General features: G+C 41.1%; 1 protein-coding gene and 1 long non-coding RNA gene across 3 annotated transcripts; one reads left to right on the forward strand and one right to left on the reverse strand.

Moving 5' to 3' along the window:
* Positions 1–14,736: 14,736 nt before the first annotated feature.
* Positions 14,737–42,460, reverse strand: tafa5l (TAFA chemokine like family member 5, like). 2 transcript variants are annotated; one of them, XM_049754071.2, is made up of 6 exons: positions 42,325–42,459; positions 41,975–42,189; positions 31,325–31,474; positions 26,126–26,253; positions 18,400–18,458; positions 14,737–16,635 (listed from the first exon to the last, which is right to left on the reverse strand). In XM_049754071.2, the coding sequence occupies exons 2-5, from the start codon at positions 42,069–42,071 to the stop codon at positions 18,435–18,437; spliced, it is 399 nt and encodes a 132-aa protein (XP_049610028.1). In that variant the 5' UTR covers positions 42,072–42,189; positions 42,325–42,459; the 3' UTR covers positions 14,737–16,635; positions 18,400–18,434. The 2 variants fall into 2 exon arrangements, with proteins under 2 accessions (XP_049610028.1, XP_049610027.1); XM_049754070.2 differs by having other exon boundaries at positions 41,975–42,460.
* On the forward strand, positions 18,726–20,634 carry LOC125988637 (uncharacterized). The gene is made up of 2 exons (XR_007488422.1): positions 18,726–19,219; positions 20,259–20,634. It is a non-coding gene; the product is annotated as an uncharacterized lncRNA (long non-coding RNA).
* Positions 42,461–51,887: the final 9,427 nt, after the last annotated feature.

Here is a 51,887-nt window from a genome sequence, read left to right on the forward strand (position 1 = left end):
GGAAAATTATATAAGCCGACAGCATCCTGTCCAAGCTACTCAGGCTCATCCATGCGTTCCATCAGTTGACCAGGACCAGAGTTTGGACATTGAGTGCTAAACTCAGTTACTGCCGTCTGCTCTGGTGTTCGTGAAGGCTGTGCATTGTCACCCTCTACAATGATATCGCAGACAGATAATGCCCCGGGGAACTCCACTGGTGTGAAGATTGGCACTCATCATTATCATTCACCTGGTATGGGGGTCAATTTCGTCATGACATAGGTCATGGCAACCATAGAACCGCCAACTGAATGACTTGCAATCTTACTTAACGACGTGACACTGAAAGACAATGACTCTTTCAAGTACCTTGGCTCCTGTTTCATGGGAACCAAATGGAGCGTAGTAAAGATTGACCATCGGATCAATCTTGCCCAATCGGCCTTCGTTCGATTATAAGCCCACATGTCCCCCTGTGAGATCTCCCAACGGATGAAGGCAAGGATTGCCCAAGCGGTGATCTCCACCATCTTGGCCAGTGAGTAAAGCTGACCTAAGGAAATTAGAAGTCTGTGACCACGACCGCCTCCGGCACATTTCACTGCCACTGCCTTGACTGTATCTTGTCAGCAAGCCTCTACCAGCAAGGTAGACATTGTGCTCGCTTTGCCATTTTCTCCAGTCTAGTAAAAATAAGTTTGCGAATGCCAAATTACGATTTGGATGGGCTTCACTGTATTGTACTAATTACCCACTTCAGAGACCTACCCTCACTTTCGCCACTAACCCTACATCGCTATAAGCCTAAGGTTCTGTATCTGTAACTAACACTTTGTTATCTTTATTTCAATCACACAATTCTATCCGGCAGTTAATTTATAATTTAATATTTTATTTTGATCACAAAAACACATGGATAAAAAGTGTGGGCTTCAATACTATAAGTCTCTACTGTGTGACATGTTGTAAAATACTGTAATTTTCTGTAGCCTACTTTCCACATGCAGCATTTTATTGAGTCGTTTATCATTTTATTGACTTCACCATGAATTTAATTAATTTAATAAAACTGACTGCCTAATCTTTTAATATTGTTCAGGTAGGCAAACACAGGGAAATATCTGGGGCATTAAGGCGGTCCCCACCCACACCACTACCCCCCCCCCCCCCAAAAAAAAAAATATCTCATCAAAGTTGTTTAACAAAGTTTCCATTTTATCAAAACCATCAAACATTTATATAGTAAGAGCCAAGATGCTCTTGCCATTTGTAATCACATAACTCTCAGTGGCAGCTGAGGAGGACGTAGTAGAGATAAAGTATAAAGTGACACAAGTGACGTTTTTCATCTTCAAGATGTGGGTATTAAAGTGGTTGCATTGCTAAATGATATTAAATGTTGTTTCATGTTCTTATCAATTACAGTGAAAGTGGTGAGATGAGCCACTTGTTAGATAATCATTTCATAATTAGTCATTCATTCATTTATCTTTCGTACTGCTTTAATCCTGGTGGGCGTGCTGGAGCCGATCCCAGCAGTCATCAGGCAGTAGGCGGGGGACACCTTGAACCGGTTTCCATCAAATTGCAGGTCACACAGAAATGATTAAGCATCCACACTCACAATCACACCTACGGGCAATTTGGAGTGTTCAATCGGCCGACCACGCATGTCTTTGGAATGTGGGAGGAAACCGGAGTACCCACAGGAAACCCACGCAGGCACGGGAGAACATCCACACAGGAAGACCGAAGCCGGAAACGAACCCACAATCTCTGAGCTGTGAGGTGGCCGTGCTAACCAGAGCTAACCGGTGTTCCACTTTATTTCATAATTAAATCATCATAATTGTCAGGACGCTATATACCACACGGAGTAGAAGAATTCTCTGAAATTCACCATTTTTAAATGATGCTGAACAATAATATTTCAAATTTTTGGAGTAGACTGTGAAGAACCCCATGACTGGATTTGCTTTGGATTTGCTACAGCCCCCATCAGCATTACAGGAAACAGACATTCTATGGCACCTTTCCTCCATCAAACACCCATTTCTTTCTTTTGAGTTTAATAAATAGAAATCTTTGAAAGTCATATTGCAACAAAGATGAAAGGTATATGAGCTGCCTGTGCGAATATGTGCCCATACAATATCTCATCCCAGCTAATTTTATTGTTCATTGTCATGGAAAGGATAAATGAGAAAGTCTTGCAGTGAAAGGTCATTTTTCATATCAGTCTTTGGCCCCCATCTTCTTTTCTTTCACTTTAGCAGAGAGGGACTTTTCACTTCATCTTTTCAATATTGTTTTCCCTCCATCATTTCTCCTCCTCCCCTGCACTCCACTCCACTCTATCTCTGCCATCATCTCATCCCTCCCGCTTCAGCTCCCCTCCCTCCCTGTCGTGCTTCCTCCCTCCTTTTTTGCTCGGCAGAAGCTGTGTTGCTCATTAGTTTGCTCGCCACACTGTCTCACGTCAGTCTGTCCTTCACATCTCGCTGCTCTGCTAAGAAGTCATTTGCAGCCCCTCCTTCCTCATTCCCGCCGCCCTTTCCTGCATTTCAGTCTCCGTATGGTTTCATCACTATTTTGCAAGAGCTCCTTCTTCTCTTATAACCTGTAAAATACAAGTATTTGAAGGGTGAGGCCGAGACGGGGCAAGGAAATCGGGATTATCTCTGGCATAATGATTTGGCACTTTGACAATATCAGAAGCAAGAAGAATAGAAAGATGCAGGAGAGAAGGAAAATAATGGGATTACACCTAAGCAGTTCCTTACAAAATCATATAAAAAAAGAGGGAAGCAATGGAGGGACTGGCTGCTTGGCATTCATGGAACATGTGCGTGGTACATCATTGCTTCGATCTTGACCGATGCAAGTCTCGCATGCTTTAGAAGCAGTGGGACAAATTTAAACTGTCGGTGGGTTGTGATGGTTGATATTACAGCATGCAAATTTCCATCAATGGCAAAGTACCCAAATGTCAAACAAGGCTGCAATTTATGCATTTGCACACACGGCTCCTATACGTTAATATTATTACTAGTGGGCGATGCACTGTGGGATTTTTGGAAAATGTAATACGTTGAAAATAGTAAAATATAATACATGCACACACACTTATATTGAAGATCAGATTTAGTGTGTAAATGTGTCATTTTAAGTCGATACAACTCAAACTATTGAATATTAAATATCCAAAAAGCAAGAATATGTTGATTTCATTTTATTCATATATGCAACTTTTATTGACCTGGTTGGGGCATGTAGTGTCCACTCTTATTTGCTGCATATTTTTTGTTGATATTAATCATCACAATACAAATCGATATTGATTTATCTGAGCCCTAAAATATAGTCATTCTTCAAGATGGTCCAAAGTTGCATTTTTGAAGATGTAGAAGAGAGAAAAATACCTTTTTGGGGTTACTTTCAGATTGTTCGATAATGCCAGAAATGGTAGCATTTTGTATGCCTGCCTTGTTTTTGGGAGTATGCTGAGGGACGCATACAACTTGTAGTTATGAAGGGAGGAGTGTTTAATTCATTGTGTGGTTGACTACTAAATTCTTGCCAGAGCATCATTTCAGGACAAGGGCAACATGGCAGCAAGCTAGAGAGGAAAAGTGTCCATTTTGTATTCATAACCCGTAACCAGACTGCCATCCTCAAGGGACAATATCAAAGTATGCTTGAGCATGCCATTGTACTCTCGGCTGCTCCTATAATGAGCCGCTTGGCACTTTGCACGGAAGCCTCCGCCATTCCTGGATTTATGCGTGCGTGTGAAGGGAAGAGAGTATTGTTAAGTGCTTCGTACAAAGGTGCAGACATGAACTGTAAATACATCACAACTGCCATCGTTCATGCGGACACCAATCATGCACTGTGTCATTATTGAGGAGCCGCCCCGGACCCTCTTTTCTGGTCACGGATGTGGCAATGACTAAAAATTCAACCCTGTCAGCAGACATGTTCATGCATACCCAAATTGAAGTTTAAAGAATCCGAGTGTAAATGGGCAAATTTCCCATTTTCAATTTTGGAGTCGAGCAGTTTTATCTGAAAAGTTGAATGTTTACAAAGCAATCAAAAATGAGCTGGGCCCACAGTATGTGAGTCAAGCTCATTTCAAGCCCAATTTGATTTGGTGACCCACTTTTGAAGTTTCACGATTGTCAAGCATGTCATGTACATGTGAAGTAAGGAAAGATTGGCAGCTCTCAACTGGTCGGTCATGTGAGGACTGACTGGATTTCTGACACGTCAGAAATTTGGTCTCTCAGCTTGCATGACTGACAAGACTACATTTCCCAAACCACAAGTGGCGTAAAAAGCATGAACAGAACATAATGTAGAACATCCATCATGCCTTGCGTAATGCATGATCCAACACTCACTAAATTCTGTTTTGTGGGTATGAATTGTGCGATTTTGACAGTCTGACTGGACAATCTGCAGCAGTTGCCACCCTACTAAGAGAGCAGCAGCATTCCTTAGCAATCAATACGCAATACAAAACACAAACCTTACAGCAATCGTACATATGGGACTGACCCAGCAACAACAACGAAAAAATAGAAACCTATTACTCCTGTCTCCTTCCTCTCTTATCTTTGGGCCAATTAAAAACTCTCAAATGACTGTAGTGTATTATCATTCATACATTCATTCGTACATTAGCTAGTGATATTCATTTTAATGAATAAGTTCCTTTCTATTAAAAAACATTTACTTTTAGGTTGAAATGTTATTAAAAAAAATTATTTTGGGTGATTGCCATCTTTTTCTTGGAAAGATTTATTTCCTGTAAGGGGTTCATGGATGCAAAATGTTTGAGAACCACTGCTGTATATGTGCCACTATGCCAGTGTCATTTTATATTCAATTTCAAAATTTAGTGTGCCATAAATACTGTAAGAAAAGCAAGTTGCATTATTCTTAGCATTGTTATTAGAATTAACATTCAGTCAATGGTCAGCAGAAACATCTTCTCTGTGATTAATTTGATAGTTGGCAACACGCAATTTGAATTATCTACAGGACATACTAAGTGGAACAGCACCCATTCAAATGTACAGTGTAAGCGGTCATAAAGTATCATGGCACTCAGTCTGAGTGTGTACAGTGTGAGCACGTCAATCATTTGTTTTGACAAAGCGTTGTAGATCAAAACAATCCGCGGTATGCTGAGCATTGCCCTCCAAGTACGAAAAGTGAAACATGTGCATGTGATTGTCTCTCAACATTGCAAATCTCTTGACATAAACTAATGTGGACCAAAGTGCAAAGCAGCTTGTTTGAGTGTGGAGCAAGATGAAAATGAAGACCTGTTACGCCTGCAGGGGCGTCATTAAGCGCAATAAGCCAGCACCAGACATTGGATCAGACAGCGATCGTGCACTCGCACAACATGCAATGCTGACCTGATGGGAGAACTTTTGTCCTTCCCTTGCTCAACCTGCTTTCTGGCCTCTGCTCTCATTTTCCTCTCTTTCTTCCTCCTTTCACTCCGCTAATCACCACTCTCCTCTCCCTTGCTGCTCCTCTCTTTCTCTGCTATCAACTTATTATAGTACGCAGGATGCGAGCCAAGCCTCTAAAACAGCTCTTGATGATGAAAGAAGGTCGAGAAACCCAAGTCTCTCGCGATCTCTCTCAGTCCTCTTTTCTTTCACCCCCCCCGAAGCTAATTAGAAAGCCCACTTGGCCCGGGTGAGAGATGACAGCCTAAAAAACTTCCTCGGTTATCAAACAGCAATTGAGTAAAGCTACTTGGACACAGAGTTGGTCAAAAACCAGATTGGGCTCTGCGGGCAACCCAAGAGGAAAATACGGGACTGGAAGAACCTCTACCCCATGGGCCTTCTGTTCTTATATGTTCTAATAATATGAGAATGAGAGCATTTAAGAATCAAGGGTTGCAGAAGATGAAGCTCTGTGAGTGGTGTGATATTTAAGGTGGCCTTTGAAGAAGTACAGATGAGGCCTTTTGGGATAGAGCCCCCAGGACCTTTGATAGAATCCCCTTGGTCTCAATTACACCAGGCCCTGCTGGCTAATACAGCATTTCCTGATCACATATTTCCCAGCCCTGCTCTTCTAGCACCCCAGGAAAGTTCTGTCCTTCCTTTGATCCGGTCCAGATCACTCACCAATTGCATGTGACGATAGCAGCAATGACCTGTGGCTTATGGGTTATCGTCTTGGACCAGAAAACAAAATGTGGCAGTGGAGCTGCACTTATGTTGTGGACATCATGTGTAATACGTGGTCATCTGGTAAAAAAGTCTTCGGTGTATGTTTTGCTAGCTTTAATGCTTCGTGTGTGGATGTGCCAACTACTTATGTGGCATCCTCCTCAATACATCGAATGCAATAATAATCCTAATAATAATAATTATTATTAGATAATAATCCATCCATCCATTTATTATATAATAATATATAATAATAATATTAATTATTAATATTATTATGTTGGTAATATGCATCTACACAAGCTAAACATGCTTTAAGGTGTTTTAAAACAAACACTTGTATATCTGTGCTCACCGAAACCAAAGCTTTCTTACAAAACGTTCTGTTATTTAAGTGTTAAAAACAAAATGATACGTCAACATTCCTGTTTTCGAACATCTCTAGACACAAGTAAGTGGTGTGCATTTTGCTTTGAAAAAAATGGCTGAAATGTCTTCTGTGTCTTTATTTTGTTGACAGCCTGTTATTTTTTACCACTTCAGTCATTTGGCCTTTTTCTTTTCAAATCCAAATTTGAGTGCATTCACAGCTGAAGTAAATCTTTTAAAAAGTTGTGCGTATGACATTGAGGCCTGTCAAAGTTGCTAGATATTCATTTGATTATTCCTTTTGGTGTGTACTGTATCTTATTAGCAAGTTCTGCGCTCTAAGAGGTTTTTCATTTTTTATTCACCAGAAGTTTGCATAAACAATTCAAACCAATTACAACTATGTGGAGAAGTAGCACAGTGGCCAAAGAAGAATCCGTTACATCCAAGATTTTGCTCACAGGATTTTCAACTTCCATTCAAGGATTATTCAGATTTAGCACAAACTCAAACTAAGCCTAAAATTGAGTGAATCACACACACAAAAAAAAGAAAGGTATTAACATGTTTAAAGCCACTTTCATTACTTTTTTAAGCCCAGGTATAATTCAAGTGCTTGAAAGGAATCATCTCATTTCAATTTATCTAACCCACAGCGAAGTCACAGTAGAGATCAGAATGACTTTCTATAACAACAGCTTTTGAGCTATATCTCTATAAACGTCATCTACTCAGGCCTTTACACCGCCTTGGCTGCTTACCTACTCCAGCCCTGACTAATGAAGATCTGGAAGCCAATATAAAAGGATTACGGCTGATGCGCACATTTACGATGCCCACAAACATACACAGACCAGACACAGATACCTGAAGGTCAAGTGGAAGAGGAGGGGAGCGGACATTTTCAAAGGACCTTTTGTTAAGTCCTTATTCAAATTCATCAGTAAAAATAGGCTGGCCTAAGCCTTTTCAGAAATAAAATTGTCATGTTAATTCATTCTGATTGCCACATTGGGCCGACTAAACAAAATGAATGGTGTGAGCCAGGCGGGCTCACTGAAGCGTAACCCTGGATATTTCATAGTGAATTACCTTTGATGGACTCGCCACGTGAATCTCGGTGCAAACTGATCAGACGCCCACATGTGGAATCCCAATTGCCGCGTTGCTAACTAATTGAATTGCATGCCCGAGAAGTACACATTATAAAGCTGAATGCAAAGTAGGGGTGCTATCGCAGAAATCTTTTGCGTCTAAATCTTATCACGTGTCTATCTGTCCACCCGTCCGTCCACCCGTCCATGTGTCCGTCCATGTGTCCGTCCATCCATCCATCCATCCATCCATCCATCCATCCATCCATCCATCCATCCATCCATCCATCCATCCATCCATCCATCCATCCATCCATCCATCCATCCATCCATCCATCCATCCATCCATCCATCCATCCATCCATCCATCCATCCATCCATCCATCCATCCATCCATCCATCCATCCATCCATCCATCCATCCATCCATCCATCCATCCATCCATCAATTCCTCATGATCAAACAGTGTACTATTGCACCTCTTTGGATGCGCAGTGGTGTTTGCCCATAAATACAAAACACTCAATGTGCCGTGGGTCTTCTCTGGGGAGTTCCTCTGACAAAAGTGAGTTTGCCAGTTTGTTTCTGGTTCATGGAATCAATTGGCAGGGGTCTAACATTTGCATTCCGTGGTGGTTTTACTGCAGCTCAAATAGCGGGGAGAAAAGAAGAAAATAGATTGCTTTATCAAAAGTGACCAAAATGGAGAGTGGTGTATTTTGTCTGGCCATTTGTTTGTAAGTAGTCCGCATGGTACTTCCTAATTACTGTGATACATTATGGTTTGAGTCAGGTTGGAATGTCCCACTGGAGAATGCAAGTGGTAGCGTCGCATCTGTCTAATCGCACTGTTTACTTCCTTCTCCATGAGCCACAAAGGTAACACACAAACACAAATATGATGCTCAACACATTTTACACTGAAGATAAAAAATCCCCGGCGACAATCGCTATGTATGCATATCCGCTTCACCTCAAATAATGGGGGCCCCCTGGGGGGCGCGTGTGACCCCAGGGAACATCTGTGATTTTTTTTGTATTCAAATTAAATTAAACGTATAATCGCACATTCTCTACAATAGGTGGCAGTGGCGCACACGGAGCGTAAACAATCTTAATGAAGTTATTCAGCATATTCATAAGTATCGATTTATGTATTTATAAGTAAGTTACGTACCGTGTACTATGGTGCTTTGAACAATTTAGCCATGGTGTTCATATCTTGGGGAACTCCTGAACAGCCCACCAGATGAATTGTTACATTTCAGCAATCCTCCAGGTAAATACAAAGTGGCATGTAACACCAAAAAATCATTCTCCACCTGCTGTAATCTCAAAGAATAAAGAAAGGTTCAATTTGAGCCCATTGATACATGAGAACCTTAAACCACATACATGGATGGAGCTGTGCACTCAATCTTCCATCCATCAGTTTCCAAGTCAAGTCACCATAGCATAGCAATCTCTTGTTGTCACTCTTCCTCACTTATTTTATGTGTCACTGTCATGCAGGGATTGTAGGCCCTCTGGGTATTGATTGGACTCGGCTTAATGCTGTCAGACTGATGGGAGACATGCGATTCACAGACGGTATCTTGACCCTGGTAGGCTCAGCCTCCAACCAAGCTCACAACCGGGCACACAAACACACGGGGCTGACAGCTCGCGCATGCACACGATCCCAGTAGTTTGTGGGTAGTAAGCACGTTCGCACAAATGAACACAGATTCAATCATGCATTGCTGCACAACGACAAATGCTTATGTGCACACACGGTAACCGCACACAAAAAACACGCACGCACACACACCCTTGGGAGTCCCCCCTGACACCCTCAATCTGTCACAACTAAAACTCAGAGGACATCATCTTTGAGTCAGGAGGACCGCGACAGCGCACTGAGCTCAGCAAAGTTTCTGCTAATCAAGACTGGCAATGACAGACTGCCTGCACTGACAGACATTTTTACATATTTCACAGCGGAGGATATCATCTGTCGGGTTGGAGGCATGGAAAAAAAAAAAAACATTTATCCTGGTAGGCATTATGGATCACGCTTAATCGCACATCAAGGGAGCCGACAGCTTGAGGTTATTCAGACATGTTTCGGGTTCTCGTTTTCAAACATATGCTGAATGGTTCAATTACAATATGGGATGATAAGTTTCTACAAAAGAGTATTCAGGCTATAATTGCAGTCCATGTCATTATTTTTCACTCAGGAACAAAACACAAGGGTACCAAAACAATTATTTACCAAACTCATACTAAAATCAAACTTGACAAGACTCTCAACATTCCACAGCTTAACACCACTATACTATACCATGCCAGGTCAAAGTTCAAGTAATTACAGCAGACTTAACATTCACTTGTCACATGGTTAAAAGCACATTACGACAAAGTAAAAATATTCCTTTGTATGTTCACTCAAGGAGGCAGCACTTCACCATCAAACTGTCAAATTACACCATTAGTGTAGCTGCTCTCTGTTGGTCCATATGCAGAAGACACATGACCAAACAAAAAGGCTGTCAACTTTGCAACAACTGTTTCTTTTAAGGATGGAGCAGGTCAGCCCAATGCAAAGCACATCATGTGTCAAACATAGCAGCACTGTGTTTGGTGATTTTGTTCAATAGCACTTCAAGTACTGTTTGGCCTTGGCAGAGGACGTCATTCATGTTAACTTTACAATATAACATGAGCGGTGTCCTGGCAGGGCCACTCATTTTTTACAGTTTACACTCCAGTTTGCTTATGACAAGAATGCTTTCAGAAAAGCCATTCTAGTACTTGCAATATGGTAACAAACTGGTGTTCCTTTCAAGTATTGTATGTCTTTCTCAAGTACCTTTTCATTTATTTCTGTATATCCCTGAAAAAAAAAAAGGGTTTAAGATGAATCCATTTTCCTCCGTAAAGCACTATTCATCATCTGTTACTGTTATCAAGGACACTTCCAAGGGCTTTAAATGCACAAATAAGTCCTAGTGGGTATGTTAATTGTGCACATGCAAAGCTGTGGATCAGTGAGACAGATGTGGCCGGATGCAATCGTGTGATGAATTGACCCTCGTGTTAAATGATGCCAATCAACCTTTAAAAATTCGATAAACAAGCTGCAAAGCCGAGAGGAGAGCCATACCCTCATCATTGTGAATTTCCTGCCACGTGAACGGGTCACTGACAGACTGACACCAGACCTTTTGTCAAGATGATTGGTTGGTGCCCATTTAAAAGGACAGTAAGCCATTCATTAATGCAATCCCTTTCCATCCACCCATTTCATAGAAATTAGAGACACAATTGGAGACCTATGCAAGGACATTGGATTGACATTAAATATTAAATAAATGATTTATAATATCTACTCCAGTCAGAACGTCAGGCAATGCAATGCAAGGCAGCTTTATTATAATATAGCGCAGTTCTTACACAAGGTAGCTGAATGTACTTGACTTATACTTACAAGCACAATATTTAAAATCATTGAAAGACAAGACTGAAACACATTTAAAAGAAAAGTAAAGAAACAAAAATTTGCTTATTAAAATTATGAAAAGAACATCTGGTGCAGATTTAAAAGAAATGCTTTATAAGACCTTCATAGATGTGGGGCTAAAAAAAACGACAACGTATTTTGGGATTTAAAATCATTTGACCTTGGGAATTACTTCGTGTCTTTTACCAGCTTATTGCAGTTGTGTGCAGCATATTCGCTCAAATCTGCTCCAACATGTTTGCTTTAAGGTTTTGGCTCCACTTTCTGACCCAAATCAGCAGATTTCAGAGCCTTACAGTGTTTACATCAATTGGCCTTCCTTTAGTGGATTCAGGACCTAAGCATTTTAGTGATTTAGAGATCAGAACTTTAAAATCTGTTCTACAGCTGACTGGGAGCCAGCGTAAAGCCTTTGGGACTTGAGCAACATGGAATAATCTCTTACTCCTGGTCAGAATCCAAGCTGCAGCGTTCTGAATGAGCTTTTCAAGGAGTCAGGTTAGAAGAACATTAAAATAATCAAATCTACGGGAGATTTAAATAAAAAACAAAACAAAACCCTGATAAGCTTCTCTTGGAGCATGCAACTCTTTACTCTGGATGTTCTTCAGCTGGTAAAATGTTGTTTTAGTGATTGATGTGATGACTGCTGGAAGTCAGATCCAAATGCTTTGATTCTTAAAGGCAGAGACTCCAAAAGTGGTTACTAACAGCAGTCCTCTTTTCTTTAGAGCCAAACGTAACATCTGTAGGTATATCAAAGTGTCATCTGCATAACCATGACAGCCAACATTGGCATTCTGAAGAATTTGACCCAAGGGTAGCATATGTAGGCTGAACTAAAGGAGTCCAAGGAATGACTCTTGGAGGATCCCACATCATTGTCAGGTTCGAAATGTCACTCAACAACCCCTTTCAAAAAGGACTGAAACCATTTCAGGAGCGTTTCGTTTAGTCCTACCTCTGTTTGCAACCTTCAACAGTATGCGGTACTGCAATTTACTGTGTAAAACATTGCGCTGAGATTCAATAGGAGCAGGAGTGACACCTTTCCCCAGTTAATGTTCAATCTCAGATCATTTAGTACTTTAATAAGAGTTGATTATGTACTGTGATGAGGTCGGCAACCTGATTGAAATTCATCAAAAAGTCCATCTGAGTTCAAGAAGTCCATTTGAGTTCAAGAAAAGTATTTTTAAAGGATGGGAAAATTACACATTGGTGCATTGCGTCTAATGCTGGCTTTACATTACATAGTCCAATGAACACACAATTTTACAACCATCTGTCAGCAGCCAAATCTCTGAGTGAGTGTTAACAAAGATCAGTTTCATGCTGCAAAAAGACCTAGCAGGGAAAGTCCATGATGGTTCTGTGATTATGTTTTGGATTAAAAATTAAGGTGATTCAGCAATTTCCTACAAACACAACTTGAAACAGCAAAATTGTGAAGAGCAGTCCCAAACCTACAATTTTAGCTATACCTCTAGCATGAATAATGGTAACTCCTTTTAACAGTTCTCTAGAAAGCAGCTGGGTTTGTTTTAAGGCTATGACAAACACAGATTTGCAAATAGGAATATTAATTTGAAGGAAAACGTATCATTACAACTGGAAATTCATTCTCAGCCTTAGTGCTGTATAAAACAAAATTAGGATTCAACATACGTGTCGGAATGACTTCCGTACTGTGTCTAATGACCTCAATATTTCACCTCACTACATTCCATAATACAGCACAACATAGCTCTGTAGGCTAAATTTGGCTCCCTCTCCTTAAGTGAGCTGAGTGAAGGATGCTGTGCTTCTCTGTGTAAGCGCCCGCAGCAAAATCGAGTTTATTAAGAGCCATAAAAAACAACATTAAAATTCACGACCAAGAGAGCGTCGCCTGACCCCTAGAGAATGATAAATTAGCTTCTGTAGCTCTAGCAAAACGACCATTTTATACCTTCAGCTTCTCTCCGGAGCTTGCTCCACTTTAGTGTGGAAGTGCCGCAAAGGGACTACAGTATATGCTGAAACTACAATATGTAATAAACGGATTTTAAAGTTACTCAGATGCGACGCGCTAATGAGTCTTAACCTTTGATCATATTCTTTAGTTGAATATTAAATTTTTGGACCGTCCAGGTGGACGTGCTAACCAGTGCACCACCATGCTGCCGGTCAGAGATAATATTAATTCAGAAGTTGCTTTTGTAAGATTGTGTTCGATGCTTGTACAGACACAAAATTGTATGAATGGTGATGAGTCAGACATGGATTATTTGAGACAACAGGTCTGATTCACTCAGTAATTGATGCATACCATGCTTAGTTCAAGAGGCCATTTCCACAGCACTATTCTCAAATGAAAACTTGACTAGTTTTAATTCTTTCAGTCACTCATCACATAAGCCGGCGTTGCTCTGCTCTGGTCCAGGCCGTAATTGTTGTTTGCAGCTGTTAGTTTGAGCGATAGCTCAGTTGATTTTATGTGACAACGGTACGTCCATTCTCTGCAAAGTCGCGAGTGTCAGAGCTAGCTCCTGAGAAGTGAACAAAAAACTTGCTCAGAATTGGAATCATGTAAAAACACAGCAATTACTGTGGTTGGGAAAAGGTGCGACTACCGCTACGCAACAGGACTTGACCTGACCTCTTTTAATCCCCTTTCATGCCTTAGGGTTTATGCCTTAGACCATCCTTTCGTAACTTTAGCGACGAATCCCTAACTAACCCAAGTTCCCGGTGAGTCATCACCTGCAAATCATTCGGACTATGCTGAGCTAATGGATCAGTAAATAGATTTTTAGTTCCACATGAATGCTAATTTGCTGGTGGTTGTGGTCGGAGCGCCTCATTAGGCTCAGGCTGAGATCAATTTGGGATTCAGTAGTCTTTGTTCCAAAACTGAGATGCTTGGCTTGTGCCCAAGTTAGGTTGATCTTGATTCCTCAGATTTGGGCTAGAATTCTGCTGAAGGAACACAATGCAATGCTCATGAGATTGAACAGTTTGGAATTTAGCCAAAATGTCTCAAGCCTAAATTTTGCCTTCAGAATAAAACATTTTGTACTTTGCTCCCCCTATTATTTTTTTTCCCTGCAATGCTACAAAACAAAGTACATACTTAAGTACCATTTTCAGCTTTGCAATAGCCTACGTACTTTCACAATTACTTTTGCACTCTCGATTTGTGAGCAGATATCTGCACTTTCTTCATCTTGGTAAAAATACATGATCAAATCCTTTTTTTTAATTCCCTGCAACAGAATGTTAAAGAAAAGAAATAAAAAGCAAGAGGTGAAATCAACGGTGGTACAGATCTGGGTTAAGTGATTGAGATTTTAGGAACAGAGGCGAGAGTGGCATGGAGGAATGTCAACCAGGCTGCATTAATGACAATGATGAAACATACTCGGAGAACAACTCTAAAGCAAGTTATTCCCCATCCATAGTCTAATCTAAGATATATTTTTGAAGTTAGTACTATCATCAAGCTGTTTTAGTGTCACATGCTTCCTTGTTTTGCACTTTCACCATGACTCAAATAGAGTACACCAGAGAGTTTCCATGAAGTCTGAACAGTCAAGAGTAGGCCAAATTAGGGTTTTATTGTTTTCATGTTTTACATCAGTTCTCTTATTTTTACACTTGTGTGATAGTTACATAAAAAACTGCCTGTTGGGATAAAATACATTTTATAAAACAGATTCTTTCCTTTTCAAGTTACCTTTGAAGTTTAGTGATAGTGGCCTTCTTGAGTTGTTTGTCATGTCTTATGTTTCTGTAGGATTCACTGAAGCTTGAAACACAACAAGCTTTCTGCTTCCCCTTTCACAAACATTTTGCTGGAATATTCATGATGCAGTATGTAGGTATGGAAAAAGTCCGCTTGGAGCGGAGCAATAACTGCACCCCATCACTGTGGATTATCCCCTGCACGACGGCTGACGGCAACTGTTGTAATGTAATATGCATTGTCATGAATTATGTAGTAGACTGTATTATCATCTGCTATATTTTGGTGATTTTTGCTCCAGTTCAACTTCATTGGAAATAATAAAAAACAGCCTTTTCTTATACGGTATCATTCCTTTTTTTTTCTCCGATTCAGTTGTTGTTGTTTCAGTCAAACTTTCATAAGAAGAGTGGAGACTTTAAATCATAATGCAGGACCCCAGAATACAAAATTTTCTTTGTGTAAATTAGGACGAAATGAAAAAAGAAAATGGGAAAACACAGTGCATTTTTAACACAATGACACAATTTAGTGTGAGTGTACCATCTACAAAGGAATATTTGGGCCACACTGAAAAGAAAAAAGATAATTATGAGAAGGATTTGTGGAAAAAATAGTTGGGGAACTTTGTGTATGTTTGTGAATTTTTATTTAATCTTTTATTTTGCTCATAATGATGGATCTGTCGTAGAATTTTATTCTGGTAGTAGAGTTTTTTTTCCCCTTTTCTTTACAGTAGGGCCCTAATGCGAGTCGGTGTAGCATTCAAGGCTGGGTGTGGCCAAAAATACACAAGCGTATGAATAATGCAGTTTGATATAATTTATTTTATAGGGTATCCCTGGATGTACACGCACGCACGCACGCACGCACGCACGCACGCACGCACGCACGCACGCACGCACGCACGCACGCACGCACGCACTCACTCACTCACTCACTCACTCACTCACTCACTCACTCACTCACTCACTCACTCACTCACTCACTCACTCACTCACTCACTCACTCACTCACTCACTCACTCACTCACGCACGCACGCACGCACGCACGCACGCACGCACGCACGCACGCACGCACGCACACACGCACACACACACACACACACACACACACTGAGCCATAAATGCTTCTGATGAAGTGAGCTTCATTGACAAAATACTCAACTACTATGTAAAAAATCACAGAAACAAAAAGCACATTGTATGATTAGTCATTAAAAATGGCCTCATGAGACCATGTAGTGACCTTTGTTGACTGGGTAGGTTAGGCATGAGTTCATCATTTTCACATGTGATGTGCCCACCTCAGTAATGCTCAAAATGTGTTTTTCCTTTCACACTGAGAGTCTGCTGGCTACATGCAGGTGAGTCTCGCAGACTCATCAGTGGCCCCGGCTGAAGTCAATAGTGAGTCAGTGTCGTAGGAACGTTTGGAAAATCACCTTGGATGGCCTCACAGTGGCAAAGAAAGATGATGAAGGGATTTTGTAAAGATCTTCTCATGAATTCTCGCTGACAGTGTCCTCATGGTCAATACTGAAGAATGAAGAATACGTCACCGCTCATACAAAGGAGTTGTCTCAATGTTTTGTCCATAAATGTAGTAGCTACTGTCAAGAGCCAAGGTTGATGCTCAAACAATCAGAAAAGAAAAAGACAAAAGGCGAGATGCTCAAGGCCTGGTGACGAGTTGTAATGTTCCGTAGTGATTGGCCACAGCAGCTCGTCTCACAGCATGGATCGGGGAACCTGGTGAAGAACAAAAGAAAAAAAAAAACGGAAACCACAAATGATGAGACACAAAAGCACTTCACAGACTCACAAAGCATATAATTGGTGTCTGATGACACTTTGTCCTCCCACTTCATGATAATTATAAGGGCGCATTTGCAAAACCACATAACCATGATAGGTAATAAGATTTTGCATTGTAATCATATTGTATAAACAAGAAATTGCTTTAGTTTAACAAAGCAAAAGCAAAATTGATTCACAGCATTTGAAAATGGGCAATGGGCGATGGGACCAAAGAACACAGTTCCCTAATTGGCTGTCAATACAGTCACACTGTCACCTTTATTTTGTTTTAAACCCAACTATGACAACTTTGGATATAATAGCTGAAGACTGACAGGAAAAATATATTTCTGCTGAACTTCACCCAAATTGCTTGGCTAAAACAGCAATTAAGCTTGGCATATACTACGAATAACGTTTGACACAGCTTACAAAATGATGGTGTAATGGCGTCGATAGTGGTATCCCCCCATATCCCATTTCCCCCCATGGGTGCATGTGACCTATAAGCTGAACAAGTGAACTGGAAACGCACACTTGTTTTTCTGTGAGTGGCACTTTAATCAGGAAAGTACCATTAAATTGTATATATACTTATGTAGAGCCAGGTATTCCATTCCTTTGAGTTGTATGCCATTTACTAAATTGCATAAATTTTTATAGATTGAGAAAAATGATCGATGAGAGCAAATACTGTAGAAAAGTTTTGCAGTGGAGATCCTCAGAGAAAACATCACATTCTTTATATTTGCGTGTTTTAAGTGTAAAAGCCAATCATCTGATCAAGAAACCATTTGAATGATTAATAGCCTAATATGGATAAAGATGTAAATGCTTATGTATACATGGATGAGACGAATTTGACACCCAGGATCGTATACATAAATCATTCAGACACCTAAATGTGATTTTGCAAATCCATATAGTATCACACAAATTCCCAGTGCTGGCAAATAAATATTTATGGTGCCCCCAATTCGCTTTCTCTCAGTGTCCTTGGTAATTGTGCATGATTCATTTTGTTTTCTCAGCGGAAGAGGGAAAATCAATCTTGGAGTAAAGCTTGCACATTCCAAAAGCCTCTGGCTTTGTCGAAAATAAAAACTTCACAGACACAGCTCTGGGAAAAGAACTAAGCTAAATGTCTGTTATGTTTTCTATTTTTTTTTGAAAAGGGGAAGGGATGTAAACCTCCCAGCAAAGTCAGACAGAGTAAAACTCGTTTAGATATGACTTTCAATTATGTGTTGTATTATATGGGTTGTGCCTTGGAGGATTGTGAGATGGACAATGCAACTGCACATGGGAAAAAAAAACATTTTGTATATTAGCATAAAGTGGCTCAATACAAAGAAAGTGTGAACAGTGGAGTACATTTTGTGTTTTATGATTTATTTTTTTGCAAACTTAATACAAGATCTGCAAATTAGTAGACAAATGCGATCAATTGCTTCTGAGTATGCTTGAGTTACTCGAAAACATGGTTCGACGATATATAGCAAAAAAGAACAAAAAAATCTAGAAATAATTGCCAGTTCCTCATCCCAGAAAATGTGTGCAATTCAAGAAAACTTTACCACTTATTTTCATCCAATAAGTAATTCTAACAGATTAAATCCATAATCATAATGGCATATATTACTTGTACAACAAAGTCAAAGGACAAGAATTCTTATACACTCCCATTTGTCTTCAATGAATAAATGTAATACTCACATAGCCCCAGGTTGTCTTTTTCCCAGCGCTGCATCCTATGATGGCTCTTTGGGCCAGGGCTGCAAAAGAAAGGCAATTGGCATTAAAGGAACATTTTATTGAACCTTCATTCAACATGCTGGCCTTTGGCGCACAACATATGTTCATTTAAAAGCACAGATGGTATGTCCTGCAATTATAGCCAAGGTGAAACAATGGAAGAAGAAGGTTACTAAGTACGCTTTTAATTTCGCTTGACTTTCACGAAGAGGTGCACCGTGAGCAATGGCTTAATTGTCGACAATGTCTTTCCCCTCAAGTGGTGGGGAAAAAAACAGGTTCCTTGTCATCTTAATATTGGTGAATGAGCCACTTTTGTGTAGATAATGACTCGGCTAATCATAATCACAAAGCTAATGATGTGTTTAGCCAATCAGAGGAGCCACGGCGAGGCCAGCATCGGAGAGCCCGCATTGGCATTCCGCTGCTTTCCTCTTGGCCGTGCCAGGCGTTCTGTTTCGCTCGCGCCCGCGGACTTGGTATTCCGCAGCCGACCCGGCTTGCCGTCCTGTGATCTGTCACTCGCTTCGTCCATCTGTAGGATCGACTCGCTGGGCCTGGCCCAGGCTGGTGACGGAATTCATCCCTCTGAAGAGCTGTTGATCCATCACACCTCTCTCCGGCATGTCATCTAAATGCTAAGTACTTCTACTGCATCTTTAAATCAAAACAAGGGAGAAAATGAGCACGCCCAAAGGGATAAAAGCCACGACAGCCGCAATGGAATCTGCAAAGCAAACCTCTGGCTTTCTATTTAATTCAAGGAGCAGCTCCGAAAGGGGTGGGTGGATAAAAGGAACAAACACGATGGATTGCTATATCTTGTTAACCCTTCAGATGGGCAAAGATGAGGACGGGGCACGGTTATAGAGAGGCCCCATGTCAAGATGACTTTGAGAGAAAGAGATTTTGTCAGAGCTTTTTCCAAAGAACCAATGTAGATTTACAGCTGAATCGGAATCTCAATATTCATGTCACAAAAGTCAGCTCAATCAGCATCCAATGGATGAACTCGACAACTGTATTTTATTTTTATTTTTTATCTTTGGCATTGTCTTGATCGGTTATGCCATAAAAAACTATGAGGAATCGAAACTTTTTGTACATACAGAAAATGGAAATATGGCTTTATTATTTAATTCTTTCAGCAGCATTATTTTTAAATCTGGGATTAATTTAGTTAATGATGATTTCAACACTTTAAATCCTAACTACCCTAAACCTATTTCCAGCCCTAGTTTGAAACCCTACTTTGAAAACCTACTACTAGTTTGAAACCCAAAGCGTGGTTTGAAAAGCTGACTTAAGTTTGAAACCGTACTATGACAGTTAACCAATAACCCTAACCCCAACCCTAACACAACTCAACCCTAATCCTACTTTGGAACCCTAATTTTAATTTGAAAACCCTCTTTGAAACCTTAACCCTAAATTGACACCTTAAGGCTAGTTTGGAATCCATCCATCCATCCATTGGAATCCTTTTACGAAACCCAAACCCTAGTTTAAAACCCTACTTTGAAACCCTAACCCTAGGTTGAAAAGGTGACTTTAGTTTGAAACCGTACTACGACACTTAACCAATAACCCTAACCCCAAACCTATTGATGAATATTGATTTATTTCATTTAGGTGGTTTTTACACATGATCACGAAGACTTTCAAGAATGTTACTTATTGTTGACAGTTTCACACTGGAAAAGATAACATTTTCCTGTAGCACAGCAGTAGGTTGAGCATCTTACGGAAGAGTTTGTGTACCTCATTTGAGGTTTCACACTATCTGGGCTCACAATGGAGCACCTTGTTTCTTTCCTCAGGTTTAAGTCATTGATCGGGGACCTTCTTGAAGTTGGAGTGCTGAGGCAGCAGATGAGGGCAGAACGATGAACTGCTACTGCTAATTGAAAGGCTAACAAGGTGAATGTGGTCCCACAGGACGAGAAGAACTGGGCCCATGAAACCAGAGCGCATCATCCATGGCTGCTAACAAGATCGCAACCTGAAAAAGACTGGACGTGGAAAACATAGATTTCCTTCCGGCGCACAAGATGAGGGAGCTTCTCTCACTAGTACTTTGCTGTGTAATGCAATCAACAATTTTGGACCTCCTCTCTGAGCCGGAGGTGCCCCTGTTTTAACATGATTTGTAAACATCCAGTGCTGTAAATAAATGATAAAGTCTCGCAATTCAAATGAGGCGGGCCGTCTGATTTTTTGAGAAGGCGCCAGTGAAGATCAGCGCTGAAATATGAAAAGGGAATGAATTACTTATTTCTTTCATCAACATGGCGTAATTCAAGATCAAAGTACTTTCTTAAAAACCTCATTGTGCTTCACAAACTTAAGCTCATCTGATAAGTAGCTATGCATTTTTAATCTGCGAAGAGAAACCACCAAAGCAGAGTGAAAAAAAATACCATCTCTGTTTCACGCTGCGATCTCAAGTAGTTCTCAACAAACAAAATTTGACAAACAAATATGTGAACAATGCTTTTCTCCTGAATGTGAGACTGTGAATCCAATGCGTCCAGGTGTGCTCATAAAACCAACTAATGCAAAAGAATCGATAATCCTGCTGTTTTTTTGTTTGCTACGTTAAATTATTTTAGCTTTTAGCAAACACTGTAATTTATTTCACAAGTCAATAAAAAAATGGTAACAAATTCCACTAGAGTTGCAGATGAGCTACTTGACTTTTGGGCACACCACCAGCCAGTCACATGACAGATAAAGACAAGCACTTACACTAACAAACAATATTAACTTCAGAAGGACTTTGGGCCAAAGCTGAGATTTAAGCCTCAAAACTCAAAAGTTTTATCAGGATAAAAATAAATAACAATAAAGTATACGGTGTCTCTGAGAGTTTTAGCAAATCTCACCCAGTGAAAGGCTTTTCTTTGCCCCAAGTGTTATAAAGAGCCAGTGTTGAAATGTAGCCTTTGGACATAACTAGACATTTTTGATAGCTCTTACAATTTCACACCAGATGAGGCTCTGGAGACGAGCTAAAACACAAATGGCAGTTCAAAGGCTGCCGATGACAGAACGTCAAAAAGAGCAGAAAAATAAAGTGTGCTTGATGTGACAACACGAGGGGACGCATAAAGCCTCTGACACACTAGAGAAAGAAAAGACCTCCAGACCAGAGCTGACAAAAAGAAACACCACTGCCAAAGAATGCAAACTGTACTTAAACAAACAAACAAACAAACAAACAAACAAACAAACAAACAAACAAACAAACAAACAAACATTAGCTACACTAGAGAAAAGCAAAAAAAAATGTTCGCCAGTCCATAAAATGAATCATGCAAAGATGGGCTTTTGTCACACAGGTTTTCTTCCATACAGCAGGTATCAATCGAGCTTATATGAACATATTTTCTACATCACTCCGCATGCTCTCTCCAAGACGGATGATCAGATCACCGCGTCCCACAGATGAATCTTAAGAAACTCAAGAGTGCATTTTTCCTCACTGCCTGATGTTAACATGAAGAAAAAAAAAAAAAAAAAAAGTTCAACTATCTTCTTGGTACATGCTTGACTTACTTGACTTGTTTGTTCTAAAGGAACATAAAAACATTTATCGCTCGGCATAAAACGATCATACTCGCCTTAAGGATGTGATCATACAGAATAGAGTCATGTTAACTCAAAGTGATGTTTATCTGCCAAACTTGGTTAGAGCTCAAACTTTGCCTCTTGGTGTATATATATTTTTTTCTAGATTTCTCCAATCTTTTGGGCGTTTGAATTTGCAGGTTTCGCTGTATTTTCCATTTTTCTCAGTGTAAAATCCACATAAATGAATGCTGTCACCAGACTACCGATAGCAGCAATCCATGGCCAGCGGCAATTAAGCATCGTTGCCAAGTTGGCTGGCAAAAATAATAGCCCGGTGTTGTCGTCTAGTGTATGACGAAGACTCAACAACAGAATGCGCATGAAAAGCCAAGCCAGCAAACCAAAGTTGAACACACGGTCATTTGGCTAATTTTAAAGTAGAATTACATGGATTCCAAAAAGGGTCGTTATAAAAAGTAAAAGCTTGTACGACCTCATCACATTTGATGTCTATTACGTTGTTTGGATGACTTGCTGTTACAAAAGATCAAATTCATCTACAAATGAGACTGAAAGAGTACAGGGACAGACTGTTGGAGAACACAGCATATGCTGCAAGCCATTCATATTTAATACCAGGAACCCACTAGTTTTTCATTGAATTTTAACGATGTAAATATTGCTCAAATGGCTTTTAGTACTGAAATTACTCAACAACACTTTCTGGCTGAAAGGAATTTAGACCAGTGGTTCCGATTGAACCCTAAGGGTTCGGTGAGTCGGCTTCAGGGGTTCGGCAGAGCTGGTATGTCATTTCCCCCCCCCCCCTGCGGATGGCCGAACACACCTGAATGTCGTGTAAATTCGCGATAACGCATATCTGAACTGGTCTTGCAAAGGCAACAGCAGAAGTCACACTGATTTGCTGGTATGTCATCCCCCCCTCAAATGTACATACCGTATTTGCCGGTGTACAGGTCGACTCGGTGTATAAGTCGACCCCCTAAAATTCGACGGAAATTTACGATTTTATGATATATCCTTTGTATAAGTCGAGCTCAATTGTTGCAAAATTCAATATGCGAAATTTATTGACGAAATGTGTTCAAATTCCGGGAGGCCGTGCGCATGCGGCTGTTTATAAGCACCGCGCAGGAGATCGCGGCCGGCGAGCTTGCGCACTCCGCCCGGCACCAACGGGAGGTCGGAAATAGCTCCAAGCCGAGCGGATCGGCACTTTATAAGCACCGCGCAGGAGATCGCGGCCGGCGGGCTCGCGCACGCCGCCCGGCACCAACGGGAGGTCGGAAATAGCTCCAAGCCGAGCAGATCGGCACTTTATAAGCACCGCGCAGGAGATCGCGGCCGGCGAGCTCGCGCACGCCGCCCGGCACCAACGGGAGGTCGGAAATAGCTCCAAGCCGAGCGGATCGGCACTTTATAAGCACCGCGCAGGAGATCGCGGCCGGCGAGCTCGCGCACGCCGCCCGGCACCAACGGGAGGTCGGAAATAGCTCCAAGCCGAGCGGATCGGCACTTTATAAGCACCGCGCAGGAGATCGCGGCCGGCGAGCTCGCGCACGCCGCCCGGCACCAACGGGAGGTCGGAAATAGCTCCAAGCCGAGCGGATCGGCACTTTATAAGCACCGCGCAGGAGATCGCGGCGCCTCATTGGACTTCCAGCGGGCCGCGCACTCGCGCACGCCGCACGGTTCAAATTTTCTAAGTGCAACGCACAATGAGATGCATGAGAAACGGCCTTGGTTACCATCACATTTGAAGCGATGAATACGAAGTTAAATTTTATGACTCGGTGTATAAGTCGAGGTCGATTTTTTTCGGTCGATTTTGTATCGAAAAAGGTTGACCAATACACCGGCAAATACGGTATATGTATTCCAAATATATACATATTACTTTAGGCATATTTTTAAAGCAAGTACCCATCAGTAAAAGCTGTGGTTCAAGAGACAACCGTTAGTCCTCTCACTGTCACATGTATTCTATTCAATGAACTGTGCTTGTAATGACCTAATCAGAGTATATTTTTTCTACAATGGTGCTCAATCATGTTGAGAGCTCTTTTTTACAAGAGGTGCTCTCTGCACATTGAAGTACAATAAATAATACAGCATCAAGAACTAAAATGCATCACAATAGTGTAGGTGCAAATATACTGAATGAAACCACTAAGATGCTTTGTGGGAGCTAAATTGGACAGTTCAGAAAGTTAATAGAAATTGGTTAAAACGACCCCTGCAATATTATTATCGTTAAATGAAAACTCACAGACTGGTCTCAACATAACACAACGATGACACATATAAATGGCTCACAAAACTTCCAAGGGACGATGTCAGCCTTTTAAAGGCTCGGTCCACGTAGCAGAGCCGCGCATGAATAAGATCGGAGTCATTAGGAGCCCTCACAAATCTACATTGTCCTCCCAAAGTTCATGCGGGGAGACATCTGACATCTATCTGAGGTTGAAGACTCTAGATTTGGTGACAGCACAGGTGCATTTGCACATGAAAACTGCCACATCTTGATTTCCGTGTCAAAACAAGCCTCATTTGGGGAAATTTGGCAATGCTATGCTGAGCCTTTACGCATAACGAGGATGTTTGCATTGACACACCCGCGGTGCACCTGACATTTTGCTGGACGAAAGCAGACGCCTGTTGGGAACTCTTAAACGTTTACGCGATTTTGTTGTAGTATAAAAATAGAAAAAAATAAATAGAAAAATCAAAATATGCAATATGATGTTTCACCTTCATGCGGCGCTGGACTTATAGTGCCCTCAAAGAACACCTATGTTTTGGGGAAAATGTGTGCTCCACCAGACATGACAGGACCTGACCTCATTTTAAGGGTCAAATGCTGTACCTGCGTTCCAATTATGAACTGGCACAGAATATTTGTTTTGGTGTGTGAGTGTTGGGGGGTGGATGAGTGTGTCACTGCTTAAATGAAAAAAAGACGAGACAGTGAAAGAGAGTCGTCTATAAAGTGCCTGGTTCAGTATTAATTAAGCTTCACTATGGATCTTATTTCATACTCAGCGACCAGCTACGTACATGCTTGCTTACATAACCCTACTTTCATGTCTTATAATTCACAACCTTGTAAACCATCACCAGCATCACAATTAACCAACCAAACCTGTCCCAAGCCATGCTAATTGAAAAGATGCAGGGCAGCATTTCATTTGTACTATATGTAGCACATACAGACACACACGTGCATACACATGCTCACACACAAACAGTACACGTACTACACAAACATGAACCTAAGTATGCTGTCAGAATAGATTAGGACACAAGTGCAAAGCATGCATGAAATTTGCCGCAGATGCCCGAGGGGGTCGGACAGAGGAGGCGGATGAGCGAGAGACAAGAAGGGATGGCAAGTGAGAAAGGAAGCGGCAACAAAGACCAACAAAAACCCAGCAGCTGCTTGACTTCCGACGTGTGTGTACCTGACCATAACGGCAGTTTCTATCATGTCAATTTCACGAGGACATGAAACACATTAATTTATCAAAAACTACATCTTTGGTCATAGTCTGTTATTTGTTGATTTGCACCATAAATAATAATCCTTTGTGATATTATGCTGCCCTAGCATTTCTATATTTACATTATAGAGAGAGAGAGAGAGAGACTCAACTTTCCTGAGACGATGACTCGGGAGTCTAGGTTCCTGCGTAATTTTGTGCCAAGTGAAATGTTTTTAAAACTGCTTTTGTTTGGTCGCCACCCAATATTAATCTGAATGCATGCAGATTTTTTTTATAGCAAGGAAAATAAAATTCAAATAAAATCTGTATGAATCAAAACACTAATAAGGTAAGTTACTAAACATTTGGTTCTCTTAAACAAAGCACAAGTGACCAGCTCTTGTCTTGGACGGGTTTGTTTCCCAATGTGTGACGTCACAATGAAATGTCATATGATGCCTTCTAAGTGAAAACAAAGCTTGTTTTGAGGGACTATCATTTTCAAAAGTTTATTGAAAAAAAAGTAAAATCACTCATGCATCAGTTGAACCATCCATTCCCTTGCATCAAAAATAAATACCGCCGTTTATCATGCAGTTTGAAATTACCGTGACGGTCTTGATGCGTCCGCTGCTTCTGGTGCAGGTCCATCCCGAGCGGTTGAAAAGGAGGCTGCAAACTTCGCCCTCTACACAGGGAATCATCTCACACCACTGACGACTCCGCACGATTTTCGCTGGAGAGGAGGGACATGGGTTAATCTGGCAGCATCTTTATGATTGTGCTAAAAAATTGTTGAGAATGGATGGATGGATGGATGGATGGATGGATGGATGGATGGATGGATGGATGGATGGATGGATGGATGGATGGATGGATGGATGGATGGATGGATGGATGGATGGATGGATGGATGGATGGATGGATGGATGGATGGATGGATGAATGGATGGATGGATGGATGGATGGATGGATGGATTTATTCATTCATGTAGTTGCCAGAAACACTGTAAATACAATGTGTTCAAGATAATTGAGGATTCGATTTTATTTTATATTTTCCCCATAGGAAATAATTCAATACAAATATTTTTAATATTCTTGAATTGGAAATTAGTGTAAACATGATTGAATCACACCCAAGTCTAGTATTTGACTTGGCTTTAAAGGTTCCACTCTGATTTACCACACTCAAACTGAACGAATAAATATGGGCTATCTCTTATCAAAATTAACATAAAATTTCTTATTAATATATTCGTCCACTACCTACTAATGACACACAAATTTTCTTCTCTTACATAATTGTCGTTTGCTGTGGGCATTTGTTTCGATTATTATTCTAATTGTTTTTACTTCAATATTTGTGTTAATGTGACAAGTGCTGACCCTGATATTAACTTTCCTAATCATTTCCAGAGCACATCATGGAAAGAGGAGCAGATTAAAAAAGGCAAATAGAAAACCGGCACATTCAAGCTATCAGTCTGCTGCAGACGACGAGGGCGTTGTCATCTTGCGAGCGATGCTCTCGTAGCCCCTCTGAGTTGTGTCTGCGTGACATTGAATTAGCATCCGCCTGTGGTGCACAACGATAAGCGCTGATTGTTCTTTACACAGTGTGCAAAAAAAACCAGGGAAAGGTTATCAGCTCTCAACGGACCTGGCCGGGTCCAACACTCCTACTTCCCTCTTCCCGCCCATGGGCAGCCTTTTGTGGAACAAGGTACCATAGTTGGCAAATTGAAAGAAAGGGATGATGATTGTCGAACGTCGAGAAGAGCGGGTGTTACCATAAGAGCATTTCAAGTTTGCTTCAATGAATATGGTTTATCTCATCAGCAGAGTAATAAAATCACCTGGTGATGGGTTATCTCAACAAGCCCAACAAGGAGTACTATTTACAAGGAGCCTATTTATAAGTCGTACCTGGAATTTCAGAGTTAAGCCCACAGAAATGCTCCAGTGGCCTTTCTCCAGAAAACCCTCTGTGAATTTTCATTCTAACATGCGTCAGTCAGAGTACAAATTTATCAGTCAGTTGCACATGTAGTTCAGAGTACATGACTGGGCCAGCAAAACTCAATTTCCAGAGCTGAGAGAATATAAAAGAGCTGAGTTGGCAAAGCGGCGGGAATGCTGACTAACCAGGGAGCGCGTCCGACTTCATCCCAGAATGGTGGAGGTCAGATTAAAATAAATGCGTCTTCAGGCTGCCGCACTGTGCGGTGACCTTGTTACTTCTTCAATGCGATGCCATGACTTGTTCCAGGCTGTGAAAAGCTGAAGCGCTCCAACTTGTCCAGTTTAGTTTTAGTTGGTAGTTATGTTTTGACATTGAAAATAAAATGTGGATTACCCTCATGTTCATTATTTTGTTCAGTGACAGTATTTTTCCCTTATTTCTTCAGTGTTTTTTAATTCTAGGAGAAAGGAAATACAACACCGATCGACTTGTAATAAGGAATAAAGCCAATGCCATCGCCAGGACTGATAGATAGTACTTCAAAGATCTACAGATATCAGATTTGTCCGCGATCCAGACACAGTCAGCGAAAGAGCCATATCTGGCTCGCGAGCCATAGGTTCCCAACCCCTGCCCTATACAGTCCTCAGGCTCCCCAACAAAAGCATTTAAGGATAAAAACTCAGTCATCTTTGAGTCTCTTTGTAGAATATTCTACGCACAAAGAGCTGTGTACGGGCAAAAACAACAGGAAGCAACATCTGATCATTGGATCTCAGGGCATAAGAGGCCATGTAATCCAGGGCCTTGTCAATAAAAGTATACCAATGACTGCCTCTTCAGTCACGGTGATGCATAATAATAATAACAATAATAATAATAACTTAGCTAAAAAAAATTGTCTTTGTCGAGGAGATGTTAACGTCTGGGAACAGCACAATAATTGAACTTCAAGCACTCATGGAATTAGTACAGTAGAAAACATCTATATATTTATTAAAACAATAGGGAAATGTTGAGGCTGCACTACCGGCAAAATAAAAATGAGTATCTGTAAAATGTCTGACGTCTTTGCAAAACGTACATAAAAGCTTGGAGCCAGAACACAAACAGCCTCACTGCCGACTCTTATCATGACGACTATCAAGCCACATGCGATAATAGTGTGGCAGTGTGGCAACCAGAGTGCCAGCAGAGAAAAGTAGACAGCTTGGGGGAAAGATTAGCGTTAGAGCTTGGAGATGTAGTGTTCAGACATTGTCAGGAAAAGGTCAAAACAGAGGAAAAGAAAGTTGAATGTGCCCCAAGCATGAGATAAAAGACATGGAAATGAGCATGAAATTGTGAAAATGCACAATCAATTAAAAATTTCAAAATTCTACTTGCAAAAGTGTTTTCTATCTATGCAGAAGAACATATGCAATATTTTTTTCTGACAAATTAGCATTAAAATGCCTTGAGAAGACTAAATAGAATAGCAACTACACCTCCAAGCCAGCCTAGCTTGTTAAGTTATTACGAAAGTTTGAGCATGTCAAGTCAAATTTATTTATATAGCCCTAATCACCGAATCGTCTCAAAGGACTTCACATGCCCACGACAATTTAATTATTAAGTAGTCTGCAGCAGTTTGTGGTACAAAACTTGGGGCAGAGTACACGCAACTTATACTAGCCCATGGAACTTCACTCCATTCTTTTCTAAGAGTTGTGCTATACTTATTGCAATGGTCATCACAAACAAAAAATAGCTGTATCTCTCATCAAACAAATCTACCCCTTATTGGACTTGTGCATGAGACAGTAAGTGTGAATTCAAACAGGATGGGGGAGATTCAAAATATTAGCCCAGTTCTCTTTCATTAAGCCACCAGCTGCACGCTGTTGTAAATGTGAAAATGTGCCAAAGGCTACACTTGAGAAAGTAAGCCATGGATTTTACTTTCAGGTCATTACAGCAAAGTTAGAGTTTCAAATCCACGAGGTTTAGCTGCAAAAGAAAGCCTTACTTCTCTCTTGGAAGCAGAGTAATGCTAAAAGTCACCAACAAGCTGTGAGAAAGCATGTAGAGACTTTGATCAGAATTAAAGGAGGCCCAAGCACCAATCTCTTCCAAGACAACGCACAAGAAGACACAAACTCATTCATTACTCATCAAGAGTTGTGAGGATTTCCAGGTGGAATGTCTTAAATGACTTAAAACGGATGTTTGGAACAGGAGCTTAGCAGCGTAAAACCTTCAGGATGGGAGAGAACACTTGCTGAAGTTTAAACTCCATCTTGTAATCCCTAACTTCCTTCAGTCATGAGCAAGCACTAGAAATGCTGGATGACAAAAACCTAATCTGGTCCAATTTGTAATGATTCAAATCACCAACAGTGGAAGATCGAAACGCTTAGTACCCGCTGCTGCCTACAACCAGCGATCAAGCAAAGCATTTTAGACAGTTTTGTGGGACGGTGAGCAGAGGCGGCTGCATGTTTTAATTACGGCCGAACAATTAAAAGAAAATGAATAGAAAGCCTCAATAAAATATTAAATTGACTCGCAAGACAGTAAGACCTTGTTTGTCAACAAAGGTTTCAAAGAATACAAATTCCAAAATACATACTCTGAAGAGTCAGTGAGGGGTATCGATGAATAAACATGATTCAGAAAAGTGGTATGCTTAGAAGGGCAAAAGCCCATCTATGGTAATCCATATTGGAATGCTATACTTGGGGCAAAAAGGTCAGAGAGAATATTGGAAGGAATTCGCCTCATTGCCTTCTCTCGCAACATGAAGAATTCTACTTAAAAGCTTTGCTACGTTGGAGCCCATCAGCTGTCTGCGGGAAGCATTTCAATGAGGCTGTGAGCAACAGATTCAGTCTTTAATGCACTGGCCACTAATGGAGTACAGGGTGCAGTGCAGCGGGAAACCAGTGAAAATCAATTTCCGCCTGCTTTAATCATAGTTCTGTTGAGTGTTTAGAGGGAGGCAAGGAGGGTGCGTCTGTTGAGCGTCGGAGGCAGTTAAAAACCACGAAGGTGACGCCAGGCATGCGGTGTGGAGGCTATTAGATGCTATGAGTCATTGGAACTAATGGGGCTCGTGGTGCATGTCATTGTGATATTGGGAGATCCAATCAGCTCGACTGTGTCAACCTCCGTTAAAGCCCGTCTGTCACGTTCCACCAGATATGGTCTGATAACCCAGACAGGCCATCGTGCATTAAAGCTTATCTAACTCACCCTCGGCGCCGTGAGTGATCCTTATTTAGCTGGCGTTAATAAACAGCTGAGGAGAAGGCTGATTTAACAGCGCATTTGAAACAACTAAAGTGAATGAATAGGATGGTGAACGCGTTGCTCAGAGAGCAACTGTTGAGCTGAGCTCCAGACTGTCATAATCCAATTAAAAGTTGAATGAAAAGTACATTTTTAGTCAAATTAAAAGCAAAGTGAAATTTGCCTTTATTCAATACAATAGAATTGAGATCAAATAATGCACATTTGATTGAAATGGAGAAGTTCAGTTTTAATTTAAGAGGTCTTATATAAATATCATGATAAAAATAGATGGCTGCTAATTCAACTGTCGCACAATGATGTAATGTTGTACAGAACTAACAAAAAAAAAGTTTGATGACTGATAGGAGAATTGGATTAGGACCGTAAACAAATTCCAAAAACAAAAGACTTAAGGCTTTATAATACTATTATATAATATCTTCAACGGCCTTGAAAACAAAAGAAGACATTCTCAAGGCGTTTTAATACTATTATATACTATTTTCAACGGCTTTGAAAGCAATGAAAAAAAAAAAACAGAGCTCACTAAACGTTTTTGAGCACATACCATCGACACATGCCGGCCTGGCCCGTGTAGTGCCGGCAATCTGACCTCTCCGGCAGGCACAGCGGGCTGTCTGCCTGGCGATGGTCCGTCTGGGAACGCTGCTGTCCCTGTTGAGCATGACTATCTCGCAGGTTCCCACCGCCAACTGGCCTGCGAAGCACAGCGGTGAGCAGCAAAGTGCATTAGTATAATGAGCCTCTAATGGACACATTGCAGAACAAGTGCTGTTGGAAGGCAACAAAAGCTTCAAATAGGAAAAAGTGATTTCATTGCTCCCAGACTGCCAAAAATGGCTTGAATGCCTTTTTGTTTCAAGTACAGTTTTTGTTCTAAACGTCACCCAAAACTGTCTGAAATTGAAGTCAATTAAAGATTTGTCATGAAAATCATCTAATATTGCAGAAGGCATTGTGGGTTGATTTAATTTCAAGTTTCATTGCTAAATTAGTTGTATAAAAATACATCAAAATTGCCTGGAAGAGAAGAACAAAAAAAAACTGTCAGATTTTAGCTCAAACAGGTAGAAGACAAGCTAGACATGGTAGTCAAAATATTATTTTGTCGTTTTTGACATAGTTTCATGTGAAACAACACTATTTCAACAGATTTTTATTGCTTCGCTAAAACGAAAATACGCAAGCAAGTGTGGGTTGTTGATTACAAATCACACCCAAAAATAATACACAACAGTGGAAGTCAAAATGCATGTCAATAATGAACTTTTCTCCCCCGTGTGGCATTTCAAAGCTCCCATCTCCACTAAGCATTAAACATAAAGACAGTTGTTCTGTCAATGAAATGACTTGAAAACCAGAGGGAAGCTATTTAATTGTCTTTTATGTTGCCTTGCCGGTGCTTTTAACAGAACGATTAGTCGCTAATGGTTGTTGTGTTCTATGAATAACCACCATGTAATCACAACGCATCAGCGCTCAGCTGAAAGACGACAGACAGCAGATTTTGTCATGTGAAAGCAATTCCTTGCTTTAGAGAAGCTAACCTTAAATATTGTTGAGTATAATACTGTAAATAAAACAAATTCAACGTACAAAGTGTCTTCACAGTCAAACCTTTTTCCTTCAGTGGCAAACTGATAGCAATATAAAAGTAGCTCGGAGAAGCAATACTGCACTTTCCATGAGAAAAACTCTTTAAAACTGTTGCAACTCAACTCGCAAAGCTACAACTGGAAATAATCAAGTTGCCCCCCAAAAGACAAAAAACAGGTTTTTGATCACTACAAATAGTTTATGAGGTGCCGTGACCAGTTGCTGAGACATTCAAGAGGTTTAATTGCAAGTCATGGTGAGAACAGAGTAGAATCTCAACATTTTCACCAACCAAACAATGAAAACAAATAAATGAGATAGAGGTCGACCAACATTTGCAAAATGGATTGTTTTCAACCATACTATATATATTTTGCCTGATTTCAGTGAGCCACTTATTTTCCCTCACCAGCCAAGCATGATAAAATCTTGGATTATGAAGTCGTTACCACCTTCAGGGTTAATCTTAACTGCCATTGGTGTGAACTGTGTTGGCTCTGAAAAATCACCGTGATACATTTCAGCAATTTAGAAAAACAAATACAATCCGTGGGAGCCTCTCTCTATGGAAATGTGGCGTATTTATTATTCCGCTCACTCACTTTACACCATCATCAACACCACCGCCGCCACCGCCTCTCAGCCCAGCCGATGTTGCTTTTGCTGAGGCGAGCCCTTTTATGCTTACGGCTGCTGGGAGGGCGGAGGTGATGTGAGATATCAGTGCTGTCTGCTGCGTTTCTCTATTGAACAGATGAATGGGCTTCATGCAATAAACCTGAAGGCAGAGACGGGTAGCGCAAGGGCTTGTGGCAGTGAGTGGGCCGTGGGAACGGGGGAGGTTGGAAGGCGCTTTGTATTGCTGCCGCCTTGTACTCTATCATTCCGACAACATATAATTCATGTGACGGGGGCTTCATGTCATTCAATAGCGAGAATGCACCTTACCCACTCATCAGAACAGTGCAGCACAAGTATCTTAACATTTGGTCCTCAAAGAGGATGCAAGAGTTGAAGGATCCCACTGAAGCATGTAGACGTTAGAATGAGTGGCCATAATGAGGTAATTAAAGGAACAGTATGCAGTCATGTTATCTTAAAGGAGCATCTGGGTGCAACCTGGGCCCATATTCTTCTGTGTGCTTACGTCAGAAACGGTGTGCTGCCACCTGGCCTTGATACACTCAGCGTCTGCCCAACGACTGGAAATGTGCCTCTACTACATTACAATGATGGGCGAATGTTGACATTCTATCGTCTTAATTGATGGAAAGAAAGATCAGCGCCAGTGGACTTTTTTCCGCCACATCCTGATGGAGCTTGGAGTTGAAGCGCCAATTAAACAACACAGTCCTGAAAATGGGCTATCAGGTTCTGGGATTCGGTTGAGTGTGCGCCATGCTTATTGCGTTGCTTGGCAACCAGGTCAGCTTTGCACAGTCTCTGACGCATTCAGTCATTCAGTCACAGTACCCTGACTAATTAATTTCACATTTAAGTGGAGCTCTATGAAAAATAATATATAGATCATTCACATATGGTCATGCCGTACCCTGTCAAATTATTGACCCACATGCATCTGCCAAGTAATGTGACTTTCAAAGTTTGCCTAAAATTTGTCGCTTTCACGGCAATGTGCGAAAATTCATTCTCCACACTGACAAACATGTTTTCAGACGGCAGCACAATGCTTCATTAAAAAAAAGCCATTTCAACGCAGCTGCAGCTGTGAGAAAGAGAACGAGAGTGCATGTTTTGCTAATCCAACAGATGGATGAGTGGATTGTTGTTGACAGAAAACTAATGCAATCAAATATTTATTGAACAGCAGAATACTCCCGCTGTGCGCGATGAACCAAACAAAAATGTCACAAAATGTACGACTACTATTATGATCATTTTGTCTCAATTTACTCACAAATTGACTTACTCGGTATGAAATCTAGGCCCGTTAAATCGAACACAAAGATGTTATTCTCGACTTTTTCTGCTGTAAGAATAGCAATGAGTGGGTACACAACTTTACTATTGTCTATTATCTTTTCAGGAAGGCTAATTATGATTCCAGCCACTGTAAATTCCTGACATTTTTATTGTGTTTGGTTTAATTCTCTAAAAAGAGCTGTGACCAACTTTGAGATGCTCTACTTGTCTTCCATTGTGGCGTAGAAACCAGTCCACGGGTCGAAAACAATTGTGAAGCTGAAAAAAGATTTGGCACGTCATGAAGAAGAAGGAAATTATCTGGATATGTACTAAATAACAAACATGAAATTGGTCAACCGATGGAAACAACAGCCATTTAATCACAAAAATATTTTGACACCTCCTCAACAATCTACATAAGGCTTGAGCAACAACCTCCAGAGGGCACAAGTGATGATCATGAACACGAAATAAAAAGAATTGCAACACTAGCGAACACAAACTACTCATTAGCAAAAATAGGACAGAAATAAACCCAACAAACAACTGAAGGAGGCTGCAGCGAAGTCTTGAAACGTTTTATAATGTCATTGAGTAAAAAACTTAAAGCAGTTTTTTTCAAACAATTTATATTTGTTCCAATATTCAAATATGTATATTCCAATACTTTTGTATACTATTTTTAATACTGGATTAAAAACAACCCAATTTGGGTTAAACATTGGACTGACCCAATTGAACCAACTCAAAGAAGGAGAAAATGCATGCTCCCAGTAGCCCAAGTACTCAAAGCAAGGTCTGTAAAAGAAAAGGATGCAATGTCTGGTGTGTGAGAACAAGCCCACGAACACCTTTGAGATGAACTGGAAGCAGAGCCAACAAGTTGTTGTCTCTCAGCTCCAAAATCACTGGCTTTTAACTCAATGTTCTTCTGGATGAATGGACAAAACAATTCCCTTAGACACGCTCCAAATTCTTGTTCACAGAAATGTGAAGAGATGCAAAGAAGGAACAGCTTCCTTTTGTTAAGGTGGACTAGCCAGCTATATTTTCAAGCCTGAATTCAGCAGCCTTGCATTGACATCTACATTAACAGCCTCCCCATCGACGACTCTGTATGACATCAGACTGCTGTCTGGTTCCTCTGAGAATATGTTCGTCAAGACGACCGAGTGCTTCTCATTACCTAGATGCCGTTTGCAACGTGCCAAACGAGTAGCGGGGCTAAGGACACCAAGTACATGAGGCAGATGTTGCCGTGGCCTCCTTGACTGATTCTCACTTGCTGAACATGTCAGACAGCAGACAACTGGCACAAAAACAAGATTTGGGGTCGCTGCTTAAAATGGCCTAAGTCATATTTTGACAAAAAATATTGTTTTGCCTTAAACATCACCTCTGGATGCTGGCCACCTGAATTCTTAATAAACATAATATGATCAGTATTTGGTTCAGTTGATCATGTTTTCAAGGGGAAAAAAAGAAAGATGGATACCTACCCTAATGAGGATAAGCAGTGAAGAAAATATTGCAACTTTTGTAGAGATAACTCACTTTTGTATTCTGTGAATTATCCCACTGACTGATTTCATCTTCTCTGCAATAAGTTTATCTTATAATATTCTGTTCGTAATGTTGCAGCACAATGCAAGTTGCAGTGCTACTATCAACGCAAGTCGGACAACTCGAGCGCACAGCCCAAATTTCAGAGCCACCGAGGATTTCCTCATCTTCATTTAACGCAAAGATGCAGAGAGACTATTAAATTCCCTAAGTACAGTACAACAAGGCAAGATTGTGTGTGTGTGTGTGTGTGTGTGTGTGTGTGTGTGTGCGTGCGTGTAGGTGTAGATGTGTGTGTGTGTGTGTGTGTGTGTGTGTGTGTGTGTGTGTGTGTGTGTGTGTGGCTTTAATATCAAATCACAGCTCTCTCAGACAATATAATCAGCACATCAAGCGGAAAATGGAGTAGAGCACGAAACAGAATGAACATGACTAATCATGCGCACCACCCAGCCTGGGCTGGACCCGTTTCAGGGCCCAGCACTGTCTGCCTGGGGTATTACGATGCAGAAATACACTGAGCACTGAACTACACTCATCCACTGGGGAGGTTGACGCTGACAGCCAGACAGAATTCGTATTCGAGGGGCTGTGAATTATGAGCTTTGTGTGCTGCCAAATGGATTGAGCTGTAAAAATTCTTTTCATTTTGTTTCATAAGGATGCTCATACTTTTATAGCTCCCTCCGCCTTACAGCCCAGGCAAGCAGCACTCACGCTGCATATGGAATACCACCTTTAACGTTGCTGCGAGAGAAATGAGCTACTTTCTTGGAAAAGTTTGTGATTCCTCGCTAGCATGCCTACTTTAATGCTCGGGGTGTGGCAATTTTCATGGTCCCCTGAGTTAAAAGTCATTCAATTTGCTCAAATGAAATTGTCCTCTGAATTAGGAATGGACTAACATTTTCTGATCAACAATCAACTGGATTAATCAGTTGGTAGAACAGCTTTGTGTGAATACGTCTTTATGTGGCAAACAAACAGAAATAATTTGGACATATTTTACATTCCTCATTGCAAACTGGGCAAAGGCCTGATGATCAGATGATTCTAAAAGATTATCCTTAGCGATTATTCGGTGGTAAATTAATCTTTTGAGTCAATGGATAGTCATCCAACCACCAGGGGGCAACCAACCGAACTGTGTTTGTGCAGTAAACATACAGACAGTGATGCTTCATGAAGACTTTCCACCCTACAACGCACAACTAACCTTGAGAGCACAGAGGTTAATTCCCCGATAAAATCGACCTAGAAATTTTGATGACATTTGGTCAGCAGAAGAGAGAAACACAATGGCGTCCATAAAGTACAGTGGAGCATATTCGCCATTCATCAATAGAGCGGCTCACTACTGAGTGTTGAAGGCTGAATGAGTCACTTCAGAATTTAGTGAGACAGCCGGCAGTCGTATTTCATGAGATGTGTTCTGTCAGTTCCGTCGACGGGCCTGTACGCCACAGCAAGATAACACCATAGATTTTTTTTTTTTTTCCCCAGCAACATAGTGTTGTTCGCTTCAGAAATTTCAAAGTGGAGAGTACAAATCATTCAATGTGTTTTGTTGTGTTATGACACATGTGATGGAAGGAGGAAAATTCCACCACTGGTCTGTCACAATTCACTACAAGTGGTGCTACTATACTGTTTACTATTGTGTGTATGGATGTGTGTGTGTGTGCGTGTGTGTGCATGTGCGTCCATGCGAGTGTGTGTGTGTAAATGCAATCAATGCTTTTACTGTCTGCAATCTGTCTGTCTCTGTTTCTATCTATGTCTTTATCCAATGCATCTGTCGCTATTATATTAAAAGAAAAGGGTTTCACTGGCCAACCGCAGCAGAGGCCAACTGTTTGTCCACCTCCCAATTAATGTGGTTAAAAATGTCAAAAGCTCACAACAAATCACCTGTCCAACCTGAAAGCTCCGAGACGTCGCCACAGCTCTGAGCGTGCCCCTCGCATTGAGAGTGTGGTCTGGTGAGGGAATCCAGACATTTCCTAATTTATTGTTGAATAAATTGGCAGCGTAGAGAGCAGCTGACAGGCCATTCATCGTGGTGGGCGCTGGCTCAATGCCGTGCGTAGACAGGGCTGCTGCGCTTTGATTTCCTGTCCTGGCTGGCCTGACAGATGAACTACAGAGTGGATGGAGGCAAAACAGGCTCTGGCTGCCACACGGCCTCAACTCTGCCTAAAGCCGGCCTCCCGAAACGTCGGTCACCAACGATTACGTTCTGGCAGTCAAACGCAAGCAACAAACTATCTAGCATGGAGCAGGATTTGAAAATTAAAATGGTTTTTCAATAGACCCTCACCAGATAGCGTACTTAGATAATTTATGTGGGGACACAGTGCAGACTTGTTCCAAGGTGGAAATTTTCCAATTTACATTTGTTTTAATGGCAAATCATGACAGCCGTTAAGTTTCACTCCAGTCCTGTAGGGGGTGGTAATATATCACGCAAACATGTTGAATAGGAATTGCTTATCAGTGAAACCAAGACAAATCCACCCATGTCCAAATTCGGCCAATTTCACAATTTTTTTCACAAATCGATACTTGTGGTCAGTATCGATACGCCAATTATTGACATACATAAAGTGTTAAAAGCGGCTTGCTTTTTCTTCCTCTGCACATTTGTCTTCATCTTGTTATCGTGTTATTCTGTTTCATTGTGCAAATAATATTTAGTATTTATTTATTTACGTTTCTTTGTTGGTTTTTGTTTGCCATTGTTTTGTTCATGCTGTGTTTTGTTTTTATTTTGTTTATTTTTATATTTCAGGTATCTTTGTGTTGTATTTGAGGTATGTATGTATGTCAAATGTTTGTGTGTGAGATATATGTATGTATTAATATTGTAGGTACATGTCTAGTGTCTAGCGATCAGCAGGTGGAAGATAATTTAGTATTTTGTTGGGATAAGTGAGGCAAAATGATTTATGGCTGGGTATTTAGGGATTATTAAAAGGGGGTGGGATTAAATAAATGATACTTCTTCCCACTCCTTTTCAGGCATGTGAATATGATTTGTGGTTTCTTTGTGGTTATATTTTGATTGCTACTCTTTTAGTTTATATGTACATATATATATATGTATGTGTATATGTATGTATATATGTGTATGTATGTCTGTATGTGTATATATGTACTATATGCATGTATTTTGTCTTGTCTTTTCATTTGTGAACAGTAATCTTATTTTTATCCACATTTGAAATAAACAAAACGAAACAAAACAAAAATAATGAAATGTTGAGGGATTAAGAAACATGCTGTATTTTGGTTTTCTGAAATGTAATGGGTTTTCGAGATGAGCGGTGTATGCCTGACGCCACTGTACTTATCATGAAGTGTAAATTTTAAATTATGCATAAAATAATTAACTATAACTCATTTAGAGCCCTGGAAGGAAACTAAGTATTTGGGGTGGGAGGGGGGTAAATTGTCTGTGGCTCGATAAAAGTTTGGAAACACGCAAACCTCCATAGCGCGTAAAAGGAGTTATATACTGGATGCCATAATGCATCTGATTGTCCTAGCAGTCAATAGAATAAAAAAAGATTCAACAAATAAAATGATTTTTCATATTTGAAGACATGGCGTACTGGTTTAGGATTCAGTTGTGAAGAGGAGTGGATAACATACAAGAGGTAGTCAAGGATAAAATCATGTTCTATTTACTCAAGAATATCAAAGTACAGTTAGTTCACAGAGATTTATTTCACAATTTTGCAACACAAGGCACTAATGAGACGATTGTGCAATGAGAAGTAGTGCAGTATAAATAGCTTAGGGGAACACAAGCTCTTCACTGAAGGAATTTGGGAGGCCGGTGACGGAAGCACATTAGTGCAAACGTGTAAATTAGAGGCAAAGGGAGCACATTTCAAAGCTCATCCGGTTCATTTTTCACATCACCGTCTTCTTGGGCTGTCAGCACGCCGCCAGACGCGTCGGTGTAGGCGCTCTTCTTCCTCCCAGGCAGTAATTACGCTGTCGGCTAAAGCTTGATTAAAAGATCTAATCTCCAAATTTAGTGTTCTACATCTCCCAACAGGGGTCCACTTTTTGTTTTTACCCAAGCCTATGACAGTGAAATGTGAGTGGTTTTGTCATCAACAGTATCCAATAAAGTGCAGAGAAAACATCATTTGGCTTTCTGCTCTGTGTCAGGGTGATAGTGTAATTGCACCAGAGGATGTTTTATTCAAGAAGGAAAGCACTATGGGATTACAGATTTATACAGTCGGAAATTATAACACTCCGGAGGCACCGACCAGGCTCTTCCTGCGCCCGGAATTGAAATAAGACGTGTCGCTCCCTTTTACCTAAAGCCTCGTCAAGACATTACTCCAGACAATAAGAACGAACAAGAATGCATTGCGTGTCAACACAAAAGTGGGGTTAGGGTAAAACTGTCAAGTCTTGCTAGTGTTACGCCAATAATGAAAAACTTTTAGCCCGTCACCACAGGGCCAGTCGACATCTCAAACACCAGTTTGCAAATATTTGTGTTGGAAAAAGAACCAAAGAGAAGAAATGGCCTTTCTTGTTGAAAGTGGCTAAGAAGGATTGTCTGTGAGGCCATTTGAAGAAAATTCATTTCTAGAATGTTTTTCTTGGCTCCTTGCTCTTTTATGTTTGTTTACATTAATCTTTTAAACATTTTGTGTGTTTAATCCACGACTTGAAATAAGTTACCATGGAGTTCTGCTCTGTGCTTACAGTGGTGGTGTAAATCGTACAATTGTACTTCGGTTATAAAGCGCAGTAGTCTATTAGTCATCTATGCTAATGCATTGGAAAAGTAACAGTGAATATTTTATGAGAAAAAAAATCCAGGTCATAAACCAAACAAACTAAAACCAGTACAGAAGGTACTGGAAGTGTGCCTCAGTCGATGCCACCCAGCAAGCTAGAGTGCTATTTTGTACAATAGTAGTTTGTATGTCCCTGTAATGGGACACTTTGTGGTTGTCTCTGATTATGCACTTATAGAAACTGAAATTTGATGTATTTCTTTTTTACCTTACGGACTGTATCGTCACCGTCCAATGAAAAACGTATGTGTCTGTTATTTTTTTTCCCCGACTATTAAAAAATCCACTTTTATTATAATTGTTTACAGCTAGAATTCATAAAATTGTGACATGATTTTCAATGGACACCAATGACCATAAAATGTTTGTTGGTGGACATGTGGCAATCATCGAACTTGGTCCAAATGTAGTTTTGGCCAAGGTTAGCAACTTTCACACTAGGTAGAGCCACAATACTCAATTGGGATTTCTTCCACTTCGAGCATCCAGAATGTGTGGCTTGGAAGCACAGGCCTGGGGTCAAAAGTTTCCAACATGTCAATTACTAACTGCTTTTGCAACATATAAACAGGCACCATAACGTTGGCAATGTTCAGCGCAATTGATGGCCTTCCATCGGGCACCGTTCTTATCCTACACAAACAAATGTCAGAATGAGTTCGCTCATGCTGCCTGCAGTTTATTAGAGGGAATTAACATCATGACTCGCTTTTAGGAGAACGAGGGGTGGCTGGAGGTGAGAGGGGCAGAAAAGTCACTAAATTGGCACTGACTGAGTTCACAGCCATATTGTGCCTGAATTTCTGTGTTGAGGTTCAACTGAAGCTGTAAAAACAATCATTTTTCAAAATGTCTACAAAAAACTTTCAATAATTCACAAAATCTGTTAAGTGCCAGGATACGTAGTTGATGCCCTTGACTGTACTATATCGAAAAGTACACTAGTCTAGGTGGATTCAAACCAGATTTTTTTATTTTAATTTTCATCGACAGGTGTTTTGTGAAAAACCCAAAGTCAACAGGATGGGTCACTTGATTTAAAAATGAATGTTTAGCACCATCCTTTTTTTGTATCTGCACTCAGAAAAAAACATACATGCATGCATGGCAACCATCTATCTGCCTCAACAAGGTGACATTCTATTCAGAATGCAGGCTACTTTTAAAAGAAAGCTATGGCTCTGGAGTCAGGACAGAATGGGCAGATGCATGCCAATCAAATCAATAAACAAAGCCATTTGTTTGAAAAGCTCCCAGGAGGTAAAGTAAGACTGCAGACTTACCCTCTCGGAGCAGATGGGAGTAGATGAGCCAGAGGAGCAGCAGGCAACAGAGAGACGCACCTCCACCTGCGGAGAGCGTCTTCACTCCGGACTGCATCCTGCACCCTTTTCTGCCCGCCTGAATTACCAAAACTTTGTGGCGCCCTCAATTGTCAATCACATCAGCGGCTAATCCAGGGGTGCCGCCACATCCAGTCGACGGCATCCATTTTGGGCTAATAAAGGGAGGGTGGGGGTGGTGAGGTGAAAATAAACATACAAAATAAAATTCCCTTTAGTGCCCCTGCCACACAAATAATAATCATAAAAAAAATAATTCCCTCAGTGAGGCACAAATCCAGTTCACACACCCACAAATTCAGTTCACACAGCGGTGGGTCCAATTTGGTGGAATCGAGCGGTTCCGATGAAAGCTGAGCTCTGTATCTGAGGACGGCGAATGTGCACTTCTCATCCAAGCGCGGGGATGATGATGATGAAGAGTTGGAGGAGGAGGAGGAGGAGGAGGAGGGCGGTTGGCTCCTTCCCTCGCAAGCTCCCTCCACGCACACGTTTGAATCCAAAGCAACCCACCGCGCAACTGGTGCGCAAACTTGTGAGCAAACAAACGGCGTATGTAGTCTGTGAAGGCGTTCAAGACGCAAAAGTGCATCAGAGCTGGTGCATGCACACACATGTTCGATGATGTCATGCATGCACAAGTGGCAGACGAACAGGCTTGACGTATTTTCTTCCATACTAAGTGGTGGTGAGAATTCCCAAATTCACATTCCCAAATTCCTACTTTAAATTTAGTCTAAAATTCCAGTCTTCGGTGGTAAAGCTAAGCTGTAGGATCATTGTAACATTTAAAAAGCAGGACAAAGTGGCCTACATTACGCTGAGAGGTTGAGAGCAATGAGAAAGTTGTTTTCGTCACTGGCATAAACCGTTACCGTATCGCTGCATGGAGGCCGGTTAGACCTGCTGTTGGTAATTTCACAGACGAGTGTAGGCTGTTAGATCTGGAAGCGGGAAGTAATCATAATCAAGCCAGCGGGAATACGATCTAGCTCTTGGTCATCCTGAACAGAAGAATAGGTAGAGAAAATGGATGGATGGATGGATGGATGGATGGATGGATGGATGGATGGATGGATGGATGGATGGATGGATGGATGGATGGATGGATGGATGGATGGATGGATGGATGGATGGATGGTCATTTCAAGTGGATGTGACCTATCAAGTAGGCAAACATCAGTAGAGCACTTTGAGTTGCCTTTGAGGATGCGTGTACGCACACGCACACACACGCACGCGTACTGCCCTAATTTCGTTCTCCAAGTGAGAAAATGTTCTCTCTGGGGCTATAAATCCCAGTGTAGATGATGGTGATTTATGCGCACTAAGATGTCTTATGTCAGTCAGCTCACAACCCTGACGACTACGACAATAAAAACACGGCTATCTGACTGGACTAAGATGCACTAACTGACATTGATGACAAATATTTGGGGACACGTTTTCCAATTATGTATTTTCATTAGACTTTGGCTTCTTCAATGAGTCTTATTGAATGTTGCACTTGTCCATAGGTGTGATTCAGTGAATGTGACCGAAATATAACAAGGTGAGGCCATGAGACCCATGTAATATAATTAGTTATGGCTAAATTTTCAATTAGATTCTAAACATGTAAATTTATATGACAGGTTTTTTTGTGCATATTACTAAAATTAATAAAGGGATTTTAAACTGAACAAACATTTAAAAATCTAAATTATATACACACTGTCTTTACAAAATTGTTAATCTAGCAGATTGTTTATTTGTTAACGTTTGATGTCATTTTCTGTAAAGCGCTTTTTGTTACAGCTGCAGCTGAAAATGCTACATAAATAAAGATGAGTTGAGCTGGGTTGGGCGCTCAGTTCAGCTCAGTGAGTAATTAATTTGAGGCTTGTGTTTTTGCTATTTCTTTCTTTTCTCATAATTTTTCTCCCCAACACTCTTAATTTGGACCGCAGTAATTGTAGTTTGTGGTTCAGTGATCAGATGATTAGCAATTTTTGCAGAAGCCTGATAGCGATCCTGATCCTGATAGTAGCCCTTAAGGAACATATTTGGACAGCCGTGATTAAGAGATAAAACTATTTTGTATTATTATCATTTTTATTGGTTTGATCGATCGCCTGGAGAAATAACACACATTTTACCAATAAGTACTTCATAGTGAGACATGCAGACTTGATTTTAAAAGATCCACTTAGTCTTATGTAATATGGCTCTGTGTCTGATAAAGGGCTGTGGAAGTTGCATGATAATATGCTCGGTGTGAGTGTGTGTGCGTGCAAACGCATTTGCAAAAGACAGTCTATCTTGTGAAAGTGCACCATTTAAGACTCCCTTGCCATTCAAGGATCATTACTATAACTCATACCTTCCTACACACACATACCCTCTCACACACACACGGCATATTCCATGACTAAAAAAGGTTCACTTTATTAGCAGATGAAGATGTCCCCAAGTGTGCGGCTCTGCCATCAGCCTCTCCCGGAATGGCTATTATGATGACGTATTGGGTCGGCCTCATCACCGGTGTCACATAGTGAAAAATGGACTACATTGTTCTGTGTCAGGGATGTTTTTGCAGGTTGTCCTGCCTTACACTGGGCTACAAACTGGCTGATGATGCTGTGAGAGACCGCATGCAGCATTCTGACTCATCTTGGCTGATGGGGGGATGGAAGGAAAAATTGGAAGGAAATTAGACATTTTTTATAACTTCATGATCTGATGTGCATTTTTGTGCACTTTGAAATAAATTTTTTGGGTAAATTGCCTGAATAGCTTAATGACCCTTAATGAACTGTTCAATGCATGCCTGATGTTTTTCGAAATCACAGACACTGCCAAGGGCGGCTAAGAATGCTGAATGCTTGATTATATCTTACGTTTTGCGTAATGCTTGATGTGACGTTGTATGTTGCCTAACGCTAGACGCCAGCCTTGGATTATTGGAGAATGTTCTGGACAGAGGGAAATGTTTTGCCTTACAAAGAAAAGATATGGTTGGAAGCATGAGAATGTATGTGACGAATGAATGTATAGAACGTGAAAAGAATAAACAAATGCATGGTATGTGGTGAGTAAAAGCTTGGCATGAATTGAGTGTTAGTGAAATTGATAAATGCAGCATGATCACAAGTTCACGTCCCGGCTAACAGTTTGTCACACCCAAAACTTTACGTAATTCCGTACAAAATGACAAATTGGCGAGATGGTGAATGGGTGATGTGCGACAGAGGATGAAGTGGATGTATGCAGAAGGTCGGTTGTGTAAGAATGGAGAAAAATGTTTACAGGAAGTACACTTGGAGATAAAACCAGCAGGGGTGCCAGAGGGAGAAATGTGTATGAAATGTGCTGTATCAACCTACCTTGCCTTGGCATTTGAGGACATCAAGTCACATCCCACTAGTTGAGTCCTGTCTTTCTTTCTTTCTTTACAAGTATCGACTTCCTTCTTGTGCTCTCACAAAGGGCGTGAAGTGGAGCTGATGTTCTGCTTCGCTGGATAAGCGAGTCACGCTCACAGGTCTTAGAGAGGCAGCAGCCCTTGAACGAACAATGCAAACAAATTTGAGTGCACCATAAAGGTCTCTGTAAGCACCACAACATGCTCCTCGCTGCAATTCCAAACAAGTTGTTTTTCATGTCACGTATCATGTGAGTGAATGAGGTCTTGTAAAGTTGTTGAGACTAATAAAGGTCTTGTATATATGTCGGTTTGGAATGAATTTATGCGTTTTCAACACATTGTAAAAGCCCAACAGAGCTACAGCGAGTTGCACGTAATAACATTAATGTGGTTTACAACATTTGCCATTTTGCAAAAAAAAAAAAAAAAAAAGCACTAATACTGCATGTTGGGAATAAATGGCTGAGTCACTTATCTTAATCACATCATACATATGAATCCTGTAGGGCGGTAGAATGTGCTTATAAAAAACAATGCTCATAATTATTATGCACATACTATGTGGAGGTTGTGTTGAACTCATCTTGAACCATCAACTTCGGTAATACACAGAGCTACTCAGCTTTAAATGGGGAAGTCAGCCCTAAAAAAATATTCACAATAATATGTTGTTTGTGCATCTAAACACAGCATTCTGATTAATATTGCATTAATTCACCCATTTTTATTCATCTCAGGGGGCAGGCGGCCATTTTGCCACTTGTTGCCGATTAAAAATGACATCATAGTTGCTGCACAGACAAGAATATTTAAAAGAAAATTTGGGGGTTGATATTTCCTTTAGGGCGGCTCGGTGGCGCACTGGGTAGCACGTCCGCCTCACAGTTAGGAGGGTGCGGGTTCGATTCCACCTCCGGCCCTCCCTGTGCGGAGTTTGCATGTTCTCCCCGAGCCCGCGTGGGTTTTCTCCGGGCACTCCGGTTTCCTCCCACATCCCAAAAACATGCTTGGTAGGCCGATTGATCACTCCAAATTGTCCCTAGGTGTGAGTGCGAGTGCGAATGGTTGGTTGTCTCTATGTGCCCTGCGATTGGCTGGCAACCGGTTCAGGGTGTCCCCCGCCTACTGCCCGATGACGTCTGGGATAGGCTCCAGCACGCCCGCGACCCCCGTGGGGACTAAGCGGTTCAGAAAATGGATGGATGGATATTTCCTTTAACTATGTCCAGCTCTGTCATGATTCTAGATTGACTGAATTGGGTGCAGATTGAAAGCCTCACTACAAGTTAAAAACAAAGCCAGCTAAAATAGGTGGTGCCCACTGGGATGGGGGTGGGGGTTGCTCCTTAAGCGCCTGGGGAGCAGTTTGGGGTCTTGATGTCTTGCTCAATGTGCCCAGAACTGTAATTGTTTACATTTAATTTTTGTTTTGTCCTAAAGACTTTCCTTTTACTACCCGAGCCTGGTTATAAAGCCACAGCACGGCAGTATGGACGTTGTGGCATTTAGACGGAAGGCATGTATCTATCCATTATCTGTCCTGCTTATCTCACTTTTTTTTTCGTTTGAAGCCATGCATCCACAAATGATACAATGGTGTAGCAATACCAAGTTGGAGCTCAATTTGGAAGGTATTAGAAATAGTCCTTGCTTTTACCTGCAGAGGTGTCAATCAAGTAGAGTCATGCCGAGCCAATTAGGTACGGTGCAGTAGAAAAGAGACACGTTTCCTCAGGTTGAGATTAGGACGGCAATGTCTGGATGTGCCTTTTGAAAGATTCCATTCTCTGCCTCTAGCCCAAAAGGCTGGTAGAGATTTATAGCAGACGTTCACATTTACAACAAACATCACTCCATTGGTGTTGCCATACTTGAAATTGTTATGCAGAAACTTTATTTGGAATGTTTGTTTTTGATCAGGAATGTTTAATGGCCTCGACACATTCAATTATCAGACGCATACTCCACTAGTCGATAGTCATCCTCTCATTAATGGCCCAGAACTGATTACCAAGGACAGAGAGAGAACTGGCTCAAACGTTATTCATTCCAAGCGTTAATTAAATCCTCCTCCTAGGTGGGACTTTCAATCCCATTAGAGGCTCTGCCGGCATTTTTCTAAACACCACTTAATGTCATTGTGGCTAAAAATAACAGTGACAGTGATGGTGAAACATGCTTCTATTTTGTTTGTTTGTTTTGCTTTTTGGGTAGCACCATTTTTCCAAAGTAGAATTTGCAGAAATTCTGACAGATATTTTTCTTGTGCTGAAATACCACATGAATAATTTCTGGACTTGCTGGTTCATACAAAACACATATTTCAGTAATTAACGAATCCTGCATATAATGCAAGCATGCCCCAGTGGTAGGAGTATGGGATAACAACAAAACAATCTGTTTGGATGCACAGGTCATGCAATAATGTCATCACATTTTTACGATGAAGTATATACAGTACAGAGACAGCTCTACTTCTGATTGGCTAGAACCTAGGCCTTGTGGTTGCAGCACCACCTTCTGCTTTGGCACGTGCTAAACATAACCTGCTGGTGCCATTCTTGTGAGGAGAGAGATCTTTTTCATCACCCAGTGGATCATACAGTTTTTAGAAAATCCACATATTGTGGCCATACAGTTAAAATGACACGCTGAGCCTCGGTCCCCAGGATTAAATGTGAGCCTTTCCTTCTTCATGTGCCATATCGCGAGTGCCGAGAGGAGCCATTGTGCTACAGAGTCCTCAAAGGCGGAATTAGGCACACTGCCAGCATCCTTTTATTCCCGTGCTGGGCCTCTGGGTCTTAACTCCTCCCCCCAAAAGTACTGGAAGCACAGGATTCGGAGGGGGGGTGTATTTGTGTCACAATTAAATCTCCTCCAAATGTCAGTTTGCCATGCTGTCATGACACGGAAGGATCAACAGAAGGCATTTGACCACAGCTTGTCGTTTACCATGTAGACCTAACAAAGTATGGGTGGAATGAATGGACAAACATTACACTCTCTCATCTTTGGGTCGTGGATGTTGTTGCATTTGTAAAGGGTGGAACAAATCCATAATCCTTTTATCTGCCATTTCCACTTCCTGTATGTGGACTGGCCACATGTTCCTACAAAACTTAAATCCTAAACTTGCTCTTATTGCTCATTTCCCCCCTTTCAAACAGAAGCATCCTCTCCATACGCACACGCCACTTGGGATTGCCATCAAGGCTTCCTAAAATGGAAGCTGGTGTTATCAGTGCCTGTGGGCCCACGGCGGCTCCGGTTTAATCTTGGTTCTAAAAACTCCTTGGGCAGTGCTGCTTTTTCATGTCACGCATTCAAACACACGCTTGCAACAAATATATTCAAACAGAGGGAAACATGCACAGTGAACAAACAAGCCAGGCCGTTAAACGAAAGAACGTGAAGACTTACTTACTAGAAGGATGCAATTTCGCTTCCTCTCAGCTCTGGATGCTGTTGAGGATGTTGAGGAACACCCAACTGGAGCAGAGACAAAAACATTGCTGGAGGAATTCTTGTTGTTATCTCCGTCTTTCCAGCTCGAGCACCAGCAAACCAGTTTCACTTTGCCAAAACCATGAAGTGGGAATAAGGAAACACCTGTCAAGTCAAGTCAAGTTTATTTGTATAGCCCTAAATCACAAACAGTCTCAAAGGGCTTCACATAGACAAAAATTGACAATTATTCTCAAAGTATCCCCTGATCTTAAGCTCCCAAAAGGGCAAGGAAAAACTCAAAAACCCCTACCAGGGGAAAATGAGAAACCTTGAGAAGGGACCACAGATGGAAGGATCCCCCTTTCAGGATCACCAGGTTAAGCACAACTGGAAAAGATGTAGAGTCCATGCTGTCATCTGTATAATAAACATGTTTACCAGTGGTAATACATTTAAGGTTAAAGTGGCCCAATCCACATAAAGAGCGTTAAAACTGACAATTTAAAATCAATGTAAAGTCGATTCATGATGATGATGATTTTTTTGTTTGTTTGTTTTTCATCCAAGCAAGGGTCTCTAAAGGAAACATATCCAAATATTTATTTATTTATTTATTTATTTATTTATTTAATTTTTACATAAAAGGGGCACGCCTTACTCTTTAAATTGTCGCCTACAAGCGAAATATGCACTTTCGATTCATACTCGCAAGGTTACACGAGGGCTGGAGAGATCCTATTTGTGTGAGCCTCGGAGTCTCTCAATGCCATTTAGGACCTTCTTGGACACTATGACAAAGTGGAGTGGTGCGGTACTATTCATCTTCCAGCTGTGGCCAGGAGCCTCCGACACTCCAGCAGACAGACGGAAATGAAAGGAGGGTGCAGCAGCCAAAGGCGCAATACTTTATCCGCCAAGAGACTTGGCTTATCCTCCAGCTGTGTGGGCCTTTGAATGCAAACAATGAACATGGCCAAAGGTAGGGGGGTGCAGGCTTTGAGTCCTTTAATGGTTATTACAGAACTTTTCCTGGAGAGATTTAAGGAGTTACAGCGAGATATGCATTATTTAACTGGGGACCCTTTTGTGATTTGTCACTGTATTAGTGTAGAATTTAAAACACACATGAATGACCAGGAATGATGAATGTTGCTGCATGTATCCATTCACCCGGATCACAAAACCAACCCCGGATCCCTTGTCATTTCTTTCCAAAAGACAATTGGCACAATATAATCAAACTCTATGAAGGAAAAAAAAAATCCAATTTCAAATGAATCTTCATTTATTCCAACCATTTCAGCTTTGTGCGCCGTCGTCGGTGGCAAATTAGTTCTATCAATGAATTTGTTGATAAGACTGGTAATATCCAACATTGACTTGCATTGCATTTGCTAACATTTTTAGTGATGACCCTGCCACCCTCAGCTAGTGTGTACTGATATAGCTCAAATGGTCAAGCTAGGGCATGCTATGAATCATTGGCTTAGCCGTACACTTGCATGAATTGATGACTCACCTCACAGGAAAAAAAAAAAAAATCCTGATCATAGGACTGCAAACTCATGCCTTGTTCTCAGTGCTGTACATATTAACGCAACCGGAGACCAGCAACAACTCGCATTCATGCCGATGGGCAATTTTACCTCCCTGATCATAGGACTGCAAACTCATGCCTTGTTCTCAGTGCTGTACATATTAACGCAACCGGAGACCAGCAACCACTCGCATTCACGCCGTTGGGCAATTTTACCTGGCGTGTGTGTAATTGGAATGTGGGTGGTCGTCAGAGTACTCAGAAAAAACCCACGCAGACACGAGGAGAACTTGCAAGCCCAACACGGGAAGGTTGGAGAAGAGATTGGAACCCAAATACTTTGACTAGGTGGCCCACTTGCTAACCACAAAGCCACCAACAAGGCATTTGGCAAAAATCTAATTAAACTAAAGGCTGGAGTGAGATTCTTCAAACACAAGTAGGCAAAACAGGACATTTGGGACAATGCCAGAAAAAAAGAAATGCAAAGTGGATGTCAAAGACCTCTCGGGCTAGACAGCAAGTGGAAAAGTAAGAGATGAGCCACAGAAAAGTAATGAAAAAGAGAGCGAAAACTCAGATCAAATGTAATCAAGCATGAGGCAGCTGTGCAAAATTTACAGCTGTAATTTGGTATCTCACTGTTGTGGCATCCAGATGAAGCGGCGGGCACAGCAGATTGTCATTTAGTGGAGCGAATCCACGCTTGGTGTCTGTCGGTGTTCTTCCTCCACGTGTGCGTAGAGGCCTGGCGGCATCCTGCATGCACTGTGCACAAAGTAAACAGCAGAGTTAACATGACAGCTTGCGCAGCCCCAACTCTACCTCAGCAGCCAGCCTTGAAAACGCTACTGCGAGGGATTTATTCACTTCATATCAAGATTACATGATTAGCAGGATTATGACGGTATTCCTAAAAGAAACCACTTATGAATGAAGTGATATGTGAGGTTGTGATCACACCAAAGCTATACATGGACTGAAATCACTTTGCTATACATGTATTATTTTTATCTGCTACCACTCAGGTTCAAACTGCATTAACATGGCTCTAAACATGAACAACTTTTCAGTTGTTGTTCTCAAACCTTGGAATGAGTTGTCATCTCAGTCAGAATCATCTTTATTGGTTAAGTACTGTATAAGGAATTTGTCAAAACTGTCAATCTAGTACAATAGCAAAACACCCAATGCATAAATTTTTTTTATCCTAAATGTAAATACTGCAATAAAACACTTTTTTTTTAATTTAGAGAGAGAAAGAGAGACTCTTAAGCGTTCTCTGAATTCTAATCTAAAATGTGACAGTTGCGTTTTCCAAGCTAGCAACAAAATGTGCCTGCCATGGCGAGCTGACGTGAATCGACAGTTTTTTTTTACACCTATTCAAGAATGTTATGATTCAGGGCAAAGGAAGAAAAAAAGATGAATGTCTTTCTAATAGAACACAAGCGTGTTCA

Source organism: Syngnathus scovelli, chromosome 2 (genome assembly GCF_024217435.2).
Source record: "Syngnathus scovelli strain Florida chromosome 2, RoL_Ssco_1.2, whole genome shotgun sequence".
NCBI classification, from domain to species: Eukaryota; Metazoa; Chordata; class Actinopteri; order Syngnathiformes; family Syngnathidae; genus Syngnathus; species Syngnathus scovelli.

Coding starts and splice junctions, on each gene's coding strand:
- tafa5l (XM_049754070.2), bottom strand. CDS start 42,071: ATGCAGTCCGGAGTGAAGACGCTCTCCGCAGGTGGAGGTGCGTCTCTC. Junction 31,475..41,974: donor CTCCCATCTGCTCCGAGAGG/GTAAGTCTGCAG, acceptor TGTGCTTCGCAG/GCCAGTTGGCGGTGGGAACC. Junction 18,459..26,125: donor GACGCATCAAGACCGTCACG/GTAATTTCAAAC, acceptor TTTCTTTTGCAG/CCCTGGCCCAAAGAGCCATC.